The sequence below is a fragment of the Ornithorhynchus anatinus genome, chromosome 17, assembly GCF_004115215.2.
Source record: "Ornithorhynchus anatinus isolate Pmale09 chromosome 17, mOrnAna1.pri.v4, whole genome shotgun sequence".
NCBI classification, from domain to species: Eukaryota; Metazoa; Chordata; class Mammalia; order Monotremata; family Ornithorhynchidae; genus Ornithorhynchus; species Ornithorhynchus anatinus.
Window position 1 is genome coordinate 30,678,797 of NC_041744.1, and position 72,089 is coordinate 30,750,885.

The window sequence follows — 72,089 nt, forward strand, 5'->3', positions numbered from 1 at the left end:
GCACATCAGTGCATTAGGAGTCTAGGAGAGTACAGTGAAATTAAAAGAAACAGTCCCTGTTTACAGTCTTATCTTGTTATCAAGTTGTTTGCAGGCACACCACTACTGTGATCAACTAGCTTTTGCCTCTTTTCTACCCTGTGATTCTACACTCCCTCCTCTTCCAGGCTTCTCCTAACTCTATCTTCTTTTTCTGCTTCCCAAGCCCTAAATTCTTATCCTCAACCCAATTCTCCACTGTCACTGTCATGTTATTATTGAAACATCCTCCCTGATGGATCATTTTCTCCTTTCTAGCATTACCCACTCAACATATGTTGGTATCCTACTTCTGCTAAAATGGAAAATGTTCACTGACAAGGTGATACATGGGTGGCCTACATTGGTGCCATTAGTATTTATTTCAAGTATTTAACTTGAAACTTCCAAAGTGATATACCCTTGCTAGTCTTAGGATCTAAAAAAAAACCAACCTTAACTCCAAGTGTTATGAAGGTGATGATGTTCCCAGGGTTTTAGTGTCATTCCAGGTGTGTTGGAAGATTTGAAGCAAACACAAAACACTTACAATTCTACTTGATAAACTGTATTCTAGCAAGTTACCCTGTCAGGGCACTGTGGGAGTAAGAGTTGGGCAAAAAGCAGGTACCCTTTCAAGACATTCTGAAGCAAAGATACCACTGACATCATTCTGGGGACTGAGCAGCACAGAATGTCTTGGATTCACGTAATGCTCAAGGGAATTAGGGAGAGAAAGTCATGTAAATTGGAGACTGGGATATGTACTTATCTAGGCATTGTATTAATATTGAGGTAGATATAAGATAATCAAGTGGGGCACAAGCCCCTTTCCACATGGGGCTCATGGTCTAAGTTGGAGGGAGAATGGCTATTGAATCCCCATTCCACAGATGATATAACTGAGGGATAGAGAAGTTAAGTGACTAACTCATGGTCACAAAGTAAGCAAGTGGTCTTTCCACTAGGCCATGCTTCTCCTTTGGAGATTTCACTAAGAGAAATGATGTAATACTAAATATGCTTTTGGGTGAAATTTCCCAATCTGAAAGGGCACTTCTGTTCTGGTGCCAAAAAGGATCATACCCAGACCACCACTTTATACCTCATAATCAATGTTTCTTGTACTCTAAAAGTCCATCATTCTTTCTTTCATTTTGCATAGGGCATCATTCCCTACCGATGTGTCCTTTTTTTTCTGAGAAACTATTTTTGCGGTTTCATCTTTGTGCTGTGTCTGACTGATGCAAAACCAGTACTTCAGGAAAAAAAATAAAAACAAAAAACATGTACCCAGTCAACACTGGGCTGTGATATAACAGACCAAATACTAATCCTAACCCTTAAAATGCTCACCCCACAATTTGAATTTGTTCAATCTCTTTCTGTCACTGGTTATAGCAACAAAAGAAAAATATTCACAAAAGATTACAATTGAATATCTATTTTAAAAATTGTTTGCTTAATATGTTTCACAAATTCCAAGGTGACTTCTTATTTTGGGTTATCAATTGCATCTCCTCTCCCGATCTCTCTCCAGGCTTGCAATCTCCTCTTGTCTTCAAGACATTTCTATTTGAATGTCCTCCATCACCTTGAACCTAACATGTCCAAAACAGAGCTCTTAATCCTCTCACCCAAACCCTGTCCTCTCCCTGACTTTCCTGTCACTGTAGACTGCACCACCATCCTTGCATCTCACAAGCCCATAACCTTGTCATTATCCTTCACTCCTCTCTTTCATTCAATCCATCACCAAATCCTGTCAGTCCACCTTCACAACATCACTAAAATCTGCCCTTTCCTCTCCATTCAAACTGCTACCATGTTAATACAATCACTTGTTCTATCCAGCCTACATTATCGCATCAGCCTCCTTGCTAAACTCCCAACCTCCTGCCTCTCCCAACTCCAGTCCATACTTCACTCTACTGCCCGAATCATGTTTCTACAGAAACTTTCAGGACATCACCCCCGGCCTCAAAAATCTCCAGTGTTTGCCTACCCATCTCCACATCAAATAAAAACTTCTCAACATGAGCTTTAAAGCACTCCATCACCTTGTCCCCTCTACCTATCTTGGCTTCTTCCTAAAACCCAGCCCTCATACTTCACTACTCTGGTGCTAACCTTCTCACTGTACCTCAGTCTCACCTTTCTCCTCACCAACCCTTTGTCCATGTCCTGCCTCTGGCCTGGAATGCCCTCCCTCTTCAAATCGCAAGACAATTACTCTCTGCCCCCCCTTTAAACCTTATTGAAGGCCCATCTCCTCCTCCAAGAGGCCTTCCCAGATTAAGCTCCTCTTTTCCTTATTTCCCACTCCCTTCTGCTTCATCCTGACTTGCTCCTTTTGCTCTCTCCCCTGACCCAGTCCCACAGCACTTATGTATATATTCTGTAATTTTATTTATTACAAATAATAATAATAATGTTGGTATTTGTTAAGCGCTTACTATGTGCCAAGCACTGTTCCTAAGCGCTGGGGTAGATACAAGGGAATTAGGTTGTCCCAAGTGGGGCACAGAGTCTTCAACTTCCATTTTACAGATGAGGGAACTGAGGCACAGAGAAGTTAAGTGGCTTGCCCAAGTCCACACAGCTGATAAGTGGCAGAGTCGAGATTAGAACCCATAACCTATGATTCCCAAGCCCGTGCTCTTTCCACTGAGCCACACTGCTTCATCTATTTGTACTGATACCTGTCTCTCCTCCTCTAGACTGTGAGTTCACTGTGCGGCAGGAACTGTCACTATTTAATGTTGTACTTTCTCAAGAGCTTAGTACAAGGCACTTAGTATGTGCCTTACTATGAATGAATGAATACAAGTATGTGTTTTATACAATGCACCACATTTTTAGTTTGCAATGTGATGTTTATCAATGAAAAGGAATAAAATGACTTGCATAATATCTAAATCTTCATTTTGTTCAGGAATTAGATGTAAAAAAATAAAATCAAACCACACTTCCCTATTTGGACAGTTTATGTTTTCTTACTTTTCTGTAAAATGAAGCATTAATTAAAATGTATTCCTACTCCAGGCCACATTGATCCAAACAAAAGAAATACAAGACTATTATCCTGGGGTAATGCTAATCATCTTGAAAATGTTCTTTCTATAGTCTAAGTTTAACTCTTTGATATTCCTTGCTACTCAAACTCCCTTACCTTTTCCCAACTTACCCCTCCCTCCTACTCAAATCCCACTTTGTTGTTCTGTACGATAGTGGGAACAGATTTTGCATCACCATTCCCAAAGGCCACCATTTGATGTTGTGTTTTCACCTAGCCAAACAATTTCTTGATACTTATGAAACCTTTAGGGATGCAGTGAACTTTGCAATTGTAAATTGAAAAGGTTTCTGATTTGCATAGGACATCTTCTAAATAGCTTTATGCATTCAAAAAATGTTTGGTGGCTAACAAGCAGGGGAAAGACATTTGCATTGCTGCTTTTCAAATAAACTAAAACTTGTCTTCCTGTTCACCTTGCTAAGCTCCTCTAAGGCTGAGAGGAATGGAACGTGTCAGTTTGATTCATTACCCTGTCAGATGAAGTTCATGGATCAGGAAGATAATTATAAAGTTTCTTTTGTCCTGCCTAGTTTAAATGAAGTTGTACATACATATTAAAATGAAATGCAAGGCAAATAATTATTTGGATAATCCTATCAATGGAGTGACCTATCTGGATCATTCAGGACAAAAAATATCCTCCATAGCAAGTTAATTGCTATGCTATGTAGTTGCAATAATCTACTTCACTTTTGTCAAAGAAGGCATCTTTTAGTTGACTGGACTTTACCTCTGGAAAGAACAAAGGATAGGAAGGGACAAGATTGAAATTTACAAAATCATGATGAGTTTAACAGGGCTATCACAATTGCTGTTCACTAAATCTCAAAAGACGAAAAGGAGCTAATACCCACTGAGGGTTGAAAGTGGTAGATTTGAAACAAATGAAAGGAAAACCTTTTTCTCACTGTGGGTGATAAGTATATGGGAATTGTTACCACAAGAAGTTGTTCAGGCCTAAAATATCAGTGTCAAAAAGGGCTTTAACAAAAGATCCATAAGGAATTATTAAAAGACAAAAATGGATGTGAAAGGGAAGAGTTAAAGATGTTGAAGGTTTGATGATTGAAGAATGTAGGTAATTTTGGGTGGCAAAATTAAGAGACACTGGATTGTTTTCTGCCTCCAAGAGTGGCAACTTGGCTCAGTAGAAAGAAGGCCAGAGGTTTTGTGGGTGGTTTTTTTTTTGCTTTTTTAATAGTACTTGTTAAATGTTGAGCTGGTGCCAAGCACTGTACTAAATGCTGAGGTAGATACAAAGATAATCAGGTTGGACACAGTCCCTATCTCACATGGGTTCATAGTCTAAGTAGGAGGTTGTAGACATTTTACAGATGAGGCACAGAGAAGCTAAGTGACTTGCTCAAGTCACACAGTAGACAAGTAGGAAGACCAAGATCAAAACCCACATCCTCTGAGTCTAGAGTCCATGATCTTTCCACTAGAGCACACTGCTTCCCACTGCATATTTTAATCCCAGCTCTGCCACTGACCATGGGTGTCACTAGACCTCTCTGGGCCTTAATTTCTTCTTCTGTGAAATGGAGATAATATATCTGCTCTCCCTACCTCTCAGACTTTGAGTCTTATGTGGGACAGACACTGTGTCCTATCTGATTACCTTGTATCTACCCCAGTGCTTAGCACATAAGGGCTTAAATAAATAACATTATTATGGTATGCCAAGAACCATGAAGGTTGTGCTCAAGCAGGATATTCATCACACCATTCCTCTAAATAACCTTTGTTGCCACAATCAGTGGCAGGAAGGTGGATTGGATGAATGGTTGTTCTGGCTCATTATGGAAACACTTATGATTTTATGTGTCTCTTCTTAATGTATCCCTGCAGTGAAGGAAAGCTTTAAACAACTCAGTCTGCTTCAGCCTTCAAGTTCTATTCCATTATTGGCAAAATTAAGGATGAGTTCCCCTGCTCATCCACCGAGTCGGGGGGAAATAGCCTTTGTAGATCATGTCATTACTTCTGAAAGGAAAAAGCAAAAGCAGAGGTTCTGCCTCCTGAGGGTGGGCTATAGTTGGAACAAAAGGTTAACTGAACTCCTGCTGAAAATAGAAAGTATAAATAGCAATGAGGATCTATTCAGGGTGAGGAAATGGAAAAGGGACGCTATTCACTTTGAATCAGTAGCTATGTTTTAACTTTATTTCTGGTGTGAAAAAGGTCTATTTTTTTTTTTTAAATTGTGATTCCAAAGGCAGACCTGACCCTGACTCATTGCATCTCCTTTACCACATGTCAGATATCATCCTCCTTTGGATCCAAAAAAGAATGTCTGGGCTCTGAGGCATTTTCTTGTTAGAAGACATTTTGCCCAACTTGTCTTTATAGCCAGCAGAGACAAGGCAAACTAAGCCCTGGATTCAGTTCATCCCGGTTTTTTTTGGTTTTTTTTTTTTTTAACTCTTCAGTAAGCCTCACCGCTGATCCCATTCCTTAATAGTTAAATTGACAGATCTTGAGGCACTGGATTCCATGGGTTGCGGTTTCTAACTCTGGGCTGAGGGGTTAGATGGCTGTGTACTAGCTGTCCAGGCCAAAAGAAGGAGATCTTGGAAACCAATAATGGAGAGATGATGGGAAAGTTGGGGGTGGGCAAAGAAATGTATCAGGACCACATATTCAGAAATACCTAGTTATCTCTTTGGAAGAACTTATTTTTTTTAATGGAGAAAATTGATTTCTAGGAAAATTTCTCTTTCTGGGGAAGAACCAAGTTATTCTTACCCTCAGGTTTATTGAAATATATTTCATTTTCTTGTTGCTCAGAGAAAGAACAAGATAATTCAAAATATGTTGTAAATCATAATCTGAATGTCCCAGAGGCAGGTCAGATTCTATCAATTTGCCTTTGGGGGAATGAAGTAACAAGAGCTCAACCAAAAGTCTCCCAGTTAATTTGAGTACAGAAAATGATGGGAGAAAGTTGGTCTCCAGCTTTCAATACTGAGTCTCTTTCACTCTTTCAAAACATCTTATTGTTCCATATTTCAATTTTACCTCAGAGCCTATAAGGAGACTTCTACTAGTAATATTTACATAAATGAAAAGCAAATTTGACTAAAATACTAATGTATTTGAAACAATGATTTAAAGTACAATATAGTTACATGATTAAGCATCAATATAAATATGCCCAATAAAGTTTGAGTTTTTTGTATGTATATTAGTAAATACTTAATTTGCAATGTTGTCTTTCACATCTGTTTCAGCAGAAAGGCACCTTGGGGCTATATTAGGGATCTGCTATCTATGCTAAATAAATCTATTATTAGCAAATGCTAAAATGAAATGGGAATAAAAAAAGGTGTTTGTCACAATAAAATATACAGCATTATCCTGAAATCAGAGTGCTGTAATAAATATGGCATTAACATTTAATAATGGTGTAGTGAAATGATACTAAAAGAAAAGAGTTAAATAGGGTATAGCTACTAATTTTAAAATCTGTTCTTTAAACATGGATGTTATGATTTGGGAAAGAAAAGTGCTGATCGATTCGAACTGTTCCTGCTGTCTGCCTAATGGAGTACATAGAACAATTAGGGTCTTTAGGAGGAAATTGGCAAACCTTACTTGGGAAGGGCTCTGTTTCTGTCATTTCCCGAAGTTCTGACTAATTAGCAAGCAAAAATGGAATTATGAAGAGAAATTGTGTCCACTCAGAGGAATTATTTGGTGAGACTTCTGCTGAATTTAATACCTTGACTTCTCAACTTAATTTTGGGGAGGAACACATAAAATTCATTGATGTCCCCAAAGGGTGAGATGATGAAGAGAACAGCAATACCAACACCCAAAGACTCAGAGAGAACCAACAAACTTTTACACTGAAAAATATAAGACAGGTGCAGTGCTCAGTTTAAAATCTACAAAAATTGGCAAAGAATGGAATTGTGTTCAAGAGGGACAACAGAGAAAAGGCTAGAAAGAGTAACTTCTTTCTTTTAACTTGAACTGGCAGGAAGTAGCATGCAACAAAAAGAGAGAAACAGACTTTTTCCATCAAAGTAATGTGCTCTAATTCCCTATTCTACATTTTCTTTGAAAAATATTTCACTGCCGGGAGAGTAGGTACATAGCTTTCGTTCAGTCAATATAATCTATTTAGTCAGTTCTGCCAGTGAACAGCATTTACTGAGTGTTCTCTTAGTGCAAAGCAATATACTAGGTGCCTGTAGATGTACAAGATGATAGAATCTTGTGCTGTTATGGAGTGCAGTAAGAATGCTTATAACCCTGTATTCATCAGCACTGGAAATTGCTGAATAGAATGTTGCCTACAGGAAAAATGAGAGTCCATGAAATAATTGTTGTTGGCCTAAGGGACACAGCAAAGTGCTGGGAAACAGAAGAGCAGGGTTCTGGACTTAACTCTTCCATCTGCCTGCTGTATTACTTTAGGCAAGTCACTTTAATTTCTCTGTGCCTCTATTTCCTCATCAGCAAAATGTGGAAAGGTAGCTGTTTTCCCTCCACCTTCATACTGGGATAGTCATTATGCACTTACTATGTGCCAATCGCCATGCTGAGTATTAGGGCAGATACAATAGAATCAGATTGGACACAGTTTCTGTTCCACAAGGTGCTCACTGACAGAAGGGTAGGGAGAACAGGTATTTAATCCCCTTTTATAAGTGAGAAAACTGAGGTACAAGGTCACAGCAGGAACTGGCAGTAATGATTAGAATCCAGGCCCTATGCTCTCCCCATGTGACTAGGAACAGCTATATCCACTCTGATTATCTGTATCTCTGATTATCTTGTATCTACTCTAGGGATTAGCGTAGTGTTCAGCACATATTAAGTGCTAAATAATATCTATATCACTATTACATAATGAACTGCTAGGAAAGGAGTCCTTTATAAAGATAGTGCTGCAAAGTTTCACTATAAACAAGGGTCTTCAAACTTCAGAATAGTTTGAAGACCCTTGTTTATAGTGAAACTTTGCAGCACTATCTTTATAAAGGACTCCTTCCCAGCAGTTCATTATGATAATAGTGATATTATCACTAAATCAGAAAGTTTCACTATAAACAAGGTCTTCAAACTTGCCTAAGGAAAAAACCTAAGCAGTCAAACTAGGGGGAAGGTATTGGTTATTTTCAATTCCACGTACCTCTGCAGAATGTCAGACTCAAACATTTACCATGACATTTTTAGTATAAAAGCAAGTGAGCAATCTGATAACAGATTGGGCCTCCTACTCAGGATATTTTTTTTCTTTAACTTTATCAGTCATATTTGTGGTTTTGACTAAATCAATTGCTTATTTATCTCAGGAGGGCCATGGAAATGGTGGTATATGCAAATAATTTGCTTGGCCTTCGAAGTGTGAAATAAAGCAAAACAAGCTCTATACATATTATACAATTACAATAATGCTGTTATATGCCAAAGATATGTATTCAGATTTTGGACTTGAGCAGCTTAGAAAACCCACTCCTATATTAACTTTACTTTTAGACTTTTCATAACTCTTTATTTCTGTGCTTGGGATCAGAAGTCTTGGTGAAAAGTTACAGGGCCTAGTGTCAAATGCTCCTACATTTCTAGAATCCTAACTGTTTAGATTCCTCTTGAAAATTGCTTCTGCACTTGTCTGGCTGGCAACTGAACTGTATAATATCTTTTGAGTTGAGCTTTTAGTCCACACTGTTGGCTGATGCTTTCAATCCCCAGACGATGAATGAATCCTTAAATACCAATGAATTAGAGTTTCCCCAGTACCCTAAACCCCATTCACAAGCTAGGCATCTTTAACTCTTTCAGGCTAATTGGGTAATGTATGATCCAAATATCACAGCTACTGTTCTTACTAATCAAAGAACAGTTTATGGGAAAAATAGAAATCACCTGAATTCATTCCAAAAATATTTGACTTAAAATTATGTCAGTCTATTTAAAAAGCATAATCATACTTTTCTGATCACTAGCAGTGTCAAAATACATCAACAATGAAAGAGTGAATGATTTTGCATATGTGTGCTTAATACTTCATTTTCAAAGTGTAATATTTCATTTTCTACTCTGCAGAAAGTCAGTTTGTCCTTATATATTAGAGATCTATGCTAAATAGTTATTATCTTGGCTAAATTGAAATGGGCTGTAAATGCTCTATTTAAGTCAGACCAAATACTTCAAAGGAAGGGGAAGGGAAGTGCTTAGGCCAATAACAACTTTACAGCATTACCTCAAAATGAGAGAGTGCTGGAGCTAACAGGCAAATAAAATCCAAGAGTGCTATTACGACAACATTAGAAAAGGTGTGTTATAATGGGTATGGCTGTAACTGAAAGGAAAAGGAGCATGGATGGGAGAGATATGGCCTCCTGGACAAAATGGGGAGTGGGATGAGGAAGAGATGCACCTTTTTATGACTGTACATTTTAGTCCTCAAGAGCCTCTTTAGGCTTTGCCAAACAAGATACAAATTAAGAGCTGGAGTCTATAAATCACTGTAGGAAATCCAGACCTCAAACTGACTTTTCAGGTTTTTTTGGTTTCTGTTTCTTTGTTCTGTTGTTTTGCGTAAAGAATCTGAATCATTGACTAAATTCTCCATTTCAATTAGCTTGTTTAGAAACACTGTAATTTGAATTTCTGGATTTAGCTCCTTGTGGACAGGGATTATGTCTACCTACTTTTGTGTGTTGTACTCTCCCAAGTGCTTAATCAAGTGCTCTGCACGTGATAAGCATTCAATACCACTGATTGAGTGATGCATGGAATAGTAGATAGAGCACGAACCTGGGTGTCAGAAGGTCGTGGGTTCTAATCCTGACCCCGCCACCTGTCTATGTGACCTTGGGCAATATACTTCACTGCTCTCCCAGTTACCTCATCTGTAAAATGGGGATTAAGACTGCGAGCCAGACAAGGACTGTGACCAACTTGATTGGCTTGTATCCACCCCAGCGTTTAGTACAATGCCTAGCACATAGTAAGTGCTTAACAAATACTATCATTATTATGATGATTTGAAACTCCTCACAAGTTGTTCTGAGAGGGGAAAACTAACAGTTGTGAAGTTTTTAAACACCAGGACGCTTAACCACTCTTTCTGTCACAGTTGTTTTTTTCAGTTGTATTGTTTTCAGTGCACTCTTGGTAATTTTCTGCCAGAGTAGCTCAAGCTCTAAAAACTGTGACCCGCTTCCTATATCTCACTAATGCTCGTAATGTGCCTTAAAATGATTGTTTCATTTATTCTCAGCACTAAAAAAGTAAGCTACTGAAGCTAGCTATTTACCAGGATTTATTTTCTTAAATTGAGATGTGTCATGCCATGATCTACAAAATATGCCATCTGAGGGCCAATTATTACCTAAGCAGTGGTTAAGCACCCAGATTAATGCTTCCTTTCACCACATGAAGTACCTCTTAAAATCCCCACGGAGATAATTGCAAACTCATTTTAGAAAAAAAGGCACGGATTTAGTTATATATCTAGTAAGGTCTAATCTAAATCTCAGTTGATACAAGGCATTGTTAAGCAAACTATTCCACACATCTTGTCAAGGATGCTTCAAAGTGATAATTAAAATGGTAACAAATGACATTCTCCAAGGAGCAAACTGTCATAGAGCAGGTATGAATGGAACAGCACTACAGAACACAAGGAGGTAACCGTGTGATTTTTGAACAACGATGCAGGATGAAAGTTGAATAGTTGAAAGTGAATCTTTTTGCTTACTCTATAGCTCTGAGTTTTAGTCTTAAAAATCAGTTATGTCTAATAGGATTGGTTTTTGTCATTTCTTATCACACATTGCCCATGGTATAGATTCTTTCAAATGTCAGTATTCCATCAAGGGGAGGCTTTTATCAACAATTCCAGTACAAATTCCATCTATCCCATTCTATCAGAAGTATTTTTTTCAATACCTACTGTGTGCACAGCAGTGTTCTAAGCACTAGGGAGAATACAATTGAGATAAAACACAATCTCTGCCCAAAAGGAATCTAATGGGTGAGACACACAAAATTATTTAAAATCAGAAGAAAAAGAGAGTATAAGGATACATTTTTCCCAAGACATAGAACACTGAGCTCTCACTGAAGATAGCAGGGATCACTTGTGCCTTAACTAAAACTTTGAGTTTCAGTTTGCGGCCAAAACTGAAACTAAGGTTTTAATATGTAAGCCATGGTGAGCAAGCAAGTATAAATAAAATGAAAAAGGAGACATGGACAAGCATTTGATAATGCTTCTTAAACTAGACACAAGATCTTCTACCAGAGATTGTAAACCTAACTGGGTGTTCCTGATTTTGAAGTCTTAAACCTATAGGCCTGAAGTAACTGCAGTGAATCCTGGTGATCTCTCTCTAGATTTGGATCCCAAGAGGCCTCCACGTCTAAGACAGAATGGCTTTCCAGCAGAGTGGGCTAAAGGAGAACTTCCTCCCATTTTGAGGGAATTTTCCTGCCACAAGTTTTCTCAATATCTCTATTGTCTTGATGCTACACTTAAGCACGGAGAAGTCTGCCAAATTCTGTGATCCAGGTGGAGAAGTGAAAGCTGGGTTCTCCTGTCTATCCTCGCATAACTAGGGCTGGGGCTGCAGCCCCCATTGATGATGTGAAGGTATGAGAATGTGATCAGATTGCTCCATTACTCCTCCAAGGTGTCCCAGGTGACAGAGGCATAGCAGCATAAATATAATAGCTTTCCTATTTGTCAGCAACCTTCCAGCTAGGGGTGAAGAAGTGATAGAAAGCCTTCCATTAATGCTTACAATAGTAATAATATCTGTTAAGCACTTACTATGGGGCTAACACTGTATAAATCACTGGGGAATTTATTAGATAACCAAATCTGACACTTACCAACTGGGGCTCACAGTCTAATTATGGGGGAGTATAGATATTGTACTCCCATTTTTCAGATGAGGAAACTGAGGCAAAGAGAAGTTAAGTGACTTTTCCAAGGTTACAGAGCAGGCAGGTGGCAGAAACTTTATCATACTACTAGGTGGTCTAGTTGATAGAGCCTGGTCCAGGTAGTCAGGAGGACCTGGGTTAAAATCCTGGCTATGCCACTTCTCTGCTGTGTGACTTCGGGCAAGTCACTTCCCTGGGCCTCAGTTCCCTCATCTGTAAATTGGGGATGAAGACTGTGAGCCCCATGTGGGATAAGGACTGTGTCCAACCTGGTTTACATTGTACCTAGTCCAACACTTGAAACAGTAAGTGCTTAACTAATACCACAATTAACATTATTAGACTCCCTGACTCTTGTTCTTTCCACTAGGCCAAGCTGCTTCTCAGTGTGTCAGTGTCCAAGGTGTTCAATATGCGTTAGCCAATTCTCTATGCAGTTTTCTTTAGGGAGGGGCCCTATCATATCTGATATATCTTTAATGCCCCTAGTCTATAATTTTCAGGACATTGTATTTCTTCTTGTGATTATATCAGTGCCCATGTCTAAAAGCAGTTTGCAAGGGTTACAAACGTATGCCCTAGATAGCTCATCAAATCCTGATGTCCGCCTAATAAGACAACTCACTAAAAAGTGAAATCCTTGTCCATGCAAATATCATTCTTATCTATTTCATTTTGGTGACCGGCCTTAAAACAGAGGAGTTACATCAAAAAACTGAAGCAGAATATAGAAAGTTACAATCCAGATTGCTGTTGAATTTCTGGACCTTCTTTTACCGATTGAACTTCTTGACAACAAAATAATTTTGATTTCTCTACTAAAAGTGCTTGGCTTTGGGAGCTTATTTTAGTTTGGAATTAGAGTTCCATGAGTTTGTTTTTCAAAGTTAGACTATAAGCAGTTTAAAATGCATCAGCTCTCAACTGAACATTTACGGTCTGTATTCGATAACAGTAGTAAGCAAATATGCTGATAGCAGGCACAGAGAACATTTATACTCCATTTTAAACCATAGGCACTGTATTTTATTGAAGGAATTTGGGAAGTTAATTATTGAGGTCAGAGGGGACAGTCATTAGATCGTAAAGTACAAGCCTCCAGGTTTTTTTCTGATACTATTTCTGACTGCTGAAGTAGGATGCTTAAAATAGTCTACTTCCACAATGGCCTGGTATGAAGTGCCACTGACTAAAGTAGATCCTTACAAATAAATTCAGAATCTTTCTACAGAGCTTCCAATTTGTGTGCACCTCAACATGAAGATAATCCCCTTTCCCAGAAAGAATAAATAAGCACTCACAATTTTACTACTTTTCCAGCTGGGGATCTTAGTCACTAAGCTAAGCATTGCCTAGAGCATGGGCATGGGAGTCAGAGGGAATGGGTTCTAATCTCTGCTCTACCATGTGTTGCTGTGTGATCTGGAGCAAGTCACTTCTTCAGGCCTCATTTACCTCATCTGTAAAGTGGGGATTAAGACTTGAGTCCCTTGTGGGACCAGGAATGTGTTCAACCTGATTACCTCGAATGTACTCCAGTGCTTAACATATAGTAAGTGCTTAACAAATACAATAATTATTATTTATCATCATTATTTATTGTTTGTTACCTGGGGAGAAACCAAAGATCAGAGTGTGGGTGACCCTTCTTGGCACAGTGGATAGAATATGGGTTTGGAAGTCAGAAAGTCACAGGTTCTAATACCAGCTCTGCTACTTGTCTGCTGTGTGACCTTGGGCAAGTCACTTCATTTCATGTGCCTCAGTTAACCCATCGGTAAAATGGGTACTGAGTCTGTGAGCCCTAAGTGGGACAGGGACTGTGTCCAACCTGATATTCTAGTATCCATCCTAGTGCTCAATACAATTCCTGGCACACATTAAGTGGTTACAAAATACCACTATTATTATTTTAAATAAACATTAATTGGCAGTAGATCAAACCCACAGGACATTAACATTAGTCTGTAGTCTGTGTAGATCACCTGAGGTAACAATGAAATGCTGAACTCTAAAACTGAATCAGTACCCAGAACCAAAAGATACATCCAACTGGAAGGTTTTGAATAACATGAAAATGAAATCTAAGAGACCAAAACTAGCCCCACTGTATATTTTCCAAAGAGCTGCTGAAAACCTTTACTATTATTCAAGTAAACAACTGTGTCCAGATATCACAAAAGTGTCTTAAAGCCCTGGATAATTTCATGTGATACTGAAACAAAAGTTGACAAAGAATGCTATTGGTGATTCTGTCCCAAGTTTTATTACTGATTCCCTCATATCTTTAAGAGCATCATTTTAGCTCTACTGAAGGGGCAAAAAGGTGTCACGTTAGCTCACTGGATTGTGAGGGGTAAAAGGATGGTAAATATACTGAAATTACTGCTGTGTTCTAGTTTCTAACATCCTGTCCCAAACAATCCCTAGTACCTGAACTTTCATGTCCTTCAACATATGAGGGAGTCAAATTCTTACGTTGGAGAATGATTCCTAACACAGCAAATCAAAAGCATACAAACTGCATTACCTTAACAGGTTGAGGGTAGGAAATGTTAATAGGTTCAAGTGAGGTTTAGATAAATTCTGATTAGGAAATTTAGATATATTGTAGTAGTAGCTTCATTTATGGAGCACTCATTTGGTGAGGAGTTTTAGCCTAGGCTTTTGCAAAGTACAGAATAACTAAGTGACATTTCTTGGCTCTAAGGAACTTACACCTTGACAGGAGAGGCAAACATGAGAATTTTCACACTAGAGTGGTCAAAATACATTGCGATGTTGATAGAGGAAGTGAGAGATATTAGATGGCCCATCCCTACATTAGGACTGAGGTTGAGGAGAGGAGCATTCCTACTTGCCACTGCCAGAGAGATAATACGGGGTTGAGTGCACTGTCACAATCATGTATGGTGTTTCTCATCAATTGATCTTTCAGTGGTATTTATTGAGTGCTTACTAAGTGCAGAACACTGTACTAAGCACTTGGGAGAGTACAATACAACAGAGTTAATGGACACTTCCCTGCTCACAACAAGCTTTCAGTTTAGAGGGATTTCTTATGTTACTATGTTTTTACATTTTTATTAGTAATTCTGATCTGCTGTTCTCATTTGAAGGATGGAGCAAAAGTACAGCTTTCTTCATTAAGGTATCCCTTGTAAACCATTAATGGCAGTCAAATATTTCCTCCTGAATCATTTTCTTTCTCATCCCTGGCCCCATTGACTGACTAAAGTGTGTCTTCAAGAGAAGTTACTTTGGTGTTCTGGATGGTTATTAATGATCAGAATGTACCGTTCAGCTGATTTGGTCCTGTGACTCCAGAGACCAGCATTCAATCGAAACTTTACATTCCAACTGTAAATTATGGTCAAGAGGGGAAATACAGTCCACTCTGCAGACCTGGCTGTTGAGATCTGATGGATGAGAGAACAGCAGCAGTAGTGCAGAATGATTGCCCAGTGTGACACCAGAATAAAATAGAGAGCAGTAATAGAATTCCTTATTGTAGAGTCAAAGACCTATTGACATTCCCAAATGAAGACATTGCATGATGACTCCATTGTTGATCTCTGCACTACTGGCCCTAGGTGAATTGTGGAAAAGGCAAGCCAATTGGAAAAAAATGACTTCCTGATTGGAATAGTGTCATTTATGTGTCTAATGCCTCATCTGGCTGCCACACTGGATAGGTCATTTGTGTTTCTGTCGTTTATTGTGACCTCAAGAAAACATTTAGCAATTCTTCTGCTTTGTTAGGATTTGTCTTCTGCATTTGATGGCTGAAATCCTTTGTTTTTCTCACTTGTATTTTCTTTGTCATGGGTACTGGTTTTTTTCCTGAGCTCAATTTCTTTTCTTCACAACCCAAGTCCATGTTCGATCATTAAAGGTGAAAACCTGGGTCACTTGTCTTTCAAAGGAAGGATCTTTCAATTGAAAGGAAAATTGCTGGTCTATAGGACAAACTAAATTCCCATTTAGCTTTGTTAATTGAAATGGAAATAGAAAGGGGACTATCCTGAAAGCTGTTGCTTTGAAAAGCCAACTTTTTTATGCAAAGTTACAGTGTTAAGGAAAGCCTTGATATTCTTTGATTCATGCAATTCATACGTATAAAAATAAGAGCCCCAGCAAGGTTGTAATCAGTACGTATTCAATAAAAAAAAATTACTACCACCACTAATACTCATCTGACCACCACAGCCAAGACTCCTTCCTTAGCCATGCCTATTTTTTTACTTTCACGGAGACTGAGGAGCACAGACAAGGATTGTAATGGCCAGAGACAAAAATGCTGCAATGTTTGCACAAAGCATCCTTTTAAGTATTCAAGTGTCTAGGTTGAAAGGTGGAGGACAGGTTGCAATTCTATTTTTTCTCTGTAGAAACAAATGTGCAGCTCCTTACTCTGTCAGTGCAGCCCCGTTTTCCAAGAATTGAGTTCACCTAAGAAACAGGTGTAAAAAGCAAAACCAAAAAACTCTGGCAGTCGAAGGATTTGCACATAATTCCACCTGACACTATTTCTCAGCAGCTAAAATTAGTAGTGGTAGAAGTTTTACTTTTTGTTTCTCAAAGGCATTCAAGTCTAGAGGACCAGACTCTCTTTGGGGTAATTAGGAAAAAATGCAATTTGATATATTGTCTGGAGGAGAGAGATCTCAATGCTGTGGTTTTGGAAAATCTCTCAGAAAATATAGCTCTTATTGATTACCCATTCAGAGGATTTTTGTTTTTAAATCTTCTAAAAGCCACATTAGAAAACAGAGACAGTTTGTGATGCTGATTTCCTGTATACGTAGTCATGGTATTTTGTCATTATTTTATTTTTGCTAAAAGGTTTTTAGATCCTGCATTCTGAAGGTGCCAGCTTCCTCTGCCTTCGGATTAAGAGGTAGAAAACCTAGCAGCCTCCAAGAGACCTACTCAGCAGAAGGCAGTATCATTGTAATATAGCTCCAATTGTCTGTCTGGCACCCCTCATGACAACCTCTCCTGTCTTAACAGGTGATTCAGTCAGGAAGATAGAGGGTGGCTTTGCTAGACTGATCAAACTGGGCAAACCTTGGTCAAAGGTCTTTCAAATCTCATGCAATTCTGTCATCCCTGACCAACTCATAATTCTGTTAGGATGAGAGTAGATGCAAACCTGGGCTGGAGTAAGCCTCCCACTTGGGTGGGGGAAAAGAGGCATAAGGAAAGCTGGAATACTGGAATCACTTGAACAAAGGAAGGCCAATGTTGCAGGGCCTTGTTGGGCATGGAAGAGCCCAGGGATGTTTGAATGTCATTCAACAATTGAATGAATTAAGCTTATACTTGAAGGTAAAGCTTTATAATAGGTTTCACCAGCCTGTGGTCTACAGCCATAACTGGCTCTTAGAGCTAAATTTGCCTGAGTGGCAACTTGGGCTAAGGAAGGGCCCCAAGGGACCACTGTCAGAACATGACTGTTATGCCACCCCTCTGCTCCCTTCTTCTACTTTCCTTCAACCACCTACTTTTCTCTACCTTCTTTTCCCTCCAATCCTCTTCTCTCCCTTTCCTTCCTTCTCCTTCATGTCTTGAAAGTCCTTTTGAAACATCTCCTCCTGCAGGCCTTCCTTTATTAATTTCTCATCCTCGTAATATATAGCCTCTCTTCCATTTCAGTATTTTTTTGTCACCTATAGCATTTATGTACATATCTTTATATTCCTTTACTTCCTCCCACCTGTAGTTTAATGCCTTTCCTCCACAACACACTAGACTGTGAACTCCTTGAAGACCCAGATCATGTCCAAAAGTATTCTCCTAAGTGCTTAGAACAGTGCTCTTCACACTATAGGAGCTCAATAAACACTATTGGTTTATTGACTCTTCTTATCCCCTTTTCCCTTCTCTTCCTCTTTCCCAACCTGCTGGGAGCTACAGTTGTCCGTATAGTTGCATGGCACTGATGACATTACATAGACCTGTGTGCAGTGACACATCACATCTTGTGTGGAGCCATAAATTTTATATATGAGATATATATGTATATATATATATATATATATATATATATACACACACACACACATATATATGAGATATATATATATGTACATATATATCTCATACAAGGATATATATTTATATCTTTTATATATATATATATATCTTTGCTCACTGAACTGCTCAAAGGTTTCATTCAATTTAGCTTTTATGCAACACCAAAAAAATTCTGACCCCAGGTGCTACATGCTAACTGTTTGGGAAAGTGGTACCAAAGCATGACATACATTCCCTTCCTCAAACAGTTTTCAGTTTTAGGGTGTGGGAGTGTGAAAACAGACAAAAATATTTTAGTGGGAACTGGAAGAAGAACAAGGATATAACAGTTAGCAGGAAGAATTAGTTGAATAAGTAATACGTTATTGAATATACATATTCATATGAGTGCTGAGTAAATGCATGCAAAGAAGGAAAGACACTATTCTTAAGTCAGCATTACCAAACACAGGTATCTGGTATCCATTGTGACTGCCATGTGATCTGTTACCTTAACTCTCCTGATAACCTTATCCATTGATCAAGACAATTCAGTTAAGCAGAACTGGCTTCTCAGATTAGTAACTTTTCTTTTTTTAATAAAGTATCTTTAGGTTTGAGGATTAGATAATTTTTATTTGATTGGAAGTGTACTTTTTATGACATGTGATCAGCAATTTTTTTTGGCCTTTGTCTACATTCTGAGTAGTCAATGTTTTTCTTGATGTGATCTGCAATAAGTGGACAGAACCATAATTTGAAGTAGTAAAAGAACAAGGATTTACCATCTATTCTACACATCACTTATTCTGAAAGATAGTGTGACCAGGGTTTGGACCTATCTTTGTTCTTTCATGCCTAGTGTAGTATTGATGCTCTAAGAACCCCAAGCAGTCTAATTTCCACCCTTTTCACTTCACTGAAACCACTCTTTCCAAAGTCACCAATGACCTCCCTTGTGCCAAATTTAAGAGACTACTCTGTTTTAACCCCTGATTCATCTCCCCTGCCTTTGTTACTGAGGACCATTCCTTTCCCCTGAAAATACTATCTAACCTTGTTTTGGGTTTGTTTTTTTTCCTGACAGACCTCTCCTATTTCTTCTCTTACCTCTGTGGCAAGTTTTTCTCAGTCCCTTTCACTGTTTTTCTTCTGATGTCTGCTCCTAACTTTGGGCATTTATCAAGGCCTTTTTTTGATTCCCTTTCTCTTTTCCATCTGCATTCACTCCCTTATGAAGTTAATTCATTAGCATGACTTCAACTACAACCTCTATGTGAATAACTCTCCTTAACTACCCTGCTAGCCTGATCTCTCTCTATCTCTGTAACCTTGTTTTTTCCCCTTCTCCAGGTCATCTCTTTATTTATGGAAGTGTTGCCAGTATCTTAAGCTCATTTGGTCCAAAACTTACCTTCTCCTTCCATCCCAATTTCTCTCCTCCAACAACTTCCCAATTCCAGTTGACAATACCACTATTCTCCCCATAACTCAAGCCCATAACCTTGGGATTATCCTTGACTTTTCTCTTTCAACCCCCATATTCGATCAGTTGAAATAGCTTGTCATTTCTTCCTCTACAGCATTTCCAAGATCCACCCCTCCCTCTTCATTTACTGGGCCACCAAAAATGGTCTAGCTATTTGTAATATATAGCCTCTTCACTGACTTCTCTGTCTCCAGTCCCTCCCCTCTTAGTCCATACTTACTCTGCTGTCCATATCATTTTTCTAAAAGAATGTCTTGAAAACCCAAAAAATGGTTCTCCATTGCTTTTCTCATCAAGCATAAACTCCTGACAACTGGGTTTAAAGTCAGTTGATAGGCACATATTCAGCTCTCTCCCTCCTACTTATGCACTGGCTCCTCCTACTGAATTTGTCCACAGTTGACAGACCACAGCTCTTCCCATCTTCAAAGCCCTTTTGAAAACACTTTTCATCCAGTTGGTTTTCCTTACTAATTTCTAATGTCCCTATTGGTTTTCCTGACTAATTTCTCATCTCCCAGTTGCCACATTAGTACTTCTGTGCCACCTAAACATTTAATCATATTTATTAAGCACTTGTTTGCAGAACACTTGGGAAAGTACACTATAACAGAGGTGGTAGACACAATTACACTTAAATACTAACAACCTTTATACTTAATTTATAAACTCTTGGGAGTCACAAGGACCTGGGTTCTAATCATGGCTCTACCACATCAGCTGGCTGACCTTGGGCAAATCCCTTAACTTCTTTATGCCTCAGTTACCTCACCTGTAAAATGGGGATTAAGACCCAGGTGAGTCCAGGGAGGGACAGGGACTGTGTCCAACCTGATAGGTCTGTATCAACCCCAGAGTTTAGTACAGTACCTGCAACATAATAATAATAGTAATAATAATGATATTTGTTAAGTGCTTATTATATGCCAGGCACTGTACTAAGTGCTAGACATTAAGTGCCTAACAAATACCATTTAAAAAAACTCTGCAACTCCCTTTTATCTGTAATTTATTTTAACGTCTATATCCACTGCTGTATTGGAAGCTAACTGAGAGCAAATATATCAACTAATTCTAGTGTACCCTCTCAAATAGTACAATGCTCTATTCACAGGAAATGCACAATAAATACTCTAAATTGATAATAACACAGATGGTCTCCAAACTAATGCCTTATATCCTAGAACCTTACTCTATTTTCTGGTATGAATACCATAAATTCAAAATACCTTGATACCCAGGTTACTGAGTCTGCTTGGAACTGGGTAAAAGTTTTGAAAAGTACGGGTAGGTGAAGATTCTGTATTAGCCAAGAATCCTTGTGAGACAAATATGATATCAAGCATCTACTTAGAATTTGTCCCATGAAACAAGCTTTTAGGACTACATTCCATTATTCCCACCTTGGAGCTCCTCTTGGGAGCCTAATGGCAGCTTATCCATTTGGTTGACAGGTTGTAGCTCGGCTTTTTCCAGCACCCAGGCCTTCCCTCCAACCCTGATGTCACCCTTGGCAGTCTCAGGGGAGAGCACAGAGCTATGATTGGCTGACAGTTTAGGGAAGATTTCAGTCACCAGAACTCTTCTGGCTATATAGGTTCCTGATATAATCAGATAATGCAAGATCATAATCTTGTGGGGGGAAAACATCTGCATGCACCCCAATGCCATTTAATCCATTTTTGCTATATTGTGAAGAAAGATAAGGAGCAAATCAAAGAAGTAGCAGACTCATTGGTTAGAATTTATTGGGCCTTGGAGAAACATCTCATTTCTGCAAAATGTTTTCAAACTGATCAGTCAATAGTATTGGAGTGCTTACTGTGAAGAGTGTAAGCTTACTGTGGGCAGGGAACATGTACAAAACATATTATTGTACTTTCCCAAGCAGTTAGTATAGTGCTCTACATACACGAAGTGCTCAATAAATAACATTCATGATACTGATAGAGAGCACATTAGATTTGATAGACACAGACCCTGCACTCAAATGATCTTCAGGTTCCTCCTTGCAGGGTTGGCCTTTGGGCACTCAAGCCCGACTGACAGCTGGCATGTTTCCAGGGCCCTGGTCACATGGAGTTAACATTAAGGAAACTCCTTGGATGATTACCTCAGCTTAATAGTGATTGTGGGATTTAAGCACTTATTATGTGTCAAGCATTGTTCTAAGAACTAAAGTAGATACAAGATAATTAGGTAAAATACAGCCTAAGTAGGAGGGAGAACAGGTGCTTAATTTCTATTTTACAGATGAGGAAACAATCACAGAGAAGTTAATTGACTTGCAGGAGGAGAAACAGGAGGTAGTGTGGTCTAGCAGATAGAGCATGGACTCGGGAGTTGGAAGGACCTGAGGTCTAATCTCGGCTCTGTCACTTGTCTGCTGTGTGGCTTCAGGAGTGTCTGAAGCCTCACTTCTCTGGGCCTCAGTTACCTCATCTGTAAAATGGAAATTAAGACTGTGAGCCCCATGTGCGACAGGGACTGGGTTCAACCTGATTAGCTTGTCTAGCCTAGCACTTCGAACAGTGCTTGACACATAATAAGAGTTTAACAAATACCATTATCATCAAGTGGTGGAGCTGGGATGACAACCCAGGTCCTCTGACTCCCAGACTAGTGTTCTTTCCAATAGGCCAAGATGTCTCTGTTTGGTCTGGCCTGGTCACACTCCAGCATTGTGAGAACATTTGCTGCCTCTTCCCATGACGCATACTATTGATGTGATTTCCAACTTGCTAGAATTAGGACCTATAATTATGCCACTTAAAGAAGTTAGTGGGAAAGTCGATTCTGGTATGGCAGGGACTTTGGCTTCAACTGACATTGAAAATATACTTCCACTTCATGAATCTAATTGCTATTATGGTTATAGATGATTTTGGGACTTTTTTTCAAATATATTAATGAAACCAATTTTGATACGCTAGTTTTCCTAAGTATTTTAATTTCTAGTCAGACAAACTAGACACCAAGGTTAAAGAATGAGAATGTAAAGAGCACTCTACTGTCATAGCCCTCAGGGAAGCTGTTGGGGAAACCTCTCATCCCAACTTGTGACAGTATTATTTCCTATGTTTGTATATTGGCAGTGCTTCCATTATTTGGTATCTGCAATAAAAGGACAATGGAAGAATACTTCTTGACTTTGTGATTTTAGGATTAAGGGATTTGGAATATTGTTGAAGTTGAACAGGTAAGAATACACTTCCAAAGCAAAAGAACTTAAAGTTCGACTTGTTTTCACTTTGGGGTTAACAGCCACTGTGGGGTTTAGAGGCTGCTGACCTGAGTCAGGATCTGACTCCTCCAGGCCTGGTCTGAGATTTCATGCTGACCTCAGTACTGTGGTTTCATTTCCAGTGCTTCCTATCCAGTCTACCTGGCCTGGCTTACCAGCTAATTCTAGGAATGACCAGTGGACATTTAAATGACACAGGGAGCAATGAGGATGTGAATCTGTAGGAAATGTTCCTCTTCCACTCTACTGTTCTATTCTAAAGGTTTCAAGGAAATTAAATCTGCCAGGTCAGACTGGGGAAGGGTTTGGGGATTGCTTGGAGAGCTAAAGAGAGAGATTTACAGGAAGAAATTTGTGTTTGGAATCAGGGACAGATTCTTGAAATTGTATATTAGGGCTCCATCTCTGCTCCCAACAAGGTAAAACATATCTTTCTCAATATGTGACTGCCAGTACTCAAAATATGCATTTAGATGTGTTCCAACTCCTTTAGGCATTGGGTTACAGATTTACTATACTTTGGTGTATATTTGGGAAGAGAGAATGTGCTTTGTGTGTGTAAATAAATGTGTTCATATTTTTAGAGTGCTGCATATGTGTGCTTGAAACTGGATGGAGAAGTAAGAGTGCCCAGAGTGGATTTATATGCAGTAGCAAGAAAAGGGGAGACTTTCAGTGTGGAAGATTCAAGACATTTGGGACTCCAAGAGGGAGAATTGAAGTTCTTTGATTAATCCCTCAATCTCCTGGTCATGCCACCCCACCAGTCAATGGTATTTGAGCACTTACTGTATTCACAGAGTATTGTCCTATAAACTCTCTGCTCTCTAAGTGCATCAGTCACCTTAGTATATATCTACTTTCTATATATTTACTTTTGCTTATCATTTATATAAATGTTCTTGTGCTTACTTTTGCTCTCAATGAGTGCTTACTATGTTCAGAACACTGTACTAAGTGCCTTGGAGAGTTTAGTAGACTTGATAAACATGAAACCTAACAACATGGAGCTTAGATTCTAGTGCAGACCATAAAATAAGTTACAGAGAGGGGATGCAACAGAGTAAAGCATATGTACCTAAGTGATATCCACCCCCTCCTCCCACAGCAAAACGTTTGAGGCTAAAAATGTAAGTACATAATTAACATGGGAGGGAAAAAAGAGTGGGGATATTAGAGATAATAGTAAGGGAAGACTTCCTTGAATAGATATGATTTTAGTAGGGCTTTGAAGATGGGGAAATTGATGGTCTTTCAAATACGAAGAGGGAGGAAGTTCCAGACAACAGGGAGGCATGAGCAAGGAATCAGTGGTGAGAGACAAGACTGAGACTCAGTAAACAGGCTGGTGTTAGAGGGGTGAAATGTTTGGGCCTGGTTGTATTGGTGACAATTTGAATTGGCCTGTCTTTTCCAATAGATTCTAAGTGCCTTGAGTGTAGGGACCATATCTTTCACTTCTGTGGTATGCTTCTAAATGTTAGTACCATGTTCTGCCCATGGTAGGTCCTCAATCTGAGATGATGGTGGTGAGAAGCAAAAATATTGCCAAGCACTGCAGGAAACAAATACATCAGCACAAGAAGGGGCAATCTTTACCGATATCTGATATGGCAAGGATTGTCAGTCCCACCTTGTCCTGTTAGATCACTTGCAGATCTTGAAAAAAGTCTCACCATCAACAGAGGAATAAATGATACATGAGCGTATAAGTTACTTGTAAAGTACACCCAAACTTTGCCATTTAAGCATGCTAATGATTTCAAATAAATAAAATGATCATAAAATGATCCAAAAACTAACTATCAGCAAATAAATTCCAGTTTTTAATCTATTTGGAACAGCTGGTTTGTATCAGTGGGTCTTGCAGCAAGCAGTAAAAGTCAGCAGATCTGCACTTTTATCAGTTTAGAGGGAAATATTACAAAGATACTTTAAATCACTACCTCAAGTTGGATATTCTATAATTTGAAATGTGATGGTAGCAGGAATAGCCAAGCCACCAATATGCAAAGGTTGACTGTCTCTTCAGCAGAACTATAAACGTAGGTAAAGTTCACCTCCAGGGTTGGCTTCTTGGAGTATGGATACAACTCGTCCTCTATCTTCCCCTCTAGACTGTAAGCTCCTTATGAGCATGGAACATGTCTGCCAATTCTGTTGTACTGTACTCTCCCAAGTGCTTAATACAGTGCTCTCCACATAAGTGCTCAATAAATGACACTGATTAGTTTTCTGTTTTTGTCTAGCCATTTATTTCTCCACTCTCATACATTCACACTCTACAGAAAGCAAGGGAACTCTAGACATTGGAGCAGTTCCTTTAAATTTCCTAACTATGAAATTTGAAATAAAGTGTTCATGAATGAATTGCCCAGGAAAGGGGCTGGAGATTCTAGAGGGAAAGAAACTTGCCAATGCAAGGGAACAGCTTTTCTCATGCTGCTTCATGAGTCAGCTGTCACCCTGGCCTGGCCGGGCCCCGGCTTGGTAGTTCAGTCCTTGTGACTCATGCAGCCCTTGAAACCCGCACAAAAGGTTTTAATTAGCACCAGCTGTGGTGATGATTTTGTGAGGTGGATATTTACCTGATCCCAGACATAGATCACCAGTTCATTTAATGTAGCTGCTGAAAAGCCTCCAGATGGTAATGACTTTCGACCATTATATTGGAGCAAGGAAATTTCTAGAGACAGTTTTCACCTTATAAAAACAAAGTAACTTTGAAAACACCTGGTAATAGAAGGGATTATGTAGTTTTATGAGAAATTTACTCTTGTGTTTATGAACTTGAACAATCTCCAGAGTGCTTTAGAATAAGCTTTAAAACATTTAAAGAAATGCTGATAGTTTATGGTCACTTTAAAAAAGTACTCTGTTTTAATCTCATTGGGAAGGTATCAAATCCTTTCCCTCTTTGCTAAATTACTCTTTAGCGTACCTTACTTTTTCAAACACATTTTTCCTGGCTCCTGCTTCCTGTTCATCATTGAAGTTTCAGCATTGACTTCATCGTTTTCAGTGTCACAAAGACTCAAATAGATTTTGTCAATTTCAGGTAGGAAATAGAGACTCCTATGATGTACATATCTGTAATTTAATTTATTGATATTAATGTACTGGAATGGAATTAATGTAATATTAATGTAGACTGTAAGCTCATTCTGGACAGGGAATGTGTCTACCAACTCTGTGGCACTGTACTTTCCCATGTGCTGAGTACAGTGCTCAGCCCTCAATCTGCTTAATAAATACAATTGACTGATTAGTACAGGACAGGGAACAAGCCATCTGAAAACCAGGTGAACCTTCCTGTAGAATGCAGTTAGCTCTGTAATGAGGGCCACAACCCTAGTAAATCCGTAGGAAACCATTGATAATTTATGAAGTGATGGCATTTACATGGGGAGAGGTTTTAGTGAGGTATTGCTCAGATGTTTCATTGTCTTTGTCAGAAGCATAGCATTTTTGGTGTTTCCTTCTTTGTTTTCCAACAATTTTAACATTTTTATATACCCAAGTTCCACAAACAAAACTTGACAGGACTCAGGATAAGAAGACAGTGAAGCTGCACTTATGCATGAACAAAATGGGAAATTAACTTTGAACTTTAGAGCCATTTTAGTTAATCTTATAACATTGATTTTCTCTTGCAATTCCTGATATATTCCTACTGCTTCTAGATAATAACTAAGAAAGGAACCCTCCTGAGGCTAATTGAAACTCTAATAATTTCCTACCCTTTTAACAAAAACTAGTCTAATGGAGAATGCTTCATATTTCAAAGGCAGCACAGTCATATTTTGATGTGGCTGTGCTTTATTTCATTTTCTATTAAAATTTCTTCAACAATGCAATTATGGATAATTAATTTTAGTGGCTGTATTAAGGAAAAGGAGAAAGTTGGTAGAAATGGTATTTAATCCAGATCTGATTACCAAGCAAGATAAGAAAAAATAAAATCTGTTGTGACCTTGAACCGACTTTTTCTGCAAAGCCCTTTCCACCCTCTGAAGCTGCTCCAGATTATATTTTCCTTCACTCAAGTGAACACCTCTAATTGTACATTCCAAGCACTTAATACAGTTAATACAGTGCTCTGCACATAGTAAGCGCTCAATAAATGCAACTGAATGAATTTGTGGGTTTTTCATTCTTTTATCTAATTCTTGCTTCTCTCTCATTTCCTAGACGATTTAAAATATTTCAACAGGGATTTTTCTAGCTCTTGAAGTCATTAGAACAATGACTAGATACTTTCCTCATAGATTAGGCTAGTATAGGAGGAGGACAAACAAAAGGATCAATACCATGTCAAGATATTTCATAATTCCACTACTCATTTCTTCTGAGAGTATGTCCTGCTCTTTGAACCAGGATGATTTCAGTGCGAGGCCTAAAAACTCCATTCCAAATTATGAGATAATTAAATTAAAATTAAATTAAATTAAAATGTGAGCCCTCTTCTGCCACATTATACATTCCCTTTTCCAGTCAGGGAGGGATCCATATGATGCCCAAGGAGGACATTCAACTTTACAAGGTGTGTAAGGAGTATGTAAGAGGGCTTCAAGACTGTTACATTCATGTTTGCCAAACATAAATGTTTTACAAATTGGAGTGTCAGTAGTACTATGTATATGCCCGGAGTCCAGATTCATAGTCCAGATTCATATGCTTTAATCACCACCACCACCATGTACAAACCCATGCTTCCTGGAATAATCTCCTTTGACAAGGAGATGGGGGAAGTGTGATAGCTCCAGACCGATGTTGAATGATTTTGTCTGGGTAGGCTGAGTTGAGGAGTTGAGCCTGTTACTTTTCAGTTGAATTTTAAGGAGATGAGCATAAGGGTGGTGCTCTGAGTACAGAGGTTTGATGAAATGGGATGCAGAAACAGTCTGTTGTTTGAATAGAATTTTTAGAAGTGCAATTATTTTAAATTATATATCTCTGAAAAGTGACATACATAATGCATAATCATGGGCATAGATGGCTATGGTTATTTAATTAAGGCTTAAATGTTTTCTTTTAACTTATTAGCCTGATAGAAATGTTACTAAACAGCTCACATACACTATTAACATCATCTCTGATTATTCTTGATATCCCCTTCTCTCCTACTTCATTGACTCTCTTTGTGCCTTAAAATCACTCTGTTTGCAGCAAACTCAGCTTTCTCCATGATGATCTATGCTTACAGTTTGCAAAATTCTCTAACCCTCAGCCACTAGGCAGAATTTCTTCTATTCTGGGCTGTTCCTGAGCCAAGAGATTCAGAATTGTTTTTGAAGATCAAAATATAATCATAAGGGCATCCATTCTATGGTGTCTTACTGTTTGGCCATTGAGGCTGGACTTTAAGTTATCAATTCAGGATGTGGCTTCTGTAGGTCCTTAATAAGTAATTTCTGGCTGAGAAATTGTCCAAAGAGGATATGGTGTGGATGTTACAATGGAGTATCAACCTGAAGGGATCACTTCACTGCTACTACTAAGTCTACTAAGAATACTAAGTAGACATCCCTCTTGAAGAGAAAATACAGATGCATTAACAATTTGTACAATCATGTGGTGATCCAATTACCTTTGCGCTACCAGGACACAATCAATAACCTCTGGACTCCAAATATTTAAATTCTCTCATTCTTTTTATGGACGGCTTGTCTTTTTTTAAAATTCAAGTGAGTCTGAGGAATTTGTTCTGGATCCCATTTTGGAAAAAAAAAATCAATTTTCACAGTCCCTGTATTGGCAATAATGATAAATGTGCAACACAAATACAACATAAACTGGAAGCATTTCCTGCACCTCAGTCTGCTGTAAACTTTTAGCTTATTTATGAAAGTTGAAACACTAGATTACTCCACCTGAAACATGTTTACTTTGCAGTCATAAACACCACTGGTCCGGAACATTTTCAATTCTATAGCTTCATAGAAATGATGAAAGGAGACAAGAAGGGCATTTCCATTTAAACTGGTGCTGGGTTGGTAAAACAAACAGTCATCCTCCCTCCACTGAGTTTTTTGGTTGACTACGATTATTTTGGAAACATTATTTTGAAAACAAAGGAGACAGTGAAATAAAAAATGCTTAGGTGGATTTAAAATTGATTTTAGCTTTTCACTCTACATTATTTATAATAAATGTAGAAGGCTGAAATAAAAAAAAGACCCCTTCTTATATTGTCCATTTGATCTAGATGGGAACTGTGGATATCTGAGGTTCAAGCATTCCCTTGTTAATTCTAAACTCTTTAATGGCAGAGGCTGTGTCTTTTACTTCAATTTTTGTTTCCAAACTCCTAGGTCAATACTAGACTCACAGTAGGAGTTCAGTAAATGCTGTTGATAATCATAATTCAACTAATTTGCAAAGCTTTCTTGGGTCTTGGTGAAGTAATGTCTGGACTGCTCCTAAGATACTAAAACTTTGACTAATACTTGCTGAACTTACCTACAAGTGTAGTAACTCATGAATTCCAAAATTTGCTCATTTTAATTTGTTTAGATACTGGTATATAAGCCTTCATGAGATCTGGTTTTTGAGTTGTATTCCTGGTATCAGGAAAAGTTGACCTGGGGAAAAAACTCCCAAGCACAATCAGCCCAAACTGATTCTTATGCTGGAACTAATTTAGGACACTATCTGAATGAATAAGCATTTGAAGTGGAAAACCTAGTGATTGCAAAATTTTAAAATGCACCAACTTAATCATGGGATATAATTTCTACCCTTCCCTTCCACCCCACTATTTCATTGTGAACAATTCTCTATATAACCTATGCTAATTGTATTTTCATTTCTAATGCTTGCAGTCTTTGGGCTTTATCAAAGCTCTAGGGAAGATTTTCTTGCACCGTTGTGAAATCAAAGGTTGAAGTGTAATTCAAATTTCTTGGGCTCTGGGAATCATCTCATTAAGGGAGACCATAGAATTGAGTACTGAAAGCAACCTGGATCTGAAGTGGAATTCTGTGTTAGGCTGCATCTAGATGTGAAAAGAAAACCTAGGATTCATTACAGAATTGTAGAAATAGCAACAGGTTACTGAAGCTCTAAAATTAAGAACTTATAAACTGAGACTATGAAGTAAAGGAAAGGAAAAAATTGAGGCAATTTATTTCAAATTTCAGCAAAATCCAGTTTTTGGCACAGAAATATCCGGACTGAACGATGGGGGTGGGAGTGTCTACAACTTTCCGTGTTTGTTTTCATTTTCTGTTTCCCTTTGCTGGTTTATAGCTAATCTCAGGGTGTGTATTTACTTAATATTTGCATAGATGGTTCATAGTTGAGTATATTCATTCAATCATATTTGAGCACTTATTGTATGCAGGGCATTGTACTAAGCACTTGGGAAAGTACAATGCAACAATAAACAGTGACATTCCCTGCTCATAACGAGCTCACTATATGCAAGCATGCTGAAATTTAGAACCAAGTGCCATTCTAGGTGAGACCAATGGGATCACTTAGTTCACTTAGCCCAGTATTCTGTCTCTAACAGTGGTATTAAATAGCTTTTAAAAGGAATGCCTGATGATTGTCCATCTAGATGTCTAACTATATCACTAATATTTCTGCATAATAACCCATCAAAATCAGTTGTCCATTAATTTCCTAAAAGTTTATTCCCCATCCAAAGGCCTTAACCATTTCTGCCTCCCAATGTAACCACATAGTACCTATTAACATTTTGAATCAGCAGAACATTTGGGGGTAAAATAAATTCCCTGGGATACACGCCCTCTTTCATATAAAGGAAGACCTCCTTATGTTTGTGTTAAATGAACTCCATGCTTCACTGGGATCCCCTGTTTTTAGGACTTGGAGTACAACAGTTCTGTATTGGTCCTTTCCATACCCTTCATGAATTGATAAACTTTATCAAGTCTCGTCTCTGCCTTCATCTTTTCAGTCTATTTTATATGGTCTCTGCTTTATTCCCCAATAATTTCCATCTCTACTTTTCCTAGCTCGAGTATGCATTTCCTAAGATGTGCTAATTGATATTGCATTTGGAAGTATAGGGGTTTATTAAATTTCCAATACCCTTATTGGGGCTGGTGTGGGGGAGAGAAGGGGGAAATGTTGTACTCTTTCTTCAAGATTGATGTACTGAATGGTCTAGTTATATTTGTGAGGCAGGGCACACAGAGAATGCCTAGATGAACTCCTTTAACAGCCTGAAGGATTAATTTAACTAGCCTCCTGATAAACCATACAGTCAGTTATTGGGAGGACACAAATTCAGCAAATTATATTGCACTGATTCTAGTGACTAATACTTAGCCCTGACTGTTAGTCCATTCATAAAAGGTCAGAAAGTTTCAGTAGATGCTTTCCAGGAGAAATAATCATCCTGTGCCCTTTGCCCACTTGAGATTTCATCTCTAATTGTGGCAATAAGCAAATCAAACTTGCTGAGAAATTATGTTTATACTTTAATTACTATACATTTTGCTTATTTTTGAGACATTGATTGCAGCAAAATAATAACAGATAACTGCCATAGAAATAGATCAGTATTTGCCACTAAATGCTGAGGCAATTGATAAATTAACAATGACCTTTCAGTGTTGATCCATGCCAATTGCACACCCATTTTTGAGTGATTCAGATCATTTATGAAAGAATCCTACTACTTCTGAGTTAATATAAGCTGGTTCAGTAAATAAAGAACTCAAGGTGCTCCGCTCTGGGTTAAAACCTCCTCAGGTCTGTCAGCCCTATCTTGGGAGCACAGTGCTGGCAACATGTTTGCCAAATATGCAGGGAAGGTTAACATTCCATCAGCTTCCCATCAGTGTTCCTTATGGAAGCAGTCATATTGCCAAGTCTCCACTGCTGCTATCTGCTCCTGACTGTGCCGGTCTGCAGTCTCCAAAGGTTGACAAGTTGCAAAGGAGCGCAGGACATTAGAGCTGGAAGGGTGCTGCTGTCTTCCCAGTGTGGAGCAGCTAGACTTTTGTTTCTTGCTGCCTCTGCTGCCAGGCCAATCTGCTCCCAATTACAAAATTTGATTGCATTGGAGCCTCACGATTGGACATGGGATTCTTATAGTCCAATCTTACCTCGAGATTTCAGCAGGTAGGGATAAACTTCTTGAGGACATATCTACCAATTGTATTATATTCTACTCCCTCAAGAACATAGTACAGAGTTCTGCACACAGAGTAAGCGCTCATTAAATACCATCGATTAAGGTTGCAGTAAGAAGTGCCGATACCTCCTGCAAAGTGTGTTCAAAAGCAGAATATTATTTTGCATCTATTTGCATATTGGCTGGAAAAGGCCCTGACTCCATATGTGTAAAATAAAATAATTACTCTAAACAACAGCAATTAATTCCAAACTAATACTCAGGTCATGACATGCATGAAGTAAATATAAAATTCTTAAACTAATCAATTTCATACATCTTGGGTTAGAAAAGACACATACACACACAGAATGGCAAAGTGAGAGCTAATCATAAACAACCAGACTTCCCCACAGTGACACGGCAGACATGTAGCAGAGCTGAGTTTAGAACCCAGGTCCTTCTGACTCCCAGGCCCATGCTCTATCCTCTTAGCCATGCTGCTTCCCCTTGCTCCTGCCTTCGGGGGCATCTCTACCTGGGTAGACTACCAACACTGCAAACTAAACATGTTCAAAACAGAACTTATCTTTTCCACCAACTCTGTCCTGCCCTGTTTATCCCATGACTGTACACACAACTATCCTCCTTAACTCAAAAGACTATAATCTTGGCATTATCATCAATATCTCTCATTCAACCCACATACTTACTCTTTCACCAAATTCTGCCACTTCTACCTTCACAGCATCTCTAAAATCCACCCTTTTCCCTCCTTCCAAATAGCTACTATACTGTTCCAAGCATGTCTCCTATCCTGCCTTGACTACTGCATGTCTACTTTATCTCCTCATCACCTGTCAGTTCCCACTCCAGTCCATGCTTTACTCTGCTCTCTGCATCGTTTTTCTAAAAACAGTTCAATCCAAATTTCTCCACTATTCAAGAACTTCCAGTGGTTTTTTGTTTTTGCTTTTTTTAAGTGGTATTTCTTAAGCACTTTATGTCAAGCACCGCACTAAACACCGGGGTAGATATGAGATAAGCTTGGACATAGTCCTTGTCCCTTGTGGGGCTTAAAGTTTAAGTAGAAGAGAGTAGGACTTAGTCCCCATTTTAGAGATGAGGTAACTGAGGCACACACAAGTTAACTGACTTTCCCAAAGTCACACAACAGTAGAGTCAAAATTAGAACCCAGGTCCTCTGACTCTCAGGCCTGTGCTCTTTCCATTAGGTGATGTTGCTTCCCCTCCACATCGAACAGAAACTCCATAGCACTGGCTTTAAAGTAGTTAATCAGCTCATCCCATTTCTAGCTTAACTCTCTGATTTCCTTCTACAGCTCAGCTTGTACACTTCACTCCTCCAACACTGACCTACTCACTACACCTGGATTTTCCCAATCTTGCCACTGATCACTTGCTCATGTCCTTCCTTTGGAAGTCCCTCCTGCTTCATATACCACAGATTAACATTTCCCCCACTTTCAAAGACTTATGAAAATCACATCTCCGAGAGGTCTATCCTAAGTCCTAATTTCCCCTATGATCTCTCCCTTCCTTGTCGCCTATGCACTTGTATCTGAGCACTTGATAGCAGCCCCACCCTAAGTTCCACAGCAGTTATGTATATACTGATGATTTACTTTGATGTCTATTAACTGTCATACTTTCCCAAGCACTTAAAACACTGCTCTGCACCCAGTAAGCGTGCAGTAAATATCATTGATTGATTGACTGAGGGGAGAATCAGATAGATTGACAATTTGTATTAATAATGACAATATACTCAATTATTAGCCCAGGCTCTACTTCTACATAGTTTACCCATACTGCTAGTAAGCATGTCAGTGTATTTATTCATGGCCTGGGAATGCTGAAAAATCTGTGCATCTCTGTAATGTGAATGTTTTCTCTACTAATCCACATATTCACAGAAACACAATAACTTTAGTCTCCAATTTATAAGCACTATCTGAATTTAAGGTAATATAACATCCACAGTGCAACAGGCACTCATCAGAACTTAGAATTTGATGCTTTGACTGGTCAATAACATCAAGCAGTAGCTTGGGTAGGAATTGTGATTAATATACCTTGTAAAAACCTTTACGGGCCAGAGCTCCAAATTTGCTCAGAAATATATAGTCCAGTAAACACAGCCAAGGCAGTTTGCTTGCTAATCACAAAATTGAACTGGTTACTAAATAGCACAATATGTGCACCAGGGTTCTCTAATTGCGCTCCAGTGATCCCTATTGTTTCTTAGGAAATCATTTATTAGACATGAGAAGTCATAAACAGCACTTGGTTCTGCTAAACTGACTAATCTTATGCTTGATGGATCCATCTCCCAGCATGAAAAAGAGACTTACTGAACTGCATAAACTTTCCCCAGGACTTCAGTTCAAACAGAGGTTGTTGGTGAAGATGAAAATGAAGATTCACTGTTGGCAGGGGGTGAATTAGAATGTTTAGACCAAAAAGGATATTCCCTTCTGTATTATCTATGCTTACCTTCTCTTATTTTCTTCCAGCTACATTTTTTCATGGCACAAACTACAAGTAACTCATCTCTCTCATCTTCCCATTTAAAGCCCTCTGGAAATTATTTGATTTGGCCCCTTTTTGAGAAGGGGAAAACTTTCATGTCTCTTGCTCCATGAATATCAGAGACTTTCTTCCATTTTGTTTTTTTTAATAAGCTGATTAGAGTTTCTCAATACCTTTCTAGATGGCTCACAAGGAGAAAATCAAGAAAATGAAAAATATTTAATAAGTTCCCTAAGACTTAATATATAGTTCCTGAGAATATTGGTGTTACTGAATAATCCTTCACATCTATCTCACAATGTGATTATTAACATCTAAGCATTCCAAGGACAAGACCTATATCTTAATCTCTTTTCTAGAAGTACACAGTATCTAGTACATAGTCACAAAAGTGAGGTGTATATAAATTGTGTCTAACTTGAAAAGTGAATAAAGGAACGCAAGTGGTGCTGGATGCCAAGAAAGGAAGCGAGACTATGCTGAAAGCCTCCATGCAAGAATTTATATACACAGTTAAAAACGTTACGTGTTCCTGTAGCACCATCAGAGCTCCTCTGAAGAGTGAAGGTGGTTCTAGCCTCATCACAGACAAGTAGAGATGTCCACAACATTTCAATATTACCCTCAAAATGCTTTCTATTATTGAAGATGAGAGCCTGAGGCAATGACTTGTTTCAAGAGGAAACAAAGGGAAAGGAGGGATGAAGAAAGATAGATTTTCCTCAGCAGCTTTTAAGAGGGCCTCTGTGGTCCCTGGGGAGTTCTGGAAGAAAGTGTAGAAGCATAACACTGTATCTTCCGTATTTAGCTTAATCTACTGCGTAAAAAGGGGATCCAAGATAAAGTCCCTGATTTGGATTCTCTTTATCTTCAAACAGGATGGTTTTTTGAATGTCTGTTCATCTCTCTCTCATCTATCATCTAACCTTATAGGATGGTTTAAAATGTGACCTAATTGAAGACAGAAGGATAATCTTAGGGACTTTTTGACTTGTAGGCGAGATTGCGTGTCACAAAAGTCAGAGGAAAAAAGACCTCAGAATTATACCAATGCCCATTTATATATTTCAATCTGTGGCCCAAACCTTGTTCTAGTCTAACAGGTTTTGCCAATTAAAATGTGTTTTCTCTCAGTCCAGTGTTACCGTCTATAAATAGAAGATCTTGCAGTCTGTTCTCTAAGCTGTGTATGAACTAAAATCTAATGAAGAGGGAAAAATATATCTTTTCAGACACTTAATGAAGGGTTTTTATGATGTGAACACACCAAGCTATGGGTTACTCATGATAGCAATATTTTGGAATTGTTGCATAAACTAGTGACATTTTCATTTATCTAATTTCACGGGATGTATGGCAACATGTACGTCTGCAGTTAAGATCAGGGCCTATTTTTCTCAATATCAGAAGAGGTAGTACAAACTATTAATGAAGGTTTAAAGTATTTATTTCTTGTCAATGGAAATTACATAGGAATAAAATTTTGAAAGTGACCTGTGAAATGCAGGAAGTTATGCTTAGGAATGCATAGCTCAGTGATGACAAAATGAACAATACAGAACCTATAGCCATCCAAATTATGTGTGAAATGAAATGCTATGGGTAGAAGTATTTAGGCTTCTAGTTTTGCTTGCTCTCCATTTATTTACAGGACATTTAATAAAAATGACTATATTTTGATAAAAAACAGGGGAAAAAAATCTAGAACTCAAGATTGTCCTTGGCATTCTGGATAATTGACTTTTAGATGTATAATCTAGAAGCAAATTTCAGTTTCATTTCAAACATTCACTTTGAGCAATGCTTTAAAGCTGTACATCAGGCTGCACGATGAGAGACCAGGAACATTTCCCTTTCAGTAAAAGGAGCCACAGTTGTAAGCAAGGTTTTCTCTCTTTAAACACGTCTTCCCTGCATTTACAGACTTTTCTTTCTATAATTTCTCCTCCTTATATATGTTGAGCAAAGTGGTTTTCTCTATGCAGGAAATGTTTTTTTTTAATCTTTGTAACAGGTCGAACTCGTGTCGATTTCCGCTGACTGTGTGTGTTAACTGTAATTTGGCCAATGTCAAATAAAGAGGAACCGTGGACCATTTATCAGCAAACTGGTCCATGAAAAATTAAATAAGTCATTGTTTTCCGGTTACGTCAGGCTAAGTAGGCCATTAGATTTTTCTAATACTAAATACATTTCATCCACTAGTTGTTCAGCATAATCAAACGTATTTAAGGTGGAAGGTTTGCCCTTGTGTACGCTCACCCAAACACAAGTCTGATAAATTATTTTAAAGGATTGAATGTGTCAGGTCAACCTAGAAAACATTTAAGGACCCCTTATAAAGCCTCATTTCTTGGGTGTACAGCTAAAATGTGTCATGGAGAACTTGCACTGAGGTACTAAGCATTCTTCTAATGCCACACAGCTAGTAGGCCAGTGTTTCCATTGCTCTTGTCTCTCCAAAGTCCCTGATATTTGACATTTTATTGTGCTTCTCAGGTCTTTAAAATGCTTGTTCTGTCTTCTCTGCTTGTATGGGCCTCATTCCATATCTCCATAAAGCAGTTCCCTCATGTCCTGCCCAGCTAAACCATGCCCTGATGAGAACAAAGCTAGGTCTTTCAAGAGTCAGTCATATATTCATTTCATCATATTTATTAAGTGCTTACTGTGTGCAGATCCCTGTACTAAGAGCTTGAGAAAGTACAACAATAAACAATGACATTCCCTGCCTGGCTCCTTCCTCTCTGCCTTCAAGCATGCTTAGGTCTCTCCTAAATTAAAAAGCTTGCTCTGGATCCCACTGCACTCTCTATCACTCATTTCCCCCTTCCCATCCTGTTCAAACTTCCCAAAGAAGTTGTGCTTTGCCCACAGTAAGAGCTCAATAAATACCATTGATTGTATGATGATTGTACCCTAATCCCACCAATTCTTGTACAGTAAGTACTTTAGGATATTGAAATTTAGGGCCTGGATATCACAGCTTGTTAACTAGGGTAGAATTGCTGATCAAGAGAGAACAAGATGGCGCAGAGGATGGGTGATGAGCCAAAAGAAGAACTAGACAAAGATCAAGTGTATTGGATCAGACCTAAAGTAACCTGGAACAGGCAGAGTTGATCAACACCTATGTACTCAAACACCCACAACTCAATTATTATATTTTTTTAGTACTTACAATGAGCCAAACATTGATTTAAGTACTGGAGAAGATTTAAGTACTGATTTAAGTACTGGAGTACAAAATAGCCAGATTGGATAAAGTTCCCCATTGCCACAGTCTAAGGAGAGAACGGTAATGTATTTCCATTTTACTAATGGGCAAACTGATGTCAATAGATTGTCTAAGGTCACATAGGAGACAAATGGTAGAGTTGGGACTGGAACACAGGTCTTCTGACTCCCAATCTTACACTTTTTCCACTAGGTCAGCCACGCTGCCTCTTACATACAAATCAATTTGTGTATGCTATTATTTAAGCACTTATATATTCACTTATCCATCTTTCCATTCTCTTTCTCCTATCCGTAAATTACCCTGGAAAGATAGTAAAATCCTTGAAAGCATAGATTTTATATCTATTGTACTCTCCCAGTTGCTTATTACAGCAGTCAGCACATGATAGGCACTCAGTAAATACTGAGTGACTGCTTGACTTGGCAAATCATTTTGCTTTGTATGACTTAGGAGGTAATCTGGTGAAGCAGGCATGGTCTAGCTCTTCGGTGGAAGTTCCAGGACTCAGAGCTGTATGAAAGGTAAGATCCAACCATGGGTATTTAAACTTTCAAGTTTCCTGGACAAGGAAACAGTATTACTGAAAGTTTAGCACCATCTTGGCATGCTTTAAAATAATTAGCTGACCAATAAAAAATATTTTCATTATCCTTAAATTCATGAAACTATTTCTAAGGAAAAAAATATTTTCAAATGTTGCTTCCTCTTAATACAGTGAAAATGAAGTAATATAATATAGTGCTTACAATGCAGACAGTCACATTAGTCAGGTCAAAAAGATAAAATTGTTATGTATTGTTATCAATGTAGGATTTGGTAGTCAACTTACTAAATTAAACCACAGAATAAGTGTAAACTCATTACTCATAATCTTCAATACTTGTAATTTCTTCACAATGTTTTTTTAAATATTTCTTTCCTTTCCTGTTCAAATATACTCACGGTATCAATAACAGCAGCTGCTGCAGTAAAAGTCATTTAGCAGCTACTTTGGAAAGATTCCTGAACTAAGTACCGTGGTGGAAGCAAAGGAGGATAAAGGAATAATTATTGCACAAAATTTGTAAGGTTTTGTTTTTTTTTTTTTTTTTAACAAACACAGACATATACATACTTAATTTGTAGTTAGAAATCAAAAGAAAGGAGTAATCGAGAAGCAGCGTCACCTAGTGGAAGGAGCATGGGCCTGAAAGTCAGGGGACCTGGGTTCTAATGTCAACTCTGCCACGTACTTGCTGTGTGACCTTGGCCAAGTCACTTCAGTTCTCTCACCTCACTTTCCTCAACTGTAAAGTGGGATTTTAATATTTGTTCTCCCTCCTCCTTCGACTGTGAGCCTCATGAGGGACAAGGACTGTTTCTGACCTGATTAACTTGTATATACGCCAGCACTTGACCAATGTTATAAAAATAAAATAAATAAAAGAGATTAAATAGGCAAAAAATTACTACCCAGAAAGCCTGCAAACCTAGTATCCCTGAAGAACCAATTTGGTCAATTGATCTCTTACAGAGAAGACATTTGTTATCTTCAGTCAGTATTGACTCACCTTTGTATGCAATTTCTCTGAAATAGTTACATAAACTCCCTAATCTGGCAAGCAAACAGTTTCAACTCACAGTCAACCAGTGAGTTTCAATTGCAGGTTATCACCTAATATACTGAGTAAATAGTCCTCTACTTAGAATTACTGGAGAGAATTTTTTTTTTTAACTCATATGCTTTGAGTAATCACAATGTTTACACAATAGGCAGTACAGATTATTAGTTCTAAAGATGTGGCTAAACAGCTCCCTTTCATCCCCCAAGTGTGCTCTGCACCTGGATGTGTACCCCTTAAGCACTTGATAGCCCACCATCAGCCCTTATGTACATATCCTGATTATGCTTTCCATGTTAGTAATTCATTTCAATGTCTGTCTTCCCTGCTAGACAGTGAGATCCTTCTGGGGAGGGAAGTAGCTCATTGTGGGCAGGGAATGTGTCTGTTTCTTGTTATACTGTACTCTTTGAAGCACTCAGTACAGTGCTCTGCATATAGTAAGTACTCAAAAATACAATTGAATGAATGCATGAATAATAATGATACTGATAATGATAATTGTGATATTTGTTAGGCATTCACTGTGTGCCAGGCACTGAACTAAGTGATGGGGTATATCCAAAATAATAGTGTTGGACACAGTCCCTGTACTCACAATCTTACAATCTTAATCCCCATTTGGCAGATAAGGAAACTGAGGCACAAATAGGTTAAGTGACTTGCCCAAGGTCAACAGCAGATGAGCAGCAGAGATGGAATAAGAAACCAGGTCCTCTGATACCCAGACCCATGCTCTTTCCACTAGGCCACCCTGCTTCTACTGCACTGTTCTTCTTCAAGTGACTAATAAAAGTACTCAGCACATAGCAAACACTCAATAAATGCCATTGTTTGATTTAATAGCAAACATGTCTTTTTCTCTTGGTCTAGTGGAGTTTGCCATTTGCCCTTGCCAGAAAGGCAATGTAAGCACTCTTCTAAGTCAGGAGATCTGGGTACTAATACCCACTTCATAACTTGCTTGCTGTGTAACCTTGGGTAAATTACTTAATTTCTCTGTGTTACAGTATTCTCATCCACAAAGTGAGGATTAAATACACATTCTCACTCTCTTTCTGACTCTGAGTTCAATGTGGCCCAGGGACTGTGCCTGATTTGACTGTATTGGTAACTGCCATAGCTCTTAGCACGGTGGTTGACACATAGTGCTTAACAAATATTACTATTACGATTATTATTGATGCTCTCCTCTTGTAAACTTTTGTATTGCTGTACCCCAGCTTGCCAACCTAAGAACAGTAGGGAGAGTTTATTACTTAGTTTGATAATCCTCCAGCCTGTCTATGAGAATTTGCAGGAGTTGGGGAGAAGGACAGATAGTAGGAAGGTTTGTGGGTGCATATGTGTTTGACTTTGGTGGTCTGTCCCACATATAGGACTTCCAGATTGTCAGTGTCCTCAGGCAAAGTACGATAGTGAAACCTACTCAGAAATAAGGCATCCTTTTCCAATTCAATGAATTTCTAAAATCCAGTCTGTTCAATATATTCTTTGGATATCTTTCATGTGCCATTTCATCCCTATCTTGTGTCTATACGACTTGGAAGGGTCAAAGATCTGTTCACATTTTCCTTTGTTCTCTTTAAAAGGGCTCATTTATTTTAACTCATTCTATTGAACACCTTTATTCCATGAGCCTGTCATTGTTAAGCACAGTTCATTACTGCTGTATTCTTCTCTAGTTTGGAATTGGAACAGATATAGAATGCCATGTTCAATTGTGGAAGTGTCAAAACAAAAAGAGATCCTTTTAAAGACTCTGTTCATTTCCTTTCTATTATTCTTTAAAGAGATCCATATTTTTGGAGTTCTCATTTCATGAAAGAAGAAAATTAAAATCCATATCCATTTTCCTCTCAGTAAAACAAAGCAGTAACTTCTCATTTTGTTTTCTGTGAAGAAAAAGACGCTATATTGCTTCATGTGTGAATGAAATGAAGAAGAAGCAATTTTTGCTCTCTTTCTGGGAAATCATTTGAACACCATTTAAAAAAGTTTGCCCAAGAAGTCATTAATATGACTTTCTGTCTTATCTAGTCATTCATTTCTCAATTTGCTTATTTTTTTTAATCATGTGTAATTTATGTTCCTACTCTGAGCATTTTGGGTTCCTGCCTCCCCCATTATAACCTCCTTGAGAATGTGAACCATGTGTGTTATTTCTCTCGTATGGTCCTACAACTTTTTTTGCCCACAGAAGGTGTTGAATACATGGTGTTGATGATGAAGATGTTTTTGCTATCCTGTTGGCATCTGTCCCAGAAAAGACAATTATAGTGCAGAAAGTGACACCTGACTCCCACTACTGACAGACCATCTCTCTGTGTATTAGAGAACCAGAAAAGACAATTATGGTTCAGAAAGTGAAAACCGACGGCCTCTATTAACAGTTCCACTATCTGATGGTCTCTCTGTGTATTAGAGAGCAAGAAGTTGGATGCCCCACCTACATTTCAAACTAAACATGTCCAAAACAGAACTCCTTATCTTCTCCCCCTAACTCTGACCTCCACCTGTCTTTCCTAGCACTGCAGACAACACCACTATCTTCCCCATCTCACAAGCCTCTAACCTTGGCATTACCAGATTTCTCTCTCTCATTCAACCCACATATTCAATTTGCTACCAAATCCAGTCGGGTCTACCTTCACAAAACTGCTAAAATCCATCCTCTTCTCTCCATACAAACTTCTACTACACAATCCAAGCACTTATCCTATCCTGCCTTGACTACTGCATCAGCCTCCTCACTGACCTCCCTGGCTACTGTCCTTCCCTACACCAGTCCATACTTCACTTGCTGCCCAGATAATTTTTCTAAAAAAAAACACAAAAAAAACCAAACGTTCAGTCCAGTGGTTGCCCATGCACCCCCAAAACAAACTGACCTCCTCCACTTCAAGTTTAAACTTGTGTACTTTAACTCTGCATGGTGAAATTATTTCTCCATCCTTATTGACACTCAAGCTCATTGCCCTCACCAGTTCAGATGGTTAACTCACACCTCAAACCCCCGGGTCCCCACATTTCTTGCTCCTAATGACCTGGCCATTATTGAGAAAATTGAAACTACCAGGTCTGCTCTCCCTAAAATCTCCCCTGCTCCTCTCTAGCCCTTTCCTCCTCTTGCCCTTTCTTCAACTTTCCCATCTTTCCCAGCAGAATCTCAAGATATCTGTCTTCACTCAAATCCACCTCCACCTGCACATCTGACCCATCGCTTCACAATTTATCAAAACAATTGCCCCCTCGCTTCTTCTTCAAATGTTTGCTCTCCAGTGGCTTCTTCCACACTGCTTTCAAACATGACCAAGAAACTCCAGTGGTTGCCCTTCCACCTCGGCAAACAAACTCCTTGCCGTTAGCTTTAAAGCACTCAATCACCTTGCCTCCTCCTACCTCACCTCTCTACTCTCTTATTACAACCCAGCCCTCACACTTTGTTTCTCTAATGCCAATTTACTCATTGTACCTCGATCTTAATTTCTCGCCCACATCCTGCCTCTGGTCTGGGACACCCTTCCTCTTCCTATCTGACAGACAATTACTTTTCTCACCTTCAAAATCTTACTGAAGGTACACCTCCTTCGAGAGGCCTTCCCTGACAAAGCCCTCATTTCTTCTTTTCCCAATCCCTTCTTCATCATCCTGATTTGCTCCCTTTGTTCGTCCACCCAGCCCCACAGCACTTATGCATATATCTGTAATTTATTTTTATATTAAGCTCTGTCTCCCTCTCTAGACTGAGCTCACTATGGGCAGGAAGTGTGTCTACCAACTCTGTTGTACTCTCCCAAAGTCAGTACAATGGTCTGCAAACAGTAAGTGCTCAAATAATATGATTCGATTCATCAAACAGAAACTCCTTATCAGCCTTAAAGCACCCAGTCAGCTCACCCTCACTGATTTCCTACTACATCCCAGTCCCGCAAGCTTTGCTCCTCTAACACCAGCTTGCTCTTTTCTTGTCTTGTGTCACTGAGTCGTTTTTGACCTGTAGTGACACCATGGACACATCTCTCCCAGAATGTCCTACTCTCCATTTGCAATCGTGCTGGTAGTGTATCCATAGAGTTTTCTTGGTAGAACTTGGTAAATCGAAGTGATTCACTATTGCCTCCTTTCATGCAGTAAAATCAAGTTTCCACCCTTGACTCTCTCCCATACAACTGCTGCCCAGCAAGGTTGAGTTTTGACTTGGGGCAGATTGCCTTCCACTCGCTCTGACCAAGCTTGGCCTCTGCTTGACTCTTCCTCCCGTAGCCGAGACTGGTAGAGTACTGGAAACTTTCCAGGTGTGACCCTAAGAGGGTCCAGTTTGCTCACTGTACCTCAATTTCACCATCAACCTCTTTTCCCAAATCCTGCCTTTGGCCTCAAACTCCCTCTCATCCATAAAGTCAGATGACTACTCTCCCCACTTCAAAGCCTTAAGTTACATCTCCTCCAAGTGGGCCTCTCAAACTCTCTCTCCTTTTAGTGTTACTCATGCACTTGGATTTGTACCCTTTCAGCACTTTATATTCTCTCCCGCCCCATCCCCAACCAGGTCTATATTGTCTGTCTCCTCCTCTAGACCTAAGTTCCTAGTGGGAAGGAAGTGTCTATCAACTCTGTTGTAATGCATTCTCCCAAGGACTTGATTGAGTGATTACCATTTTGACCGCTATCAATTCTTTTTTCAGCAACACAGTGACTTTTTAATATAAAGTGAACTATTAAGTAATTGCTTAATGAGAAATGCAAGTTTTATAAAATCAATAAACATTCTCAAAGAAGCACATTTTTAGTGCAAACATACATTATTTCTTCCTTCACCTAATTTAAACCAATAAATTACTTTTGTACCTAAGGTACTTGTAATCGAACCAATGCATTATACTTGGGTTCCTCATGAACTCATTTCTATATGATGAATTCTTCCCTACCACAAAACACATGGGGATCTTTTGCTTACAGCTATTCAGATGAACTACGCTTTCTTGGCATAAAAAGTGATGATCTATTTGGAGCATTAATGTACATTTTGCTGGAACGTTATGTTATAGGCCCATACACTTATAAGATGATACCTTTTCTGAGCTGGTGGCTTTGGATATAATGTTAAGTAGATTTGAACAAATCCATTTATACTGAAGTCATATTTTTTACCTAAATGTTTTCCATATCCTTATTTCATTTGTGTATATGCTAGAAAGTGTAAGAAAAAATTAGCCAATATTCCCAGATGGCAAAACTGAGTCAAAATGAAGTAAAGAAACTTACTGTTGAATCTCTGAAAGGCTATGAAAAAGAGGACTAAAAAACAGTTTCACGGGTCTTGGGTTAATTCTCTGACTCCTAGATTTACACGCCCCCGTGATTTAAAATTTGAAAAGTTTGGGTGAAAAAATTAAGAATTTTTCTAGCATCTGGGACAATTCACCTCTACAATGCTTACCTGCACAGGATACATAGTATATGTATATGAACACTACTTTGTGTATTCAGAAAAATTATATTGTTCATTGCTTCAAATTAAACATGAAGTTCTGAAAAAGAATTGGTGTCTTTTTTCATTCAATGGGAATATTTCATATCCCTGAACTAAAGATGTAGAACAAAATTCCCTATGCCCTAATTTACTCACGTGATATGTTTGACACTTTGAGAAGATCAGTACCCATGATACTGAGCATGAGCATGATACATGAGCATGTTTGAAAGCAGTGGAGAAGAACCAGTTGCAAAGTGAAGCTGAAGACAGTAGTCAGGGAGGGAAGATGGGAAGGGGCAAGTGTTTTGAAAAGGAGTGAAGGGATGAGGTTAAAAGTGTAGTTGGAAGAGGTGGATTTTGAGAGGAGGCAGGAGGTACTGAGGAGGCTCTTGAGGTACTTCTGAGAAAGATGGGAGAGGAAAAAAAGGGGCAGGGCGAGAGAGGGACTAGAGTGGAGCAGGGGTTTAAGGAGGGAATATCTTTGCTTTTTTTCTTGTTTCCACTATTTGTAAATTTGTACCTGCCTGTCTCACCCCATAATATTGCAAGCGCAATGAGAGCAAAGATTACTCTTTTTATTTCTCTTGTATGCCAGCAAGTACTTAGCACAGTGTTCTGCACATAATAGGGGCTGAGTAAAAACTATTGATTGATCTATATATGTAGAGTTGAGGTTGTCTACAGCTGGATTGCTTAGTGTTCTGGTTGGCTTGCAAGTGGTCACTGTTTAGCAGAGACTGGGCAACAAGAGAAGCAGAATTAAGAGCCAGATGAGAGAGAAGAGCAAGGACTAAAGGAGGGGACAGAAGAAGGAGAGCACACAGGAGATAGGGGAAGTGTCCTAATAGAAAAAGGAGGCAGAGCCTACTTCTGGAGAGAAGGTGTCCAAGAGTAAGGGGAACAGAGAAAAGGGCAGAAACACTTGGGTTGAGACTTGATGTTTCTTCTAGTTACTGCGTTATTAACCATTTATAGCTCGAGTGGGGGAGCTGGTTGCATTAAACTACTGTTGAACACAAGAGATAACTATGGTACTTTTTAAGCACTTACTCTGTGCCATGCATTCTTCTAAGCATTGAGGTAGATACAAATTAACCAGATTGGTCACATTCCCCATCTCACTTGGGGCTCACACTCTTGAGCCCCATTTTACAGGAGGTAACTGAGGTCCAGGGAAGTGAAGTGACTTTCCCAAGGTCACATAGCAGATAAGTGGTGAGGTTTGGATTAGAACCCAGGTCCTTCTGACACCCAGGCCCTTGCACTATTCACTAAGCCCCACTGCTTCTCAAGAGAGATATAGAGATTATCTCAGGGACTCTGTTGGATCATGCAAATTTTACAAATTTGATTACAGAGGGGATTGATTCTGCTTAGTAAAATATGTGATTTGTGTATAGAGTGACCTAAACTGAAAGTCAAAAGTTATGAGGCAACCTTCTGGCTCATAATTATTTCCAAACATCAGGGTTTTAAACTCAACTCATTATCATGGTGCCTGCTAATCTCAAAATGAGTTTAGCTACTATTCAAATAAAAGTCAAATAAATGGGTGATAATAAAAGCATAAACAAACAATTGAAATCTGTCTCCTGCTCTGAAGCACAGATAACAAGAGCAACTGTTCCTTTGCCCTTTGAATGTTGGCTGATTATCATCTCAATCCTTATTTTTATCTAGTAAGTCTGGAGAATCGTTGGAGTTTTCATAGCTTGTGTTGCCAGGCTTTTGGCTTCCAGCAGGCCACAAAAACAAAAAAAAAAATCCACAGCAAGTCACAAGGTCTTTATGCTAGGTCAGAGTGTGGTAGGCTGATGAATATGGTCTGAAAATTCACCTAAGACAACTGGTCACTACACTGTACTTGCTACTGTATAAGGTAATTCAACAAATACATGAGGATGAAGAGTCTTTCAACAAGAATGGGCAAAGCTACAATTTCTCCTCCCCTTCCCCCCTACCTTCCGTTTGTGTGGCACATCCCTTCCCCTCCTCATACTTTTCCTCCTCAGCAGTACATCTCTAATTTGCAATAAATATATTTATGAAGCTGAAGGCAATTTAGGCAAAATTTTTTCATGCTTCTGAATGGTTCCTTTGTGGCTTAGGGGAAACAGTGTGGATCTAGAGGACTGAAAACCTGGGTTCTAATCTGGCACTTGCCTGTTGTGACCTTGAGCAGTCACTTAACTTTACTGTGACTCAGTTTCCTCAGCAATATAGTGGGGATTGAAAACCTGCTTTCCCTCCTACTAACACTGTGACCCCCATGTGGGGTAGGGACCATGTCCAACCAGATTATGTTGTATCTACCCCAGAGCTAAGTAAGCTGCTGTGGTTTTGGGTCAGTTAACTTCTCAGTGGTTCAGTTTTCTCATCTGTAAAACAGGAATTCAATTCCTATTCCCTCTCATACTTTGACTGTGACCCCTATGTGGGACAGGGATTGTGTCCAGCTTAACTTGAATCTATCCTAATCAATAATATTTATTGAACCCTTGCTGTGTGCAGAGCATTGTATTGTGAAGGGTTAGAAGAGTTCAGTACAATAGAGTTGGTACCAGACTAAGTGCTTGAGAAAGTACAATATAATACAGTTGGTAAATACAGTGAGACTCTATGGCGAGACTAATGAGGACCAGGAATGTAGGCTGCTTTAGAGTTCCACTGGTTAGTGTCAGCCCTTGTTTGGAAGCCATTTTAATTGACCTCATGGGTAATCTCATCTCACTCTATATAGTACACCCTTCTAATCAAAAATATTTCAGATGCTTTTATGGAAACTATTGTTGTTCAGTTGTTGTAAATACTATTCTATTTACAAGCATGAAATAGAATGAATTCTTAATATTGCCCTTCTTGATATGCAATATACTCTTCAAAGTATACAATACACCCTTTTTGGAATCTTCCTGTAGGGGCCCAAAGGGCTTATTTAGGTTACCAGCAAGAGTTACTTTTATATAATGACTTTGAAGAATTTCAAATCACTTATATTTGCTCAGTGTCCATTTCAGAAGGCCTAGCCTAGTTTTTCAAAGTGGTGATTAGCCATTATTGCATAACCAGGGGGAATGGAGGTTGGAATTGGCGGCATGTACAACCAGCTAGCTGACCATTCACAAGAGTTCATCCTGTACAATTTTTTAGGCATTTCCTGTCTTTTCTCTTGGAACAGTCTCAAAATGTTTTACTAGGCATATGCATACCTTCAAACACACTGACACTGAAAGGGTAAAATCTTAGAGAAAGTCCCTCAACTATTAGCAGTTCAAATGCTTTTGCCAAGAAGAATGTGAAACTAAGATATGCTGCTATGTCTCTGCACTTTATGCCAAATGCAATTAGAGTTGAGAGAGTCTTGGGTCCAGGAAATTAAGAACCTGCCCACGTATACACACAAATTGGAAACCCTATTTTTTTTTCTGTCCGATTTGTGTCTATTTCTGGTTTTTTTTGAGTTTCAATTCCTGTTGAAATTTCCTGAGTAAAGATTACAAACTGGGACCTTTATGAGTTGAATCATTAACACCCATATGAAAAGAATATAAAATGAACATATATAGATATTATTTCTTCTAATAAATGCACTCAAATTATAATTTTGCAGTGGAAGATTAAGGAAAATATAATATGTCCTCAGTTTCTGCACTCTACCTTTTCCTCTGCAGGCCTACTTCTCTTGATCCTAATTTTCAAATCCCCTTTAGAGCTTACCGTTATCCCTCACAATCCGCTATTTCTAGGCATCGCCAATATATAGGAGGTTCTGAAAGCCCAATTTAAAGATGGCCCGAGGAGAAAGAGCCAGGCATTTCATTTTCATTGAGAACCACAGTGGCCTAATGGAAAGAGTATAGACTTGGGAGTCAGAGGAACTGGGTTCTAGTTTGGTTCTTTCACTTGTCTACTGTAGGCCTTCAGCAATTCATTTAACTTCACTCTGTGCCTCAGTTACCTCATCTGTAAAATGGGGATTAAGACTGCAAGGCCTATGCGGAATAGGGACTGTGTCCAACTTATTATCTTGTTTCTTCCCCAGCACTTTAGTATAGTGCTTGGCCCAAAGTAAGCTCTAAACAAATATTTTAAAAAAAAGTCAGAAAACTGATCATAATTTTGATCTGGCTGGCTTGAACTCCCTATAGAGGTTCACGCTGAGAGGATAAACTTGGAATCTTGACTTCCATTGCACCAGAAGAACGATCATCACTAACCCACACCCATATTTCACCCATCTCCCATTCTTGGGGTGTGCCCAACAAATCACTTTCTCTTTTCTCTTCATTCTTACCACCCCACACTTCTCCTTGAATTTCCCATTTTCCCACGTCATGCTTTGTTCCTGCCCCTATTTCTGCCTCTTCTCAATCAGTTCTATTTATTGAAATTTACTGTATGCAGAGCATTATGCTAAGCAGCTAGGGAGTACAACACAACAGAAGCAGCAAGGCTTATTGGACAGAGCACAGGTCTGAGAGTCAGAAGCACCTGGGTTCTAATCCCAGCTCTGCCACTTGTCTGTTGTGTGATCTTGCCAAGTCGCTTCACTTCTTTGTGCCTCAGTTGTCTCCTCCATAAAATGGGGATTAAGATTGAGAGCCCCATGTGACTGTGTTCAACCTGATTAACTTGTTTCTATCCCAGCACTTATTACAGTGCCTGGCACGTAGTAAGCACTTAATAAATAAAGGAAAAAAACTGTAGAGTTGGTAGACACATTCTCTACCTACCACAAGATTACTATTTGTCCTAAAACTGCACTAGGATTCTGTTTCATTCAGCCAGTAGGTCTGGAGTCAGCAGGGACTTTTTGAAAAGTTTAGATGTGTCCTTTGCTCATATTACTACATAAACAAATCCTAAATTTGCACAGGTGAATATTTTCCATTTACTCTCATGCAACAGAAGTAGATTGCAATTGAGGGTGAGAGAATGATGACTCACTTCCAATATTGAAGGAGAGCTAGTTGGGAGACACTGGGAAATTGAAATATTTTCTTTATCAGCCAGTTTCTTATCAAACAGTTGATTTTACTGACAAGTGCGTGCTGATGGCAAAATAACCTAAAAGAAAACTACTGCTTGCCTTTGTTGCTATTAGCCTTGATAATAAAGTCTTCTATTGTTTACTGGCCCCTAAAATGAAAACTATGGTTTGATTTTGTACTAATTGCTGTCATAAATTGATCTGGTTCCTTCCACTGTTAATTTACAAAGTATTTTCAGGGCAGCCTGGAATGGTAACACTAGCTGTTTTGCAGTTCCCATTGAATGAAACAGCCAACTAGACTGTGAGCTAGTTGTGGGCAGGGAATATGTCTGTTTGTTGTATTGTACTCTCCCAAGCACTTTGTACACAGTAGCTCAATAAATGCAACTGAATGAATCACAAAAAAATCATTTATGATTATGAAGAGCCTGCAAATAAAAAAGTGCTATATTACTAGTTGCAGAACTTAAACATTCAGCTAATTAAAGCATTGTAAACAAGGAATGGTGGGCTATTTTGGTCATTTTTACCAGATGTGGAGGTAGGTATGGCCTTCTGTCTGTAGGACATATTTTGAGTTTGTGTAGGGGCGTAATAAAGAGAAAAAGAGAAATGTTAGACTGAAAAATCCAAGTGTGAGTATGGCATACACACTCTAAGCACTTTGATAATCACCCTAACCCCACTGTACTTATGTAAATATTCTTATATGCTACTCTTTCCCCTAACCATAATCTATTGGAATGTCTTTTTCCCCCTGTAGACCATAAGGCCTTTGTAGGCAGGAATCCCAACTACCAACTCTGGTGTATTGTACTTTCCCAAGCATTAATACAATTCTCTGTACTTAGGAAGCTCTCGGTAAATAAAATTGATCGAGTGACTGATTGATAGACATCACTGCTACTCTTGTAACAATATGCTTGACTCCCCACTGTGTAGGAGTGAGCAGGCTTGAGCAAAATCCACACATTGAAGAGAGGGTGGATTTTCTCCCATCTCACCCTGCCCCACCCAGGCCAGCTCTAGGACACAATGCAATCCTTTTGATAGATGGCCCCCAGTTTGTGCAGCAATATATGCCTTGAGGGCACACAGTGGAAAATCAGGGAGGGAACAGAGAAAATATTTTCCCCTCTCCATTGTTCCTGAGAGCGTATTACTGCATTTTAGGGAGTCTCATACAGAAGAGTTGGTTTTCTTAATTTAATGAAAAATAAGATAGCCAACAAGTAATGATACAATAATCCTTTATCTTTAAAACATGGATAGAAGCCAGAAAATACCATAGCACTGAATGAGTCTCATATCTACTTGCAATTTTTATAAAAGAGAAATTTAAGCTTTCTTTGTAATTATAGAGAAAAACAAAATAGGAAATTATTACTTATCTATTTCAAATGTGTGGCAAATAACTAGGCTACCAACAACTCATACTGGTGTATGACTTGCATACATTCAGCAATAATTTAGTAGTCCAATTTATAACAATTCAAGTTAATAAGTAATCATGGAGTACAATTCTTTGGAAATTGGTGCAACTAATTCTCAACCAATTCTTGATTTACTGAATTTTGTAATCCTTACTGTTCTTCTGAACACCAGACAGGTTCTTTCTAGTACTGAATTTGAAAGTGAAACAGCACCATGAAGCTGCAAACTTAAAGCTACCCACAGGCTACTACAGGATTGTTATTTCTGAAGCAGACCCCCTTTCACAAGGCTGAACTTTCATTTGTATGGCAAATGTTTTCTTTCCTTTGACATACTCCCATTACACAGTATGTGTTTTTATGACATTTTTCATCCAGTATGAATTATTTTGATATGAATTACTCCTCAAAGCTTTTTACTTACTGGCATAAATCTTTTTAAGTCTCTCTATTTTACACATGTGCATTTTTTTTTGTTCAGTCTTTTTCAAGGGGACAAATCTGTTTCTTTTGTTAGCTGGCAAATAGGAGATCAAAAAATCTGTTTCTGGAAACATTGAGAGGGTTCATTTCTTTTAAATGTTATTTTTAACTAATCCCAAAGCAAAAATCATTTTTTTCCTCTCCAGATGGGGAAAAAAAGCCCTCTAATCTTCATAATCATCTAAAGTCAGTTTATAATTTATTTTTCCATGCTCATTTTCAATTTTGTTTCAAAGTAACAATTACTTGAAAACATTAGTGCTTTTGTGTCTGGATTTTTCATTCCTGTGTTTGCAGTAACTGAGGAAGCATTTGTTGCAGTACAGGCTGAAGGGTGCTGAGGATACTTTTTGATGAAAAAACAACAAAAAAAATTCAGTCTATGTCTCCCTACTCCTCAAGACTTTCCAAAGTTGCCCATTCACCTCCGCATCAAACAGAAACTCCTTACTATTGTCTTTAAAACCCCCAATCACCTGGCTCCCTCCTACCTTGGCTCACCACTTTCCTAATATACTCCCATTTACACTTTATTCATGTAATTCAATCTCATCTATCTCACCCTCACCAATGTCCTTTGCCCACGTTCTGCCTTTGGCTTGGAACTCCCTCCCCCTTCATATCCAAACGACTGCCACTCTCGTCACTTTTATAGCCTTATTAAAATCACATCTCCTCCAAGAAGTATTCCCTGACTAAAATGTCATTTCCTCTATTACCCCCACCTCCTTCTGTGTCACCATGGCACTTTGAGCACATAATTCACGCACCCTCACTCCCACAGTGCTTATGTACATTTCCACATTATATTTTACTGTCTGTCTCCACTTCTAGACTGTAAATTCCTTGTGGGCAGGGAATGTGTCTACAAACTCTGTTCTGTTGTATTCTCCCAAGCACTTAGTACTGTGCTCTGCACATACTAAGTGATCAATGACTACCACTGATTGACTGATTTTATAGACTGCTGACAGAGGCCGACAGGATATTCAGGTTTCAGGTGTGTGTGTGTGGAGGGGCAGTGGGGGGGTGTTAATAGGATTTAGGCTCCTGGGACCATGCCAAGGGTGTAGGTTTGGACTCAGATGGGCCCTGGAACCTCTGAAGAAATGACTTATGAGATGGCTGCTGGAGGAAGCAAGGGCTATGGAAGAGTCCCACAAGTAAATTCAAATCTCCACAGCTACGGTTCTTCTCAGAGGGGAAGACCCAGGGCCATCTGTCACACTGGGGTAGGAATCACAATCTATTTTCTGTTTAGCAATGAAAATGCGTCCATCTGTTTCTCTGATTATTTGTAACAAATACGCTTGAACTATTAAAGCAGTGTTCTGGGAGATATCACCACAGAATGATGAGAAACAGATTTGGAGCTTTTCACTGCACAAAATGCACTGATCAAAATACATGAAAATACCCAGTGTTTGTGTCATAGCCACAAAAATGTGGTTCTATAGGTACCACACATGCTATAGATAGCATACAACCTTGGAGTCTAGGATGAAAATGTATCCATCTTGCAACTTATCCAAAGTGTTTACTTCTCTGGTGTCTATTCTCTCCTCAGCATGTGTAACAGGGTCAGACACAAATACTAACAGCTTGCAATCTGTCTCTCAAAATGAAGCTGTAACTGCCAAGTGTGTGAAATCTCATAGAAATCCTTGGAACCAAAAGCCATGCTAAAGCCACATTTATTTTGTTATGACAAGAAATCTGTGCTTTATGTATTTCTAAGGGTTTCCTTTCAGTGTGGCCAGAAGATTCTCCTCCCTTTAGACCTATTAGGTCTAATCAGGGTTGTAACCTGAATGTGAGACATAAAACTGACACTCCACTGTTATTCCTGGAATGGCTGACAGACGAGGTGGCAGCTGTCACAGACAACTCTCCCTGACACTTCAGTACTGTGCCCATTCAGCAGCTGATTGCATGACACAGCTTGAACGTCCTAATGTCCATCCCAAAGTTGCACGACAGTGGTCCTGACTTTGTCTTTGAATGGCACAAGGGCTTCCCCAGGTACTTGGGCAGTATTGAAAACACGCTCTTGTCAGAAGGAGCCAGGACTAGTCTGTCTGTAATGGGAACATTACCCTGTCTGTGAGACAGTGTCTCAAATAGAAACACTAATCTCCTCCATAGAGTCAGGGAGAATTAGTTTTGGATCAAGTATGTTTTCAAGGTAAAGAAAGTGAAAATTCAACAAGGCAAAGAAAGCATAGAGAGATCTATGGAAAAACTGAAGCTGTGTAAGGATAAATTATTAAATTTCATAACCTCTGGGATTTTTTGGTTTTTTTATCCTCAAGAGCAGAAGGTGACGATGCCTAAGGAAATAACATAAGGCTGGGAGTCAGGGAACCTGGGTTCTAATCCTAAACTGCCACTTGTCTGCTGTGTGACCTTGGACAAGTCACAACTTCTCTGAGCTTCAATGTCCTTACCTGTAAAATGAGGAATAAATAACTGCTCTTCCTCCTCAAACCGTGAGTCCCACATGGGACAGGGACTGCATCCCACCCAGCTTATATTGCACCTACTTTGCTTAGTACAGTACTTGGTGCACAGTAAACTCTTAAACAAACACTATGGAAAAATGCTAGCCCTACCCATTAAGGGGTGATGAAGGTATGGGAAAAGGGAAGGATATCTAGTGATTTAAGATGTCCTAACTATCCATATAACCATTTACCTCACAGTGGAAAGGTGGATGAAGGAGATAGGATTTATTGATCCTTAAGAATTTTAATTTGTTTTGGCCAGAAAATTCTGTCCTTTACATCCCCCACTCAGAAATCTCAACACTAACTTCCTCCAGTCACTATTCTCTGGATAATCTCCACTCGTTTCAGGGCTTGCAGGTGTTATGAAGTCACTCCCTTGGTCCTCTCATCTCGACCTGGATGAACTAATAAAAGATCCTTCATTGACAGTGTCTACATTTCTCCTGGTTCAGTTTTGGAATTCAGATAAACCTGTGTCTACTAACTCTGATCTTCTCTGTCAGAGGACCTCCAACTGAAAACTCCCCAGTGGAGATTTCTGAGGCGGGAGGGAACGTTTACCACTTCATAGGTTAGAAAGATATTACCTGCAGCTCTTTGTTGGAATCACCTTGGCTGCAAAATGGGTCTTGCCCATAAAAAATGGTCTGTGTGCATTTCAAAATGTGCTGTACCCCTATCTGCCTATTACCTTGTTGCACACCATCCTCAGCAGGAGCATGACTGGCAGAGAAGAGACAATACTTTCACAATAAAAAATTCCTCTACGCATATCTTCAATATCAGCATCAAGATTCATCAGGTAAGAAAGACTGAAGAGGGTAAAGGTGGAGAGGCCAGAAAGGAGGCTGCCATAGAAATCCCAGCTGAAGTTGGGTGTTTGAACCATGGAGGTTGTAGTATGAGTGGAGGGGTTGTGAAGTCATGAAAAATTGCTAAGGAGGAACCTGCAAGGCCGGCTGAATAGGGAAGGAAAATAAGAGAGGGGAGTTAGGCGTGACACCAAGTTCGAGTGCAATGCTGTTATGAACCGCAAAGCAGGAAAAGGAGAAGGTTGATTTCAGCTTTGGACATAAGGGGTTGGGAAGGCTAGGGTTTCATCCTGGTAGAGATGTTTCCAAAGCAGGAGAAAATAGACATTGTAGATCAGGTGAGAGGTCCTGGCTGGATATGAGGATTTGAAATCACTTTCACAGAACTGGAAGAGGATAAGAGGATGAGGTACTTAACAGAATGAATAAAGAGTGAGAAAATTAGAGGACTCAGCACTGATCCTTACATAACACTCACAGTCAGTGTGAATGAGTGAGTGTGGAAGAGGTGGTAAAGGAAATTGAGAAGGAGAGGTTCAATTGAATGAGTGAGTGTGGTAGAGGAGGTGGTAAAGGAAATTGAGAAGGAGTGGTTCAATCTGAAGAATGTTGTTTGGGTAAAACCTAGGCTGAAGACAATTTCCCTAAAGGAGGGAATGATGGTTAATAATGTCAAAGACAACTGAAAAATCACATTCTTATAGACAGGGACATATCCAATCCACTTCTCTGTGATACCCTGGTTGTGGCACATCCTGCTGGACCCATTCCATACCACTATTCTCCATTAGAAACTTGTTTGGTGTGCAGGAGCTGAGTGAGAGTGAGGAAAAGGTCCCTACATGGGGTCCAACAGTTGTCTTCCTCCATAAGTACTGCAGGAGCCACGGTCTGGTCCATCCAGGAAGCAAGACCATCCAGTGAGTGAAAGTCACCTGGCATTTTGAAAAGGTTCTACTGGAAAGTTGTGGACCACGATATATAGTAAGTGCTTAACAAATGCCACATTTATCGTAGGAAAGAGCCAGGGATGCTATTCTTTGTTCTGCTCTGAATTGCTTATGGGATCTTGGGTAAACTCACTTAAATCTCTTTGTTCTGTCTCTTTGTTCATCAAAACAGGAAAAATAATATCTTTACTTCTATATTTTGTATAAAACATGATAGATCCTATTAAATTGTGAGCTCAGTAAGGGACAGAGACTGTGCCCAATACATTTACCGTGTAATTACACCAGATTCTAGCACACTGCTTGACAAATACTAAGTGCTTAATAAATACTAGTATAAGTATTATTATTTATTCAAGCTTCAGTTTTTTTCTTCTATACTAGGTATTTATGTATTTGTCTGTAGATGTGAATACTCATCTTTATACCTACGAAGAACACCCAAGTTTTGGGCTCTCCTTGAAAACTTTTACAGCTCATCTCATGTCTACCTTGAATACATCATTCTTATCAGAATGCTTTCCTTTTAAAACCTACCAAACACATCACAAACTGAATTGATTGGATAATTATCTGCACTATTCTGTGCAAAACTTTGCAGCTTTGTTGACAGCATTTTAATTGCAGCTCAGTTTGAGTTCTTGCCTTGAGCCATAAACTTCATAACTTAGTTTTATCCTGGATTCTGTATATAGATTTTCTTCTGAACCTTGAGCTTAATAAATCTTGGCCTGAAATTTACAGCAACTGCTTGTAGGGCTATTTTATTTTCATATTCAGAGGTGCTTCTGTTTACAAGTGGAATTCATGCATATAATAGTCATGAAAACAGACATCAATGAAAGAAAAGCATAAGCCAAAGGGGATGCATCAGGAGTTGTAGAATAGGGAGAAAATTGTTTCTCTATATTCATAGGCTACCCCAGGCCTCAAAATGTATATGGCCCAAACCCTGTCATGGAATAGTGAGAAGTTGATGTTTATGTAGAATTAACTATGTTAATTTTCATAGTTCCTATCTAGCAGTTCTGCTTCTCATGGTTACTCCTAGGAGAAAACATATGCTTAAAGGTCAGTGTAGGCTTTCTCTCAATAAAAATACTTGCTACCAAAGCATATATCCTCCTCCTCTCCCATTGCCTTGGCATATGAGAGGGAAAAGGAATGCACAATGAAAGGCAGTGGAAGAGTGAAACTGTATGTGCTTAAAAATCTATCAGGGCATGAAAGTAGCAGCAGAAACAGAAGTATCAGCAAGGTTGACACTTCTGTGCTTTAGTCTTTAAAGTTAATAATTCAGAGAGAAAAATGAAGAGTTCTCACTTTCTCATTTAAGCATACCCCTGCTTCAAATATCCCACAATTTATTAACCCCAGGGATACAGCCTATGCTGCCTATTTTAGCATAAGTATTCCTGGCCTGAAGATTACAACCAATTTATGTAGGCAAATCAGTTACCTCCCTGCCTGTTCATCCCTACACCCTGGTAATAATTGGAAGATCGCCTGCAATCCCTCCTCTCATTGTGAACTCACCTGCATTCTCCCTCACCCCAATACTCCAGTGTGGGTATGCATACATATATAACCTTGAAGCTGCCATCCCCCAAACTCCCAGCTTTTAGCCCAGTCATAGACATGGGGACAGGTAGAATGTGGGATAGTCCATACCCAAGCCTCAGCTGCTGCTATTGCTCCTAATATTCCATCCCACTCTCTCCCTGTCCTGCTTCTGGGGCAGGGCATAGAGCTACAAGCCAGGGGAAAGGGGGAGGGTGGCAATATTAATGGTAGTATTTTGTTCGGTTGCTTTTTTTTGTGGTATTACAGCCAAATACTGCCCTTGGGTGTATATAAACTAATCATGGAGTTCACAGTCTTAATCCTCATTTTTACAGATGAGGTAAATGAGGCCCAGAGAAGTTAAGGGACTCACCTAAGGTTACACAGCAGAGTGGCGGAGTCGGGATTAGAACCCAGGTCCTTCTGACTCCCAGGCCTGTGCTGTATCCACTGGTGAGGGTTGATACAACTCGGAGTGAGGGTTGACACAAAAACAGCTGCTATGATTAAAGTTATAACAAAAATGTAAGAATTCTGGACTGATGTCAGGAGAAGGCAAGATAGAAGAGGTGTGAGGTTGGAGTGCAGGTTTTTTGGGGAGAGACAGGAAAAGCACTGAAAACAGGGAGCTCAGAATAATCATTTTTGCTCATTTGTGTGTGATTATCAAATCAGAGTTGTTGATAGAACAGAGCCTAACCAACTGCAATTATGTCTATTGGAAAAATCACATGATATGACCATTTAAGATGCATCATATTTTCAAGGAAAACAAACCAGGTGTATCATGTATGTTTATAGTACTGTCAGTTCCTGTCCTAAAATTGCTTGATGTCTATGATTGTCCTGAAACCACAATTAGAGAAATGCTTCCCTTTGTGTACATAATACCCAATAAAGAAGTAAAATTGTAAATACAGAAAGGATGAAAGAAAGTATTCCAATTTTTGCTAAATTTCTTCCCTAAAGTATATAGGAAAGGGATAGAAATGGCAGAGAATAGTCAATCAGGCTTTGACATTTAAAAATTGAGAATTTACCAGTGGGAATGGAGCAGCAGGACCAGATCTGGATTTTCTGGGGGTGGGAAGTTACTCCTTCCCATTATGTTGAGCACTAAAAACTAAATTGCTTTCCTAAAGGTGAAACATTAATATTCCAATTATTCATACAGTTATGATTTCCTTTTCCTCTCTGTATTTGAGATGCTTTAATGCTAAAGTTTTTTTTCATGAGAAAATATCCACCGTTTTATATTTTAGGTTCTTTGGGAGTAGGGATTGTGTCATAATTCAAATGCATAATAATAAGCCCTTAGTACTGGGCTTCATCCATATATGTGATCAATAAGGCTATTGGCCTTGACTCCAGCCAATAGCCTGAAAAGAAGAATTATAAGAATATGATATTTATGAAAATTTTTCTCCTCTAAGCAAAGTTTCTTCAGATTGGTATTCATAGAAAAAGTGGATATTCACTTTACATCTAATTGGAGGTGGTTTCAAGGGAAAAAAATGTTGACATGCATATTCATAATACTACTTTTTACCGAGTCAGTTGGATAGGTAACAATTTATTGGGGGAATATTTATTTCTGTTCTACTAGCCCAGGAAGTCCTCTCAAACTCTCCTCACAAAACACAAAACCCCCCACAAAAAAAGCCATCATCCATCTAGTGCTTGTTTATGATGCACCCTATTTCCTATTTTTTAGTGAAATAACCCTGTTCATTGTTTATTTTCCAAAATGAAGTGGAGTTTCACTTAAAATGGAAAAATACTGAATCTGTCCTTCAGTGTGTTGTACACCTGGATCTTGAATCCTCAAGTAAATGGCTCTGGCTATAAAACCCTACTGCAAACTGATATATTGTATCATTTTTATGTAGTCACTTTTCAGGGCAGGGCTGAACATCCTGCTGAAGCGTAATCCTTACGGTTTACATTTTGTTATTTCAGCTCCTCCTGCTGCTGCCTTTTTCAATTGCCCTCCTGACTAGGAGACTGTGAAAATGTTCCAGGTGATCCATCTTTCAAAAGACCAAGCCAACTGATCAGACTTAATTTTCTTTCCACAGGAGACACAATTTCAAAATACCTAGTTCCAATAGCCTCTTCATTCTAATAGCCTGCCACTGCACATTCAGCACAGATATAGCTTCACTTCAAACACTGCCCTTATAGGAATGCCCTGGTGTACTGTACATGTCCCAACCAAGAGAGTTCTTTCCAATATCTCAAACTTTTGAACACCTCTCAAGTTCGCACCTGGAGAGTTTCCAGTACTCCACGAGTCTTGACTACAGAGGGGAGAGTCAAGCAGAGAAATTTCCATTCCTAGCTTGGGCAGTGGCTATTGAGTGGAAGGCAATCTGTTACAAGTCAAAACTCATCTGTGCTGAGCAACAGCAGGGTGTGAGAGGGTTGAAGGTGGAGGCTCAGATTTATTGCATGGAAGGAGGCAATGGTAAATCGCTTCCAGATTTTTACCAAGAAAACTCTATGCATCCACTACCACAACAATTGCAGATGTAGGTGGGACGTTCTGGGAGAGATGTGTCCATGGCATCGCTATGGGTCAGATTTGACTCGACATCATAAGACAACAACAACAAAATTTGAAAGACCAACCACCAAAAATAGGCTAGGACTGATCACCCAAATCCCTAAAAACCCTGAGCAGTTCCTGCAACTCTCAGTGTCACCAGGTTACCCTTTGGAATTCAAATAATGAACATTATTAACAAGTGTTTATAAGCCCCCACAGTGTGCTGAACAAATGGGGCTGGATGAGGAGTTTATGCATCCAGAGAATTCAAATGGAGTAAATTAAAATAAAGTAATAGCCATGATTTGTTAATAGTACTTTTGTTATTTTACTTTCGGGTTCCTAGTCTATTGCTCTTTTTAAATTTGCTTTTAATTAGCTTTTAACATGAACATTTCTTTCACAAGCTGCTGCTATGACTGGTAAATCCAGAAATATGCTTAGAACAATTTCAGGATTAAGAAAATATTCTGGAACGTTTCCTTCCTGGCCTTGGTCAATTTGGGGGCTGGGAGGGTGGGTGGAACCTTGAGAGTGAACCCTAGAGCACAGAGAATGGGAAATGAGGGAAAAGAGGAGTTAAGTTTAGAGGAATGCACAGGGAGAAGGCAAGGCTCTCACAGGAAAGCAGGGTTGGAGTAGAGACTTTTGGGTAATGGCATGAGTTCTGAGAACATGACTGGCAGGAAGAACTGAGAGGATATTTAGCCCAAGAGTTTTCTGACAATCACTAGATCATTTCAAAGATAGAACTGAAATGGTTATTTCATTTTTTTAGAGTGAAAGTTGATCTTTCTGTGTCCTTGGGATTCTATTACATTTTCTATGACCTTTCTAATATAATTTTCCTCCCCTTTATGCCAACTGTGAACTTGACTGTCTACTCTTAAGCATTTTGCTACTCACCCCATTATTTTGCACATATACACAGTTCTGCCAGAGTAAGTGTTTTCCTATTTGTTTTAACCACAATGTTCCTAAAGAGTTAGAGGACATGAGCCTATTGGATGCAGAACATCATGTTGGAAGAAATGCCTTTTATGTATGTGCACTTGGGTGTGGCGACTGATAGTCTGAATAATGTAGTGTGAATTTTCCTCAGCTGGACAATGCATCCCACTACATTGTAAGGGAGTTGGGTGCAAACATCAGTGGTATTTTTGAGTACTTACTGTATGCAGAGCACTGTACTCAGCACTTGGGGAATGCACCTACTAATTCTGTTATACTGTACTCTCCCAAGCAATTAGCACAGTGCTTCGCACACTATAAAAGCTCAATACATGCAATTGCTTGATAGAGCCACTTCAGTTTCAGAAGAAACCGTGCACATCCCCCTTCACCCACTTAGCCCCTCCACTTCCCTTCTGTTCCCTTGAGGGGCAGCAGCCCTGGTGGCCGGGGGACACAGAAGGAAAGCCAGGACAGAGCCTGCAGGAGGAAACCATACATGCTCATTCCTGGTGGACAGTCTGCTCCCCGTATGAACTGCCCCTTCCTGTTCCACATGCCTGCAGTTGGCCTGAGTCCCTTCCTCCTATGGAGTTTCACAGAAAGTTCTGCCTCCCTCTTCCCTGGCACCGCCCCCTGCTCAGAAGGTCAGGAAGCCAACTAATTTAAACTCTAAAGCCCATCGATTAGAAATCACTATAAAGTGTTTTTTCTATTGGATCGTCTTGAATAATTTCACCAGATTTACAGTTGGTGCAAAATACATCAATCTGTCAAGGAACTTCACCAACCATGAGGCAGATTGGAAGCTTATTCTGTTTCCTTCCTCTCTAGATTTTTCACTTCCTCTGTCCTGGCATCACTTGGATTGTTCAAGTAGAAAAATATGGGGAAGGAAGGGTAATGTAGAAGAAATTTAGCAGGAGGGTGAAGTACCTCAGGGCAAGAGAAGTTAGCTAAAATGCAAATTAGAGACTAGTTCATTTTTCTTAGTTATAAGGATCCTGCCCCCTTGCTCATGCATGGGTTTTAACTGGAAACCTAATATTTCTATTTAGTCTTATTGTAAAATGTTATTGGGCATAAGATCTCATGGTTAAAACATAGTTACATGTAAATAGAACAAATTTAAAATCATTGCAAGCTTTGCAATGTTTCCAAATTAGACATAACCTGGAACATATAATGTCAATCAGATTCTCACACCAATCAGAAACCTGGGAAAATAATCGTGTGGAAAAACCTTTCAGCTATTTGGCCTTATTGGTTTGTATTATTGTCTCAGTGTTTCACACAGGTGTCCTGTATACTTTGGGTTTAGGAGATGAATCATTTGATTTTCACAATAGTTCAGTGCTTAATGAAATATTTTATAAATCATAAGCATTTATTAAAGGTTAATAATGAGAGGATGGTGATGATGATGAACTGCTCATTTCAGCAGATCCTCCCCCTCCCACTCACTCCACACATTCCAACAGAAAGCACTGGTTGCAACAACCCCTTTTGGACTAATAACAAGGCTAGTAATCTCTGTCCCACCATGAAACGTGGATTCAGGATTTCTTGCTTTGAAATAAATGCTGGCTTTCCCTTAGGAGAATGCCATTAGTTGACTGGTCTTACTACTATATAAGAAGTCATTAGTCAACCCAGGACAAGAAGTCAAGAGGGGCTATCCGTAGGTCAGTGGGCTATCAAGTTGACAATGCCCTTTCTTAAGGAGATGGATGCCCATATACCTCTTGAAATGGTGAGGGCTAACAGGATTCTCTCCTGCCTTCAGACAGAGCAAATTTGACTTTTCCCTTAGCGGGGCTCTTCCATATTATTTTCTGTAACAAAGAGGGGGCAGATATCCTAACAGCCTGACTTGATGGTGTGTTATATGCAGTCAGCTCACTGTTTAGTTGATGACTACCTATACAGTGACTTGGCCCACAGGAGTTATCTGTCCTAATAGGTTGCAGTAGTCAGGAAAGTAAACATGTCACCTATAAAAGATACTTTTTTCAAACACTTCTTACAGGAAATGTTTAATTTATACAGTAAGGTAAGATTTTTGAGACCTTAACAAATGATCTCTTCCCTCACTACAGTTGTCCTCATCAGACTTCCTCTGATAAATTCATTTAATTCCATCCCTTTTGAGTTCTGCTTCCAATTAAGTCATTATCATAAAATGAAAGGTATTTTTTCCCCACTATTCAATATTCTTTATACCAATATTTCATTCTTTCAACTGCCAAAAAGACAACCAGATATTATCTGTCCAGATAAATCTCCTTTATGCAATATCTATGCATTCTAAGCTCAAAAACGCCCTTACAAATGTTTCTTTTAAGCAATTTACTTTCTGGCATGGTCATTAGAAATGTGAATCAGCATGAGATTTTCTACTTTATAAAAGAGGAAGCTGTTTCTTCCTATTAAACTATAATTACATCTATGTGATTAATTTTGGAGGTGCTAAAATGGGGACATTCTCAGAAAACAATCAATTAGCAAAATGCTGACCTCTTAGAAAAGCGAAATAAGCTGTGTATTTTAATACCTTTCCAATGGGACAAGTAGATTTTGTGCCCTCACCATACACATGCCTCTACCCTTCATATTCATATATGATGCTATTAATGGTGAGAAGACACACAAGCCAATGAGTCTCCCTACAAAGGCTTTTATTTGATATATATTCCATTTCACCCTGAGAACATACGAAAATTGCTCTTGGCTACATTGCTATGTTTGTCACTTAGAACTCCTAATGATCCATCAAACATAGTTATTGAGTGCTTATGGTGTGCAGAGCACTGTACTAAGCACTTGGAAGCCTACAATACATCCATACAACAGACACATTCTCTCCTCCGGGTATCCGGGTTTTCTCCAAGTTGTTCTGATTGCTACCCACTGGGTCTACTGGCTATTGTTTTCTCCCAACAGTCCATGATTTTCACACTCCGTCACTGTGCCCAAAACCATGTTGGCCTTTTTGATTCAGTTTCCTGTTTTTTAGTCCAAGTGTAATTTGCTAGTGATTTGCCTAGGGAGCAGAATTTGATGCTGTCAAGGAACTTCACCAACCATGAGGCAGATTGGAAGCTTATTCTGTTTCCTTCCTCTCTAGATTTTTCACTTCCTCTGTCCTGGCATCACTTGGATTGTTCAAGTAGAAAAATATGGGGAAGGAAGGGTAATGTAGAATGCATTTAGCAGGAGGGTGAAGTACCTCAGCCCCATAACACTTATATGCATATCTGTAATTTATTTCTATTAATGCCTCTCCCTTCCCTAGACTGTAAACTTGTGGGCAAGGAACGTGACTACCAAATCTGTTATATCACACTCTCCCAAGTGCTTAGTACAATACTCTATACACAGTAAGTGCTCAATAAATGTGAATATTGATTAATAGCATTAAGCCTGCTAGGAAGAACATTAGGAGGGGAAACATTTGTGGGGGAGCTTAAAGAGGGTGAGAAAGGGTTGAGGAGGAAGGAAGAGAGGGAAGAGGAGAGGAAGAAGGGGAGAGGAAAGCAAAGCAAAAGCAGAAGAGTAGTAGTAATAGTATTTATTGAGTCCTTGTCGTACGCAAAACACTGTTCTAAGAGCTGGGAGAGGCTAGACTAGAAGTAGCTACAGCTACAACAGCAGCTACAATGTCAAGCCCAGTTGGCTCACCTGTGTCAGAAGCCCTATTGCTGCCTGAATGGTAGTAGCAGTAGAGGTTGGCAGCTCTGGGCTTGGAAAGGCTCTTTGGCAGAGCACATTGGTCCTCGATGGGCTCTATGCAGCTGCTTAGAACCCTGCACCATCTCATCCTTGAGCAACCCCAGGCTCTCTCAAGGTGAGAGGACCACAAAGAACTCATTCTCACTGAGCTCAGAGGTTGGAGGTGGGAGGAAACTGAACCTAGCTCCAACTCCCACTGTGGATGAGAACTCTGTACTTTAGCATCAGGGGACCTAAATTCATGGTTTTGGTTCAATCTTGTGACATTCCCATTCACCCTGTGAAACATCATCTTGTTGGTTCAGTGGAACCAATATTTGGGTTGGTGACAAAGTGAGCTTGATTTTAACAGAAATACAGATATATTAAGCTTGCCATTAAACTCAAATCCTTTTAGGCGTTGAAAAGCACACACAGTTTTGTGTGTCCCTCCTTCAGAATATTAAAATCCCATTAAACCATTTTAAGACATACATGTTTATATGTGCTCCTTCCCACCCAAAGGACTACTTTGAGCTAACTTTTAGGAGGTGGGAAAAATAACCTGGAAAACATTTTATTCTTTATTCTAAACTTAGCTAATAACTCACTGAATTGAAAGATATTTTTAAAAGGAGAATCAATATCAATAAATTCCCATTTTAAAAGCTTATATCATGTGACATTCAAAACCACAGGGTTTATTAGGAAGTACACCTTCGTTATTAGCATTTCAAGAGTGCCTAGTACTGTGTAGAATAAAACTGTCAGGTTAGTCTTAAACGTGGCCTTATTCACAATTTTTTTTTCACCTGACAATATATACTTTGCAGTAAACATAAAATCCCATGTTGGTGGTACAAAGAACCTTAATATTGCATTAGTGAAAAAGTAGTAAGTAACCAATTCAATAAAATTGATTTTTTTCTTTTTTGCAAATAAAAAAGTAGACAATACACTATTTATGATTTTGCTGTATGAAGAGAAAAGCCAGTCTGGCAAGTGTTTGCTCTTTACATCCTCTGTTGGATATAAAGACATCCATGACTTTACAGTGTTTTAAAGAACTCTTTGTACTATTCACTTTGAGGTTTACAGATCTTAAAAATATAAAATTGTAACAAGCCCCAGTAATGTGAGTGCTCACACTGCCAAGGTCTTCCTTTTAAATGTGGTGAATTGGTGAATGTCATCAGCATGAGCTAGGCAGGCAATGACTACTTTTTCTCTACTGAAGAGAGCAAGTTATGCTAACATTGTTGTGAAATTTGTGAATTAATTTTGGAGAACAGCAAAATGAGATATGTGAAATGGTGAAACCTGGAATTTTTTTTCCCAATAAATGAGAAAGTCTTCTGGGAGTGTGAGCTTTGGATTCTCAGATTGGCTCTCAGTTGGGATTGGAGAGGGATATAATGGGTTTTGGATCTATTGTGGCATTCATTGATCCATATTTATTTCTGCTTTTGACCTCCAGTTTACATTGAAGGAGAGCTGGCACTCACCACTTCTGGCATAATTGCTATCCCACCCCTACCGCCTGGGCATGCTAGGGATATCATTGATTGGCCGAGGCTCTGTGCGGAATTCTCCTTTTGTAGGGGAAGGGTTGGGAGAGGGGTTCTGTAGACATTCTTCCCCTGACCCATGTAAATAGGCCCTGGATTTCTTGCTTTTCAACAGGCGGAGGATTGGGTTTACCACCCCCCCCCCCCAAGATTCAAAAGGCCACACTATTTTGAGTCAATATAGCATTTTTAAACAAAAATTAGAAAAGCAACTGTAAACTTTGATTCACCAGGATCTATAGGTAATAGTAGAAGTCATAACATTTTTTGAATACCCATTTGTTGCCATGCATTGTAGTAGGCAGTTGGGAAGTACAGAATGAACAAGTGGCATATTTCCTGACTATAACGAGTTAATGATAATGGGGAAGATAGAGATAAACACATTTACAACAAGAGTAATAATAAATGCTACCTATTAAGGACTTCTTTGTGCCAAGCACTGTACTAAGTACAGGGGTAGATATAATGCAAACAGCTCAAAAACAGTTGGTCACAAGAGTGGTCAAAACAAATAATTGAATGTACAACCACTCATACTCAGTGATGTTGAATTCCCCTTTGTAGAGACTTGCTAATTGACTAATCCTTTCCTTGGGTCCACCTGGGTTCTTTTAGTTTTGGGTTTGCTTCAGATAGCTTTGGGACAAAAACTGTGCCTAATCCTTCAGGTTAAATGCCAACTGGGAGATCTTAACATTTGCCTGTCAGTCTCTTTTTATGAAATGACTAAGTCAGATGAATCAGTTTCACAATTCTATTTCTCCCACGACAGTCAAATTTTTTTTTAAAAAATCCTTCAACTATTCTGCCTGTGACTTTCTGATTCTCACCTTGCCATTTCTGTATTATGTGCGTGGGCTACACATCATTTCCACCAAAGCACTACTTGGACTTGGCAAAATGTCCAAATAATTGATCTTGTCTGGTAACTTCACTTTTATTTACTCCAGAAACTAGAGGTAAAGAAGCAGCGTGGCTCAGTGGAAAGAGCACGGGCTTTGGAGTCAGAGGTCATGAGTTCGAATCCCAGCTCTGCCACTTGTCAGCTGTGTGACTGTGGGCAAGTCACTTAACTTCTCTGTGCCTCAGTTACCTCATCTGTAAAATGGGGATTAAGACTGTGAGCCCCACGTGGGACATCCTGATTCCCCTGTGTCTACCCCAGCGCTTAGAACAGTGCTCAGCACATAGTAAGTGCTTAAAAAATACCAACATTATTATTATCTATGGGAGAACACTTAATCTCCCCAAAGTGTCCATTATGAACCACAATTACTGACCTTTCTATCAAAACACATCATTCACATGATTTCATTCACACACTATCTTAACTGAGGAGGGAGCAGTAGTGTCTATTCCTACATCTGTTTTACAATTGGTAAATTGAGAACTAGCTTGGGATTCCCTGGGTCACCAGTCGTGACTCATCCTTTCTAGAAATGAATCAGTGAGTCATGCCTCTGCCAAACTGATTCTCTCCCCCTCTTCAAAACCCTACTTAAAACTCACCTCCTCCAAGAGGCTTTCCCAGACTGAGCTCCTCTTCTCCCTCTACTCCCTCTACCAGCCCCCCCCTTCACCTCTCCGCAGCTTAACCCTCTTTTCCCCCCATTTCCCTCTGCTCCTCACCCTCTCCCTTCCCATCCCCTCAGCACTATACTCGTCCGCTCAACTGTATATATTTTCATTACCCTATTTATTTTGCTAATGAAATGTACATCGCCTTGATTCTATTTAGTTGCCATTGTTTTTACGAGATGTTCTTCCCCTTGACTTTATTTATTGCCATTGTTCTTGTCTGTCCATCTCCCCCGATTAGACTGTAAGCCTGTCAAATGGCAGGGACTGTCTCTATCTGTTGCCGACTTGTTCATTCCAAGTGCTTAGTACGGTGCTCTGCACATAGTAAGCGCTCAATAAATACTATTGAATGAATGAATGCTGACAGAATGGTTAGCCTCAGGATACCCATGAACCTAAGACAGGGGGAACTGAAGAGACTGTGAGCAAGGAGAGCAGATGAAACACCTTTAAATTGCAATGAGCACCATATTACATGATTTATCTGAGCTTTGGATGGAAGCAAAAGCTGCTAAAAGCCTCACTCAGCAGACAGTCAACTAGGAAGGGGGATTGATTCTGTTAGGAAGAGATTTCAGGAAAGATCTGCTAAAAGGGCCAAACTCGAAAATGGTGATATCAAATGGGAAACAAATACAACAACAAAGCAAAGGCCAACTATTACATATAAAACATTGGAAGGGAGTGCCTGTTATGCACCTGTTTCTACAGCCAGCTAACATTTGGAAGGTCACCACCTACAGAAGGCCTCCCCTGATTAATTTATCCTCTCCCCAGATTTTATCCCGTCAAATCCCACCCCACTACTTTGCACCAACCACACACTTAGGTATTCACAACCATTTATAGCACTTCTGTCTGCATGCTATCATTTAAACATTCACTCACCTACATTTCCATTTCTTTATTCCTTTTTTTGTAAATTATTTTTGAGTCTTTCTCCCCTACTGGATTATAATTTATTCCAGGGCGTGGACTGTGTCTCTGGCACTTAGAACAGTGCTTGGCACACAGTAAGCACTTAAATACCATCATCATCATTAATAATTCTACTGTACACTCCCAAGTACACAGTACAGTGTTCTGTGCACAATATTTATCAAATGCTTATTGTTGATTGGTTGATTATGAACACTTCAATCTTTGACCCTTGGACATTTGATATTTGACCCACCCCCATAGCCCTTTGTATGTATTTTTTAGTTAAATATTATAAATTACTTATTACTTCATATTAATGTCTGCCTCCTCCTCTAGACTTTAAGTTCACTATGCGCAGGGAGCATGTCTGCTAATTTTATTGAATTGTACTATCCCAAGTGCTTAGTACAGTGCTATGCACAAAGTAAGCACTCAAATATAATTGATTAAAAAGTGAAGGAAGTGGATCATCTGTACCCTGGGTAATGCTCCCATGAACAATTAAAAGTCTGTCTAAATGGTAATACATTTAGATAAAATGTACAATACAAATGATAACAATAATAATTGTAGTATTTAAGTGCTTACTATGGGCTGAGCACTGTACTCTAAGGACTGGCATAGATTAGAGAAGAAGCATGGCCTAGAAACAAGAGCATGGACCTGGGAGTTTACTTGCTTTGTTTGGTTTTGTTGTTTGACCCCCTCCTTCTAGACTGTGAGCCCATTGTTGGGTACAGATTATCTCTATTTGTTGCTGAATTGTACTTTCCAAGTGCTTAGTACAGTGCTCTGCACACAGGAAGTGCTCAATAAATGATTGAAGGACCTGAGTTCTAATCCTTATTCCATCACTTGCATGCTGTGGAACCTTAGGCAAGTCATTTCATTTCTCTGGCCTTCAGTTCCCTCATCTGTGAGCCCTATGTGGGTCAGGGACTATGTCCAACCCAACTATCTTGTTTCTCTTCTGGAGTTTAGAACAGTACCTGACAAATAGTAAGTGCTTAACAAATACCACGACTATTATTATTATATGTTGATCAGGTCTGACATAGGGTCCTGTCCCACAAGTGACTCACAAGGTATCCAAGTCATGTACTACTCTCCTTTAAGTCAATCAGTAGTGTTTATTGAACATTTGCTGTGTGCAGACCACTATATCAAGTGCCTGGGAAAAGTATAACAGAATAAGTAAACATGACACCTACAATCTCATGTTTATTGAGCACTTATGGTATATAGGGCATTGTACTAAAAGCTTGAGATACACAATGGAGCTAGTAGACCCTATCCCTGATGTAAAAAGTTTATGATCAAGTGGTTGAAGGCACTCCCAACCTCTGACTGTATTCTGTTTCAGGTTTATGATGCCAGATCTGAGACACTGGGCTATAAGGTACTTATTCCATAACCCCACCTCCTTCCTCCACACTGCCTTCCTGTTTCTCCCTGCACTGGTCCCTATTCTTCACACAACGTTATGCCTGCCACCAACATCAGCTTTCCTCCCATGACCCCTAGCCCAGGTGTGATTTTAATAATGGAAGAAACTCATCATGATTGTCCAGTGGTTACGGTAGCTGTGCTCGCCAAATTTACAGCCAATGTCACAAAAGAACATTGAAGGAAATCATGTGTGACACTGACCTCATGAATGACAATTTCTTTATTAATCAGGGTACCCTCCAATGGATCCACTAGGCAAAACAAACTGGCTTTAGTGGTAGACACTTTACCTCCAAAATATAAGTAGTTTGGGCTACATTTAATATATGCTTTAATCATTTCAAGTTCCATGGCAAAGTTTCAAACATTACAATTCAATAATTGCCACGAACATTTGAGGGGATCCATAATGTGCCTTATGTCACAGTAAGTCTGTATTTAAGGAATGGCTGTCTTCAAGAAGAATATTTTAAAAGCAAGGGGAAATAGCACTGTAACGTATAAACATGTGTGTGCATTTTAATGCTAGTAATAACTGCCCTATGGTCACTGTGGTTTCTTTCAGATTCTGCAAGGTCTCTGCCATTTGATTTTGTTCTGGGGGAGCAGCTTGTGGTGAAACTCATTTGCATTTAGATTCTGCACTGTCAAGGGTCCAGAAGCATGCAAGTCACAGCTGGATGGATTCTGCAAGTCACAGTCCAATGGCTTTGTAACAGTGTTTGTTATTGCATTTCTCTTGATAAATAATGGTTGAAATTAACAGTATTTCACAGAAAAATGTTTTACAAAGCCAGATTCTTCAATCGCCCAAAGCCCAACCCAAACGTTTCTGAAGGTCTAGGTTCAAGCCCTGTGTTCTCTATGAGCACATTAAATGTTAAAGAGCAACAGATACCTTTTAAATCATAATTTTATGCTTATTTACAGCTTTACTATTTCTGGACTGATTTTGGCACTTTACACATTTACACTTTCCTAAGCACTCCTTTATCAATTTATATTAATGTATTTATTTCAAACAATGAAGTTGTAAATATTTTCATGCTTGTTTCCTCCCTTAGCGTGCAAGCTCTTTGTGGGAAAGAAGTCTTTATCCTGTTCTCCCAAGTGCTTAATACAGTGTACTATATTAAGTGGGCATCCAATAAATGCTTTTACTACCACTATTACTTATTCATAGGTGCAAAGGCTGCTGTGATGGGCTATTTTCTGAAACAGGCTTCTACTGCCAGTATTTATGTCCAAGCTGGCTTTGGAGGGGTGAGTGTGCTTTCTTAGTAAAGTGACTAGATGCCTAATATCGGGCAGTAAGGCCTAGTGGAAAGAGCAAAGTGTTGGGAGTCAAGAGACTTGAATTCTAGACCCAGCTCCACCACCTGCCTGCTGTGTGATGCTGGGCAAGTCACAACTTCTCTGGCCATCGGCTTCATCTTTTCTCACAGTCCCTTAGACAGTGAGCCCATTGTTCTTTGGGATTGTGTCCAACCTGATAATCTACCACAGCACCTGGGGCAGCACTCGGCACAAAGGAAGTGGTTAACGAATATCACATTGATTATTATTACTGGACAGGGCATTACCTGAAATGTGGTCACGGGAAATGCCTAAAAATCTGGCTTTTCATTTGGGTAGCAGTGGCAGTGTCTACATCAGCGAGTTCAGTAATGGGCAGGCAGGACCACACAGCTGTGACAGCCAAAGGGAATCAATATCCAGTGAGCATCAGTCTTCCCCACTCCGTCAATAGTTCCACCCAGACAGGACCTGCTCACCAGAGGTTTCTTCCTCATCAACTGTTCTTTCCTCGCTAACCCTTTCACTTTCTTCCCAAACCCTAAAAGCATGATCGTGAAGTCAGATGAACCCTGCAATTCAGTATTTTTAGCAGTG